The 72,089-nt window shown below is 40.6% G+C and overlaps 1 protein-coding gene across 1 annotated transcript; it reads right to left on the minus strand.

Annotated features, from left to right (window-relative positions):
• Window positions 1-25,906: 25,906 nt before the first annotated feature.
• amer1 (APC membrane recruitment protein 1) lies at window positions 25,907-59,118 on the minus strand. The gene is made up of 3 exons (XM_039766328.1): window positions 58,978-59,118; window positions 41,510-41,566; window positions 25,907-32,358 (listed from the first exon to the last, which is right to left on the minus strand). The coding sequence occupies exon 3, from the start codon at window positions 32,252-32,254 to the stop codon at window positions 28,997-28,999; it is 3,258 nt and encodes a 1,085-aa protein (XP_039622262.1). The 5' UTR covers window positions 32,255-32,358; window positions 41,510-41,566; window positions 58,978-59,118; the 3' UTR covers window positions 25,907-28,996.
• Between the last annotated feature and the right edge of the window lie 12,971 nt (window positions 59,119-72,089).

Consider the following 72,089-nt stretch of genomic DNA (forward strand, 5'->3'; position numbering starts at 1 on the left):
CTTCCATGTTGAGAGATTAGAAAGTGGCATCTAGTGGGAGCAACATTAAGGTAATATACGTGTAAAGGTGGGGTTTTTATTAGTGTTAGGAGGAGAGAGCAGACACTAGTTACTCTGCATTAGGACTTTGTTGTATGTAATGAGAGAAAAGTACACAGTGGGCCTATCAGGTACAGAAAATGTGTACCACTGTTGAGCCTACAATAGGAATTAATTTGAATGATGTGGAGCGGACATTATAGTGGACTCACATTCATGTTTTTCTTTTAACAGGAAAGGATGTACCTCATGTGGCATATGGGTCCCTTTAATGCCTAATATATATTGATGTGAGCCTGAGACCCATATTTTTCTAAAATCCAATGGAAAGATTAGATTAACTACTATGCAGCAGTTCCACCCATTGTGCCCTTTACTAAAACTTGTTCAGTGAGAATTCAGTGCATGTGATTGAAACAGAAATTCAATTAGACAGATACCATCTGCTGTTGCCCCCTGGGACCAGGAGTCCTTATTCATTCTGCTCTCCCTCATGGCCAGCATGCTGCAGCTTACAGAGAGTGTAGACGGGAGGTGTCAGAGACGCACAGTGTCTCTTACAAAGTCTCCCACTTGTCTCATGCCTCCATCTTACAGGACAAAGTACACACCAACTGGCTCTCTCACTCCTGGACTTCACTAGCATGAAAATTCAAATGAGCTTGCAAGGGAATAGTGGACACTCCTACCAGTATCCATGGGAACAGCTGGAGGGTGCCTGAGCATAGTGTGACGATAACATGGCAGTGGCTGCTTGTCTAGGTCATAGCTTTATTAAAGCTTGAAGACAAGTGCCATTCGTCAGAATGGTCTGTCTGTTTCATAAGCACATGCAGTGTGTGCTCGTGGCAGTTTATCAACCATCTACTTTTGCTTCCTTTTTGTGAAGCTTTTATACTCCCTCCCTCCAAGCACTCAATGTCCTTGAATTTCCCCTCATTTGTGAAATGTAGGTTAGTCCCCAAGAGCCTAGCAGACACTCCCAGGAACCAGTCAGTGACCTCAGCCTTTTTTGTGTTTTTTTCACACCTGAAAGCACAGTGCCCTGTGGCAGTGCTTCAAAGAGAACAGTTTGTAAACTTGGTTTCTTTATACTGTGTGCCAATCAACCAGCCCAACAGCATCATTAATTGTGCATGTGAATGCATCCACTTCTAGGAATGTGAAAGTGCCAGATGTCAGATTGGGTGGAATCTGCTGGCTTGACAGTATAGAAATGAGATGGCATGTTTGTGATGACCAATTGTCATCAGAACTGCTGGACTTTGGTCTTTCTGTAGGCAGAAATGGAGTTTAATCAATACTTGTGCCCTGTGTATGTAACACGCTTTGCACTCATATACAATGTTTTTAGAAAGTATTCAGAACTGCTTCACCTTTCTCACATTTTGTTATGTTGCTACCTATTGCCTAAATTACTTAAATTATGTTTTTCCTCGTCAGACAGCACTCAGTACCCACTGACAATTTTGCACACTAATTTAAAATAAATAACTTAAATATCACATTGACATGAGCATTCAGACCCTTTGCTATGGCACTTGAAATCTGGCTCGGGTGCATCCCATTATTTTGATCATCATTAAGATATTCCTACGCCTTGTCTGGAGTTCATCTCTGTTAGCTCAACTGATTGCATATGATTAGGAAAATTGTACACCCATCCAAAGAAGGTGTCACAGCTGACAATGTGTATCAGAGCAGAGCAAAACCAAGCCATAAAGTTGAAAAAATTGCCTGCAGAGCCTACAGAGAGGATTGTGTTACGGCACAGATCTGGGGAAGGCTACAAAACGTTCTGCAGCACTAAAGGTTCTCAAGAGTACAGTGGACATCATAATTCTTGAATGGAATAAGTTTGAAATAACCATGACTCTTTCTAGAGCTGGCTACTCAGGCCAAACTGAACAATCCGGGGGGGCAGAAGGGTCTTGGTAAAAGAGGTGATGGTCACTCTTGCTAAGCTCCAGAGAGCCCGTGAAGTCTGGGCTTTATGGTAAAGTGGCCAGAAGACACATGAACACCCACTTGGAGTTTGTAAAAAGGCATCTAAAGACTATGAGAATGGAAGGAATTATTAAGGAAAAGAATGAGCAACGCATGGTAAGAACAGAAGTTTTACTGAACAGTCACCATGGGTTCAGAAGACAGGGGGTCAATGTTTTACTAACTATGAAGAAGAAACAAATGGATGTGATCAAAGTGGAGCATATGATATTATTCATGTTGACTTTCAGAAAGCATTTCATAAGGTGCCATATGAGAGATTTGGCACCAAACTTAAAGAGTTCTGGGTGATGTTTGCAGATTGGTATAAAATTGGTAAGGCACAGGAAGCAGATGATTATGGTGTAAAGAACCTTATCAGAAATGTCTGATTTTAAGAGTGGTGTTCAGCAGGGGTCAATGCTAGGGCCTCTGCCATTTTAAATATATACAATGATTTGGCTCATAACAAGCTGGTTAAGTTTGCAGATGATAGCAAGATAGGTGGATTGGCAGATAATCAAGAATCCATTGAATCTTTACAGAGAGGTTCGGACACCATTCAGGCTTGGGCAGATTTGTGACAGATTAAATTTAATGTAAAGTATTACAAGTAGGAAGCAAAAATGTTAGGTTTGAGCACACAATGGGAGGTCTGAAAATTGAGAGTACACCGTTATCAGAAGGATTTAGGAGTTGTGGTGGACTCGACACTATTATCTTTCAGGCAGTGTTCAGAAACTATTAAGAAGGTTAACAGAATGTTAAGTTATATAGTGTCCTGCTGTGAAGAGTAAAAGAAGGATATGCTCAAGCTTTATAATGCACTGGTGAGGCCTCATATGGAGTACTGTGTGCAGTCTTGGTCTCCAGAGGACATAGCAGTGCTAGAAAAGGTCCAGAGAAGAGCGACTAGGCTGATTCAAGGGCTACAGGGGATGAATTATGAGGAAAGATTAAGTAGTACTAGGGTGTTGTACAGTGTTAGCCATTATGAATGTAGAGAAAAGCCAAGCAAAATGACACCTTTTATTGGCTAACTAAAAAGATTACAATATGCAAGCAATCGAGGCAACTCGGGCCCCTTCTTCAGGCAAGATGTAATACAGAAAGATTAAAAGAGCTGAGCCTTTTCATTTTAAATAGAAGAAGATTAAGAGGAGACATGATTGAAGTGTTTCACACTATTAAGGAAATCAGTTCAGTGGATCGACAAGAACACAGGAACACAGTTGAAAACTTGTTAAGTGTAAATTTCACACAAACATTAGGAAGTTTTTCTTTACACAGAGAACCATAGACACTTGGAACAAGCTACCAAGTAGTTTGGTAGACAGTAAGACGTTAGGGACTTTCAAAATTAGTCTGGATGTTATTTTAGAAGACTGACAAGCTCTGTTAGGCTAAATGGCCTGTTCTCATCTAGATTGTTCTAATTAGAAGTACGATTCTCCAGCCTTATGAAAACAAGATTGAACTGTTTGTCCTCAACTCTAAGCATCACATCTGGTGCAAACCAGGCACACTCATCACCTGCACAATATCATTCACGCTGTGTGTCGAGGGAAAGCTGAACAAAGCAAAGTATGGAGAAATCCTTAATGAAACCTGTTCCAGAGCACTCTGGACCTCAGATTGGATCAAAAATTAACCTTCCAATAGGACAATGACTTTAAGTTCAAAGCAAAGACAGCACAGGAGTGACTTAGGAAGAACTCTGGGAGTGTCCTTTGAGTGGCCCAGCCAGAGCTCAGACTTGAATCCAATCAAACATCTATGGAGACACCTGAAAGTAGCTGCTTTATGAGGGAAAATTTAAGTGATTTTAGCATAAGGCTACAATTTAGCAAAATGTACATAAAGTGAAGGGGATTTGAACACTTTCCAAAGGCACTGTGCATAAACTACTTATGAAATATCATTCTTTCATATACAATACATACTGATATGTACTTACTAGATTACATTACACCCTCCAGGGTTTGCTCCTTCCTTGCACCCAATGCTTAACAGGATAGGCTCTAGCTTCCCCGCAACCCTGGTTAGGATTATCACGTTTGGAAGATGGATGGGTGGATGTGTGTTGTATTACTTTTTATTCTTATATATATATATATATTATACATTCTTACTTTTTGCTTTCACTATTATAATGTCAGTCTGTGAGAAAAGTATTTCTTGGGCTCTTCCAGATCAAACACAGACAACACTCATTTCCTGAGATTTCTAGCACAAAGCTCCTAGTTAAACTCTGACTCATTTATTTAAAAATGGGGACTTACAACAGAAAATGCTCAACTGACGTCACTATCAAGTGCTCCCCTCGCAGTATTCAGACTCAATCAATGCATGGCTGATTGAAGGAAGCACACACTGCAAGGAGATTGCTTCCAAGCCAGAACGTATGGGTTCACAGCAGACCACTGGCAGTTCACCACAGCTCTTGGGGCTTTATCCACATAACTAACACAAGAGATATAGCAATGAAGCATAAATATAAAAAATATAAACAAAGGATAAGTAACAATATGGTATCAATGAAAATCATAAAATTACATGGACGGCACAGAGGTAGCGCTGCTGTCTTATAGTAAGGAGACCAGCATTCACGTCCCAGGTACTCCCAGCATGCAGTATGCATGTTCTCCGCTTTCTTCCCACAGGCCAAAGACATGCAGGTTAGGTAAATTGATCCTAGTGTGTGCATTAGGTGTGTGGCTGTGTGTGTGTGTGTTCATCCTGCAATGGACTGGCACCCTGTCCAGTGTTTGTTCCTTCTTTGTCCTCTATGCTAGCTGGGATAGGCACCAGCTTCACCGCGCCCCTGGTCTGCATTAAGTGGGTTACAAAGTGATATGACATGGCATAAAATTACATAAAATCAAAAAAGACAAAAAACCAATCCAAAAACAGAACTAACATAAAATGAAAAATGATATTAAAAAAACACAAAAAAACTTTAAAATAAAGGAAAACATACAGTACTAGAGCCAGGGATTAGACCCTACCTGAAACACAACAGGTATCTCTGTTATAGGCCTATAATGAACCATTGTGGCTTTTGTCCTCTGCCACATTATAACATCCCACTTTGGCTTGGCATTATTTGGCATAACACTCTTAAACTGTTAAGATTTGAGTGCTCTGCTGGCATACATGGCATTATCAATCAATCAATCAATCAATCAACATTTATTTATATAGCACATATTCATGCAAAAAAAATGTAGCTCAAAGTGCTTTACAAAATGAATAGAAAAATAGAAGACACCATAAAAAATAAACATGAGGCAACATTAATTAACATAGAATAAGTAAGGTCCGATGGCCAGGGTGGACAGAAAAAACAAAAAAAAAAACTCCAAAGGCTGGAGAAAAAAAATAAAATCTGTAGGGATTCCAGACCACGAGACCTCCCAGTCCCCTCTGGGCAATCTACCTAACATTAATCAAACAGTCCTCTTTGTATTTAGGGTTTTCATGGAAGGACCTGATGATGATGGTCACGTAGACTTCTGGCTTTCAGTCCATCAGTGTTGGTGCATCATGATGCTTTGAGTAGGTGGTGGTGGCGCAGGCCGCCACCACAAAGAAACCGGAAAAAGAAACATTACTATGTAATATGACTTTAATATATGTTAATATGTATTACTATGTAACCCACTGATGAGATGTGTTGTTCAGCATCTTCTGTAATCCTTTAATGAGCTGCTCTGGTCAGTGTCCCCTACTGGCTTGTAAAGAGTTGCAATGATCTTTATCTGTGATCGGCATCCTGTGTAAGCCAGTCATCAAATGTTGTGGTCAGTTTCCTCTGAAGACCTGTAATGAAATTCTGTCTTTAATTTTCTCTATGGACCTATAAGCAGTTGCTGTGATCAGTTTCTTCTGTGAAGCTCTGACGAGACACTGTAGGGGCTCTGCAGGCATTTAATCACATCCAGTGTTTAGCATCATGAGCCGTTGTGATCGTTGTCCTCTGAGGCCTATAATAAGCTCCTGTGGTCAGTGTCCACTGTAGACTGGGTAGTTCTGCACTTCTGTTGTTAGTGTCTGTAGTAAGCTTACAGGGAGCTCCTGAGATTAGCATGCCTTGCTAAGATGTAAGGATTTTCTGTGAGGTGTTTACTGTTGATTAAAGGAAAGGTGCTACATAAATAAAATGTATTATTATTATTATTCTGTACACTGTGGCTGAGTGCAGGAACAACAGACTGACGGATCAAAATTTGGGGTACCAACTGGGTCATCCCTTTTAATATTACAGAAAAATAAACAAAGGTAGCACTTGTCTTGGCATGAAATGCCCAAGGTTTCGGGCCAAAATTGAAACAGAAACGTCCTTGGTCACTTTAATGGGAGCTCCGTGTACCGGTTTGTCCATCTAGCAAATGACGCCTTCTTCCAGGAATCCGGGGCTGTTATGGACAGAGAACTGGAGATGTGGAGTCAGATGCCCTCACTAGGCGGTTTACCAGTGCTGCAGGGAGAGAAGACGATGAAGACAATGTTAGCGATAGTGTCCCCTCTCGTTATTACAAACCTTGACAGAGCCCATAAGGAGATCCTCTGACGTGCATGTGTCACATTTTGTCATCACTGACTCCTGTAGCTATGTGTTGAGCTGCTGTGGTCGGAGTGCTCTGTAACTGGAGAGCTGCAGTGGCTGCAAGTTTTTGTTCCAACCCAGTTACTCAATTAGAAGCCAATGCTCACCGATAATAAATCCTATTTAATTTTATAATCTGTTTTAACTCTAACTCTTCATTCTTAAGTCATGGCTTTTTTTTTCCTTTGTAATGATACATGTATCATTCAAGTGATTTGAAGCCTAAAACGGAAGAGTCATTTTCAGTTCTTCACATTCTTTTCAGTTTTCCTCCAAGTACTTAATTGAACCAAATGAATGTGAATGATGAATACACACGGCTGGAAGTGGAGACGAGTTAGATGTAGAACTGCTGGTTCCTTTGTCTTTTGCATCTTATTGCTAATAAGAAGCAGCTAAAACAATGAATACACCTGTTTAAGACTAAAACAAGCAACTAAGGGTTCAAAATCTTAACAAATGATACAACAAAAATGAAGGAGAAAAATGTCACTTGAGCAATAAGTGCTTCATGAGTGAGAATGATTGCAATTGTGTTGGGACAAAAACCTGAAGCCACTGCGGCCCTCCAGGACCAACGTTGCTCATCCCTGATTTGAAAGGTCTGAGTCTTGAATAGCAAATAAATGAAGTTAATTAGTAGCAAAAACTAGTCACTAATTAAGAAGTGGTCAGAATGAAAACCAGGAACTGCTGTGGCTCTCCAGGACCAGAGCTGGCCACCCCTGCGCTATAGTCCTGTAATGGGCTCTTGTGGTTGCTGCCCTGCTTTAGTCAGTGTCCCTTATGACATTTAAAGAGCTGTTTTACTAGGTGTCCTCTACAGGTCCATATTAAGTCGTTAGGATAGTGTGTGCTGTTGAAATACTAAGAGTTGTTGTAGTCCAGTGGCCTGTCCTGTGTGGGCCTGTAATGAGCTGCTGTCATCAGTGTGCTCTACAGGCCAGTAACATATTCACTGGTTGGCGTCTCCTACTCGTCTGTGTTCCACGTCCTGTACAGCCCTGAGGTGTTGTAGTTTACTGTTCTCTACGGGACTGTTATAATGTTGCTGTACTCATGATCAGTGTTGACTTCTGGCCTACAAGGCAGTCATTGTGTTCTGCAGATATGACTCAGGTTACCATGGCTTGTGCCCTTTCTAATTCTGCATTCACCTATTGTAGGTAGTACTCCCTGAAGGCACCATTGTGGACTGCGTCTACTGTGCTATAGCAGTCATTGTCCTCTTCAGGCCTGTAAATGATTACCAGTGTCCTAGCAGGGCTGTGTTGGGCTGCTGTGGTTGGTCAGTTTCATCTGTACCAGTCTCAAGAGATCTGACGGTATCTTTACTCTGATAACATTATGCCCCATTAATCCTTTTGTGTTTGCCTCTGTCTAATTGAATGAGCTTTTAACCACATCATATTGTCACAAAGTGACTACAGTATGTCCGTCTGCCAAAGATGAGCCATCGGGCCGTGGCAGCTAATCAGATGTTTTCCAGCTCAGTGCTGATTGATCACCATTCCCCTGTGCAGTCTCAGGTGCCATAAGCTTTTTTTTTTTATTCTCTTCCATTTCTATATTTGTCACATACAGCAGCCTGCAAAATAATTGAGTTTATCTAAGAGAATCTGCCATCTTCATCCACACTTGGACCCTCAGGCTAATACATAAGTGAATGCTAAGAAAGGAGGTTTGCCAGGAAAATCACAATTCCAACAGGGCAGCAAGTTGAGTGAAAAAAGGAATATTGTAATTGTAAGCCTGAGCTACTACATGCAACGTGCCTCCCGAGCAGATGGCATAAAATGGTGGCTGCACAGCAGGGCACAACACTTTGGATTCTTCAGTGTAAAAAAAAGGCACATCAAGCCTTAAAATAGATAAGGAACTAGACATGCATACATGCAACTGGCACTGTACCCTCGAGATTTCAACACCCCGATGCCCACTGACCTGCTGAATGGACAGGCTAGTGCCCCTAAGATACCTTCCTGGGGCATAAGTCTGTCTTGTGTATTTGACCAACTGGACAAATTAGACACATTCTCTTAAGTCATTTTGTTATTCATCATTTTGGGATGCAATGCAAGCTTATTAAAGGGTAAAAATCAAACTGTAATTTTTTTAGGGAGACAAACATCACAGAGACTTAATTACCCCTCAGAAAATCTTCACAATGACTTAAGGGGTGAACAGCAGAAATGGTGCTGTCCACTGCCAACAAAGGCACTCATAGACCGCAAATGCAGGAAGTGTGGTTTAGTGTTTAAGGCAGTAGACCTCAGACCCCCAAGGCTGCTGGTTCATTTGTTGCCTGTGACTCACTGTGTGACTCTGAGCAAGTCACTTAACCTTGCCTACCCTTCATCCATCGAAACATATCTTCCTCTGTTGTAAGGGAGCAAAAGAGAGGAGGAGTCCTGAGAAAAAAGTTGGGGAACCAACCAAGCCACCCCATGTAATGTCAAAGTCCAAAAAGAGTAACGGAACAGAAAAAAAGATGTAAACATCGCCTCAATAGCCAAGCAGACAACCTCAGGAAAGACCATTTTCACTAATGGATTGATCTCATGGCCCTGAGGTCCAGTAAAATCCAGCCCCCCTAAGAATCTGAAAAACACAAAGATGATATTTAATAGTCAGAAGCGGCCTTCTACAGTGCATACAGAATGGAGCAGATGGTAGGGTCTGTGACATTGTGCTTTAGTCCTGTAACATTGTCTTCTGTCTTAAATATATATCTGGAAGAATAATAATCAACATTATGTAAGCAATATTAAAAATCAAATATATTTTTATTACCATAAAATTGTATCTTATCACAAAACATACTGACCTACATAGTTTGAAAACAAAATGATGTTCACACATCTAAATTTTGGCTTCTGTTTGTTTCTTATGTATTAAGATATATATAAATATTTTCTATTATTTTATTGTCTGGAAGCATAATAATAACTTTTGATTTTATTTGAAATTTCCATTGAAGTCTTAGATTTCCTGTCTGTAATTTAAACTGATTATACAGGGTCAAAATTATGTTAACACTAATGGTACAGTATTGCTATATATATATATATATATATATATATATATATATATATACTTATATACAATTTTTGTGGACAATTTATGTGCCACATATAGTACATGTGTTGAACATGATGGCAAAGAGGTTCAGACATTCCTGTAAATCATCTTGCACATATAAAGTATGTTTAGTGAATAAACTGTTTCCGCCATTCAACTGCAGACATAATTTTGACTCACCCTGTACAGCAGGGGTCCCCAACTCCAGGTCTGGAGGGCCACAGTGGCTGCAGGTTTTCATTCTAACCCTTTTCTTAATTAGTGCACTGTTTTTGCTGCTAATTAACTTCTTTTCAATCAAATTTCAATTGACTTGTTTTTTTAAGATTTTTTCCCCTGAATTTCTTCATTGTTCCTCTGAATTGCTTCATTTCTTTCCTTAAACAGAAATGAAATGTGAAGTGAGTGAGCCAACTAAGACCAACTAAGTCAGGGCCTCAAACAACATCCAATTTCACGCCAACCAGTTGCTTAATTAAACCCGTTCTTTAATTCCATGGCTTGTTGCTGCTCTCATTATGCAAAGGCATACATTTCTGAAATTGTTGATTTTCTTTTTTCTAAGAGCACTGTTAAAATGTTTTGGGGACCTGAGCAGATCAACATCCTTGAGACCTTCACCTTTCTTTATTTTCAGATATTGTATGATGGACACACTTTGTTGGTCATGTTTTGGCTCATTTTGTATCTCATTATTGTTTGACAACTAATTAAGGAAAAAGAAACAATTAAAGGGGTCTAATTCTTTGAGAGCAAGTTGATTAAAATGAATTCAAAAGAAGTTAATTATGAGCAAAAACAGGTCACTAATTAAGGAAAAGGGTAAGAATGAAAACCTGCAGCCACTGGGGCCCTCCAGGACCGGAGTTGGGGACCCCTGCTGTACAGTATTAACTACTAGCTGTGCCCTGTGGCTCCACCCACGTATTAGTGAAAAAGGACAACGAGGAGGGCCCCGACGTCACACTTCCCCCTCCCCTCGGCCCATAGACTCTGTCTCGGATTAGCACAAATATGTTACTCCTGCAAGCGAACTATGATTGTAGGCTCGATGAGAGAAGTTGCTAAATCTTTAATGTAAGATACATTTGAGGGCTATCTTTCCCACTCATGATGGTCAGAATGGTGCAGTGTTGATGCCTTCTGGATTTAGTGGCCTTCGTTCAAATCTTGCACCTGATCGCTGTCCTTTTTTTTCCCAATATCCCAAAGTATGCAGTTAGGTTAGTTGGTGGTTCCAAATTTGATCTGTGTCAGTGTGTCCCGGAGGGTGCCCTGCAATAGACTGACAGACGTTATGTTTAGTAGAACTGAGAGAATCACAACAAAGCCGTGACATGTCAGAGTTCATCTTGCTGGACTGATAGCAGTAGTTGTCCTCTGCCATGTGCACAAAGTACATTGAAGTTCCTACTTGAATGTCTGACCATGTTACCATTCCCTTATTTAAGATATCACAAAATTGCATGGCTTGGGCTGCAGGGAATTTCTACAGGTTAACTGAGATGGAATTAAATGGGCTGTCCCGAACTCGGCTTATCTAGGATGAGATAACATGACGGAAGCAATTAGAGCTGAGGTAGCATGATATGAAAAGAGATGAACTAAAATTGCTGGGACTCACTGGGATAACACAGCAGTCCTGTGCTGTGTCTAAGGCATTAAAAACTGCAGCTTTCAGAAGAGGAATCTTTGGGTGAAGATGTGAAACAGAGGGAGAGGGACAGGACAATAAATACCCTTTAAAATGTTAGCCCTACATGGGACATTTCAGATAAAATATACAAATAAGCCCGATTTTAATGCAGTGTTGTGAGGATGGGTCTGCAAGGCACATGGACTAGATGGGAACAGACTTGCTGACCATAATATATCTTGGCTTAAGCTATGGAAGTCTAAGCCTGTTCTCATCAGGTTCCTGGTAGGACCTGTCTATGATATCCACCCCACTGTTGGGACATGATGGAGGCTCTAATGTACGTCCAGTGTGGTAAGAGAGAGGACCCTGAAGAATGTTTTCAGCAGCTGCCCTACTGCATTGTGGGAAAAGCAATGGTACCTGCACCACAACCAAGTACTGTAGAAGATAGCTAGTACCATCTCCCAGCACAGGCAGCGCCACCCAATGTGACCATAAATAACCTTCATCAGCTGGGATGATGGTCAAATGCAACAGCAGGACTCCTTGGGTGAGCACTAGACTGGCAATTAACTTCCAAACCTGGGCAGGCAATAGACATGGTCCAGCGGTTAGAAACAAGACAGTTTTGTTAGAGCTCACTATACCCTGGGAAGAACAAATTAAGGGGGGGCTTTGAGATGAAAAGAGCAGAAATTGGGGAAGGGATGGCATGCACAGTGACTTTCCCAATGAAATGGAATGCAAGGGATTAGATGGTAGAACGCTGGAAGGCATTCAGTGTCCTAGGTATCATAGGTGCTGTGACAGTGCAGGTCGGCACTATGTTACCGGGTCCTTCCTGGAAGCCTCTTGAACCCACTAATGCCAATAACGTAGCTGAGGGTGAGCAAGCAGATGAGGACACTCACACTAAGCAAGGGCTTGATGCAAAAGTGCCCCAGTGCTTTTACTAAAACAGTTCAAAAACAGTGTTCAATAACTGAAGTGCTTGAAAATGTTCAATAAATAATCCAACAAACCAGTGAAAATCTGTGAGTTTAAAAGCAAGACTTAAAATGAGAATAAAAACCAGTCATGGGGTCAATGATCCTTCCACAGCACATCTTCCTCTTCGTCTCCCCAGCTCACCCATTGTTTGCTTAGCTAATGGAGACTTCTCCATACCAACCTGACCCTCGTCTTGACTGCCATGCGTAGTATTGGACAGACCACTTGTCATCTCGTCTTCCATTGTGCTCGTTTCCGGCCTACGTCGGATCCCTAGAGGGGATGCCACCTCAGTTACATTCACTCCACTACAATCCTTTGTTCCTTTGCAGAGCCAATGACCATGCTGCCTCTTCCCCCCGCTGCATGGCTGGCTGCTATTCTCACAGCTCTACTTCTATTCTGCCATTCTGCCCCCTTTTGTTCCGTGCAGGCTCCCCTTATACCCATGCTCCTAATGGGGCACAGGTGTGAACACACTACACTCTTTGAGGAATTAATGAGGTACCTGTCTGATGCGCTCACTCAGAAGTGTCATGATCAGGCAGGCACCCCCAGTCGTCCTCACTAATATCCAACTGCAGAGCCAGAGCACCATATGTTACCGCAGGTCTGTGCCAGCAGTTACAGGATGAAAGTTAAGGTTAAGGTTTAGGGTGGTTAGCATGTGAATCAATTTGATTTGTGAATGTTTATTACCAAACTGCTGATCTAGACACGCCCTGAAACTGCTGGCGTAGACCTGTGGTGACGTATGGTTCTGTGGCTTTGCCAGTCGATACATCTCGCTATCTTCAGATCGAAGCATGCTTGTGCCTGATTAGAACCTGTACCCTTGTGGGGAGCAATTATTTATTTAAAATCAGCACAGCACCATGGACCACTTATCACAGATGCATACAAGAAAAGAGGAATCAGAATTACAACCGCTAAGTTGCTATGGTTAAGGAGGAACAACACATGGCTAATTACTGCACTGCTTAGATAGAGGGGTCACCTGGCCAAGGGTGTCTGATGTTGAAAGACCCAGGGAGATCACCAGGTGTGCTCAGTGAATTGACCTTTCGCCTCATTCAATAATATAAAATAAAACAAATAAACAAGTTCAGTCAGAAATGGAACTCAGTGGCTACATTATACAAACAAAAGATTTTGATTTTAACCAATTTTGTTTTTCAACATAATCCCAGTGCATGCTTAGGCGATTTTTATGAGTTTCGCAAGGTTTCTGTGCCTAACAAACAGGTTTTTCTCTTGCTTCTGTAGCCGACTTCACATCTTCATCATCGACATGGCATGTCTCACAGAGATTGGAGAACAGGAGGTAGTCATGCAGGGACAGGAGTCAGTGGGTACAGCAGCTCTTCTCATCCACAGTTCTACAGAGCGGTTTTCACAATCTGTGCTGTGTGAGTGGGGGCATTGCTGCGAAGCACAGTGGGAGATGGTCGACAGCTTTCCTGGATCTTTTCCCTGACTGACTGCTGCAAATGCCAAAACAAATGATCCTAATGTTGACTAAGCAGGTTGGCCTTTTGAGGCATGTAATGATGGTGGACTTCACCCTAAACCTCATAACAAACGGTGCACATGACCTTGCAGCCGTTGGTCTGGTATTGGAGAATCATGTTGCCGTTTTGTTTTGTTGTTTCAAGTGTTGTTTGAACTCCGGGTAGGAGTGATGTCTAAAAATTCAATTCCAACTTGTGAAAAGATTATGAAATCTGTCACAGTCTAAATTCATCACTAATTCGCGATGTTCCTTGGAACGTTGGATGTGGTCATGATTCATTTTATAAGCCAACACTCAAATTTAACTGTTCATTGTAAAAGAGTGACAAGAGGCAGGAAAAGGTTTGGGGTAGCCACCCCGCATTCTTGGTACAACATATGCCATAAATGAAGCACAGAGTTGTCACTAAGGACGGAGTCCAAACAGAACTGAGAATCCATTTAGAATAGGCAGGCTTTTACAGAGGGTACACAGGAAGGGGTGTGCTTGTCATGCTGGATCTTTATTGGACAGTCTGGAGAAGACTGAAGAGACAGAGAGTTAGCACACATTGCCATCCCCTTGGACCGGCGTAAAAGGTAGAATCACTTAAACCCTTTGACTGCCTCCCATGCGCATGTGGATTTATGGGACCCTCATGCATCTCTATTCTGTCTGCTGTCATCACTCTTCCATTCTCTATTAAAATCTGCCATTCATGAAGCCCACCAGTCCTGCACACATTGATTACGTGAGAATGAATCTCTGAAGATGCTTAGCGTGTTCCGTTCAATTGCATTTTGCAGTTTTTAGCATCCACGCAACTTTGGCTCTGAACCAAGAAACATACAGTGGATTCAGAAAACTTCCAGACCCCTCCACTTTCTGCACACTTTATTGTTACATATTTCATTTTAAATGGATACATTTGCAATGTTTGCCCTTCAGTCTACCCTCATAATGGCAAAGTGAAAATGTGTTTCCAAACTGGCTAACTGGAAAATAAGGGCCTTAGTCAGGGAGGTGGACAAGAACACAATGGTCACTTGAACAGAGCTTCAGAAGTCTTCTGAAATAAGAGGATCTGTCTGAACGATGACCATTGCAGCAGAACTAAATTAATCTGCCATTTATGGTAGAGCGGCCAGCCTGCCTCCAGATTGCCAAACTGCATTTAAAGGCCTTCGAGAGCAGGAGGAAAAAGATTGTCTGGTCTCGGGAGACAAAAATGAAACCGTTTTAGCACTGCCTGGTCTTCACCAGATATAGTGATCATCTGCCTAATACCATCCTTAATGGTGAAACATGGTGGTGGCAACATTGTGCTATGGGGGCACTTCTCAGTGGCATGGGCAGGGAGACTGGCCAGAATTAAGGGAAGGATGAATGCAGTCAAATACCAGGAGGTCCTTGCTCTGGAGGCTACATGAGCTCAGGCTGGAGTGACAGTTCAGCATAACAATGACCCAAAGCATACAGCCAGGAGAATTCTGGAGTGTCTTTGGATGGTCCAAACTTAAACCCCATAGAACATCTGTGAAGATGGCAGCTTCTCATTCCATCTAACAGAGCTTGAGAAGATCTGCCAGGAAGAATGGGATAAACTTGCCAAATCTAGATGTTCAAAGCTTGTAGAGACTAGGCCAAGAGGACTCAAAGCTGTAATCGCTGCCTTCTACAAAGTAGTAAATTAAGGGTCTCAATATTTATATGAATGCAAGATTTCAGTTTTTGATTTGTAATAAATGCTCAAACCTTTCTGAAAATATGTCTTCACTTTGTCATTATGGGTTATTGAAAATAGATTGATGGGCAAAAAGGACATTTGTATCCATTTAGAATTAAGCTAGCAACACAAAGTGTGCAGAAAGTGAAGGGATACTGAATATTTTCTGAATCGACGGCATGAAAGCACAAATGCTACCGGTTTGTATATTAAATGCTGTATTTAAGTAGAAGGTCATTTCAATTTCAGGTTTAAAGCATCTGGTTTTGGAGCACTATGCAACTGGAAACTGTTTAGTTAATCATGCACATTGGGCGATTATTGTATTGCTTCTCAGGGATTTTAAAAAAAATACTGTGTTCGTGAAGAAGTGCACAGATTTTATTCAAAGATCAGTTCTGTTCCTTACTAAATGCTCTGCTTCATAGCGCTAGAACATGTATGCTTAAAAGTTACAGTTGAAAAAAGTGCACATCAACAAGTCTTGTTACTAAAGTCTGAGTTCTTTGGTCTTCACCCTTCCACCATTTTCACATCCTCGATCTTAAAATGCGATTAACGCAACTTTTGGTCAATGAAGTGCCAAATGTAATAACTAAAGAAGCAAGTACAGTGGTGCCTCATACTTCAAATTGAATTCGTTTCAGGAGGCTGTTTGAGCTCTGAATTTTTCGAAATCTAAATCAATTCTCTCTATTAGAAATAGTGGAGGGGAATTAATCCTTTCCCAGATCCTAAACAATTCCCATTTCAATAAACAGAAAACACACCCAAATTAAGGTGAAAATAACACAATTAAATGCGCTAAATAAGAAGTTGAAACATGAAAACAAATAAAAACATGTAAATAAATACTTTATAATAAAATGCATGAAAATTGCACTTACTGTACCTTAGTGAAGAGTGGCGATGTCCCGTGTGGTTGGTGGAGAGGATCAGAAAGGTCGCCGTTTGGAAGGGAAGTCACCTTCTATAATCACACCACTTAGCGGTACTTCTGGTGTTCTGTCTCCCTTCCACTTTGGTATCTTAAACATGGTTGCTAGATCCGCCACACATGTACCACTATCATGCTTTGGGATAAGTTCCTTTTTCACCACAATCGTCAATGCTACAACCTTCCTTTAAGGCAGGGGTGTCCAACTCTGCTCCTGGTGGGCTGCCGTGGCTGCAGGTTTTCATTCTAACCCTTTTCCTAATCATTGACCAGTTTTCACTGCTAATTAACTCCTTTACTCTTCATATGAATAGCCCTGTTTTTAAGAATTCAGTCCTCTCAATTGATTATTTTCTTCATTAAATGGCAGCCAAACAGAAATGAGACGTGAAACGAGCCGACAGATGACCAGATGGGCTAAGGGCCCATCAGCAGGACTGGTATCTGCTCCTTTGGGCAAGGAAGAATAGGATGAACACTGCCAGAGCCCTACAAAATGACCTACAGCAGGCCACTAGTGTGAATGTCTCTGATCAAAGAATCAGAAACTGACATCATGAGGGTAGCCTCAGGGCCCAACCTCCTCTATTGGGCCCTGTACTCACTGCCTGGCATCATGGAGCTCGATTGGCATGGTCCACCACTGGCACCCTCTGCTTTTCACAGATGAGAGCAGGTTCACCCAGGTCTGGAGAAGTCATGCTGCCTGTAACATTGTTCAGCATGACCTCTTTGGTGGTGGGTCAGTGATGGTCTGGGGAGGCATATCCATGGGGGGGAACGCACAGACCTCTACAGGCTAGACAATGGCACCTTGACTGCCATTAGGTATTGGGATGAAATCTTTGGACTCATTGTCAGATCCTATGCTAGTTCTATGCAGGTTCCTCCTGGTTCATGACAATGTCCGGTCTCATGTGGCAAGAGTATGCAGGCAGTTCCTGGAGGATGAAGGAATTGATACCATTGACTGGCCCTCACACTTGCCTGACCTAAATCCAATAGATCACCTCTGGGACATTATGTTTTGGTCGATCCGATGCTGCCAGGTTGCACCTCAGACTATCCAAGAGCTCAGTGATGCAGTGGTCCAGATCTGGGAGGAGATCCCCCAGGACACCATCTGTCATCTCATTAAGAGCATGCCCCAATGTTGTCAGCCATGCATACAAATACGTGGGGGCCATACAAACTACTGAGTATGATTTTGAGTTACTGCAATAAAATTTCGGCAAAATGGACTAGTCTGCCACATAATTTTTTCACTTTGATTTTCGGGATGACTTTGAATTCAGCCCTCTGTTGATTGATAATTTTCATTTCTATCAAACAACGTGGCATCCTTTCGTCCCTAACATAATACCCAGTGCATATCAGTGTGTGTGTGTATATATATATATATATATATATATATATATATATATATATATATATATATATATATATATATATATATATATAATATATATACACTCACACACTCTATATCCAAACATCAAAACCAAAGTGAAAAAAGCACTGAAAACAGATGAGCGTAGCACAAGAGATGTTTTCACAGCAAGAGTAAGACATGACTTGGGTACACAACAGATGAAGTTCCCACCCATTTCATAAATGCCATCTGTTGTATTTTTTCATTGTGCATACAGTTTGAATGCAGAAGCATCGTTCGAACTCCAGATCGAATTTCTCTCAAATTTAGCATTCCAACTGTATAATGTTCGAAGTTACAATTGCTCCAAGTACAAAGCACCACTGTACTCAATAGCAAAATGGACTGGTAAATATTTTCAGTTATTATCTATGAAACTTAAAATGCTAAACTATAATTGTGCATTTTTTTTTTTTGGTAACAAAATAGCAAATCAACACCATTGAGAAATTCACATGAAACCCACTAACTGGTAAGTTGTGATATCACACGTGGCAACCCTGAAATGTGTCATGTCATCCCCATTGCAAGTATAAAACAAAACTCTACCTCAAGGCGAGGGTTTGCCCACACTTACCTCTGGAAGACGAGAGACATCAAACTTTAAAAAGTGGCCCGCCTAGGCATAAACAAAAAGCACTTTTCAGCTACTTCAGCAGTCCAAGAGCTGGCAAGGTCAGTCGCTCTCACAGGTTTGCACTGGTGAGAACTAAACTGCCAGCATGTGCTTTAAAGTCTTGGCCTACAGGACAGGCGTACCAGTGTACATACCCACGCCATTGCACATACTCCATTTTAAAAATGTCTATAGAGATGCATGTACCTCTGTAAATGAGACAAAAATGCGACCACCACCAGTTCCCCAAACAAGCCACACACAAATCTGGCCATGTTGCTACCAGCCTAACCCCCGCCCCCCCCCCCAGGCAGACAAGCAAATCCCCCAAAGAAAAATGACAGCACACATGGCTGTTTTTCATTAGATAAGAGGGTATATGCCACTTCCAATCAATATCCACTGATCTCCATTGAAAGGGCACTAAGAATTGGCAAGGAGCCCCCGGGGACAGGAAATCTGGGATAATCTTCCCCCAGCAACCAGCAGCCCAGACAGCTGATTACATATGAATGGTAATCAGGCAGCGTTCAAATTTCAATTTGTATCTGATGAGCGAGTCGGTCCCACCTGCTACATGGCTAGAGCAGTCACACTCAGTTAAGCGCGTGAAGAGGCTCTGAGTGACAGAAGCCTTGTGCACTGCGGGCCCAAGACAGGAGAGGCTGCAGCACCACAGACGCACACAAGAGAGCAGCTTCCATTGTAACTGCAGCCCATCCACTTTATCATTACAGGGAGACTAAGAAATGAAGGCAGTCCAAAGCAGGGCACCCCTACCCTCACTTTCAAAAACTTGCACATTACACCAATTAGCCACAACAATTAAAACCTCAAAGAGATGAAGTGAATGACATTATCTCATTATGATGGTACCTGTCAATGGGTGGGGTATATTAGACAGAAAGTGAACAGTCAGTTCTTGAAGGTGATGTGCTGGAAGCAAGAAACAGGGCAAGCATAAGGGTCTGAGTGACTTTGTCAGAGCAGCTCTAAAATGGCAGGTCTTATGGGGGTTCCCAGTATGCAGTTGTTAGTATCTACCAAAAGTAGTCCAAGGAAAGGCAACTGATCAACCAGCACCAGGGTATTGGGCACCCAAGGCTCACTGATGCGCAAGGTGAACAAAGACTACCCCATCTGGCCCAATCCCACACAAGAGCAACTGTAACGTGCATGCTTGGACAGGAGATAAAAAAGTGATAGAACATACAGTGCATCACCAGTAACTGTGCATGGAGCTGCAACCTGGTCAGATTGACCCCTGCTCACCACCAAAAGAGCTTACAATGTGCATTTGAGTCCCAGAACTAGACCAGGGACAAATGAAGAAGGTGGCTGGGTTTGATGAATCTCATCTTTTAGATCATGTTGACAGCCGGGTGCATGTGCATCATTTGCCTGGGGAAGAAGGCAAGCTAGTGGAGGCACTGTGATGCACTTGTCAATGTTCAGCTGGGAAACCTTGGGTCCTGGCACTCATGTGAATGTTACTTTGACACAGACTGCCTACCTAAATATTGTTGCAGACCACTCCTTCATGGCAATGGTAATCCCAAGTGGCAGTGGCCTCGTTCAGCTGGATAATTTGAAGAACAGGACAGAGTTCAAGGTGTTGACTTGGCCTCCAAATTTCCCGGATCTCAATTCAATCAAACAACTGTAGGATGAGCTGAAAAAAAAAAAACCAATCCATTGAACCCCAACTTTGCAACTTACAGATCGTAAAGGATCTGCTGTTAACATTTTGTTGCCAGATACCATGGGACACCTTCAGAGGTCTTGTAGAGTCCATGCCTTACTGCATCAATGCTGTTTTGGTGGTATATGTGAGACCTTGATGATATGAAGCACGTGGTTTAAATGTTATTGCTCATCGGTGTATTAAGAAATGGGAGAAAACAAACCTACCCATGGAGAAACTTCCATACAGCCCAGGACCAAACCCTCTACTGAGAGTTTTACCATCTACTTTCTCACAAGTTTTAAACAGTTGCAACATGTAAAATAACACATTTGTTGCAACGTGTAAAATAACACATCTCTTACACCTGACTGGAATGCCAAACATTAACATTTTCTGTCCCATAAGCCTGCAAGATGGAAATGCTTTAAAGTGACCACTTCCAACAAAGCGATCCACATCACATCCCCTCCTTTAAGTTTGGGAAGGACATTCAGCCTGGCATTTGAGATAATGTGAAACATCAAGCACCTTTCAGAATTCTGGATGGTCAGGAAAAATTACTCCACTAATTGGCACTACAAAAGGATGCAGTTAGGGTCCACAGAGGACAACTGCAGTCCAAGTGCATACTGAGAATGTCCGTGAAATGGTCCATGGCGAAATCAATAGAGGAGACCAGAACTGGTAAATAAACCACTCATTGAGCACTGGCAATTATGGCAACTGGAAATGGCCTATGACTTATATCATGGGGCTATAATGTTATGGAGTACATTCTCCTCTTATTGCTAGCTTAGCAACCAATTTTATTCATCCTATTCATCTCATCTCTTCTTTCCTGGCAAAAGAAAGAGACATGGATGGGACAAACAGACCCTTATTAAAAAAAAAAACAAATGGGTACCTACCTTTCACGGCATGAGCGCACCGCAATCTTTTCTCCAAAAGCAGATTTTACCACCTTCATTTACCCCGTTCACACACCACAAGCTTCTCCTGAAAGAATAGTGCCGTAACCACATACAAAATCCCTTTTTAAAACGTGTTTATTCCAATTCATGGTCATGGAGAGCCAAAACCAATCCTGGCACCATCAGCTGTAACAAATGAGTAGGATAGGACGCCAGCCTGTCATAAGACACAGTTACCCATGCTAGGCCAACCTGGAGTAAATCTGACCCGCATGCATTTCGATGGGACTGGTGCACAGACCACCACCTGGAGAAGAATTTACACAGGCACAGGGAGAACATTTACAATAGTGCATTATGTTCTAAACAAAGGTAGGTCTAAGACATAAAAGCACCAAACATAAGCCACTGAGGCAATACAGTGTGGCCAATCACCCAATTGAATGTGCTGCAACTCTGAAAGTGACCAGAAATGTGTTAACCAGACACACCTATGAAAAATTATAACCAAGTGAATTCATTAAAGTACTACCCTCACCCAAGTCCACTGGCCTGTTTATGGAGGCTTCTTGTACATCCCAGACATGCAGGTCATGTTCACAGGCCTTAAGCGAGTCTCAGCAAGGCAGCCCTGCACTCTTAAAAATAAAAGGTTTGGAGTGGTTCTTCAAAGCAATGCCATAGAGGAACCATTCTTGATTTTAAAAAGACCCATCCATAAGAAGGTTCCAGAAAGAACCTTTATTTATTTAGATAATTTAACAGGCTCCATACTGTATATAACCATGATTAGGTGGTAACAGATTTGTGAAATACCAATGGGTCACGATTTTAAAAGGACTCTTGCTTCACACATTTGTAACACAGCCTAAGTTCAGGTTTTCTTAATCGGTTTGTGTTCTGCTAGGTAGCTTAATAACATTTCAGGTTTTCTGTACATATTAGAAAATGGTTCAAAGCATAAAGAACCAACGTCATACGCAAAGAACCCTATCCAGAATAAAATGTTACTTTTTCAAGCCATGGTTCTACAAGGAACCAGACAACCAAGCAAAGAACCATAAAGTGCCATTAAAGAATCAGTATTTTGTAGAGTGTACAATGGATATTATGTCATACTAATAGTTAATTTGCCTTCTTGTAATGTACAGACACACCAAAAGCCTTAACATGTTGTTTTTTATTTCAAAAAGAATACAATAAATGCAATAACCGACGTGTTGAGATTTCAAGTTGTTCAAAGCACACAAATGTTGTGGTTTTTTTTTTCTTTTTCTTAAATAGATAACAAATGTATTGAAAGCACTAATGGTAGTGTGCCACATTTCAAGTAAATTACAGCACACAAATGCCCTTCTAAACACATTACAAAGTAGAGCAAGACTTATGGGAGAAAAATAAATACAATAACCTCATCCTATCCAAAATATACAAAAAAAAGGCATTAATAATCAAAGGGTAACAACAAGGAGACACACTTAATGTACAGGGGGTCTCAGCCACAACTGCAGGGAAGGGGTGGGTGGGTGTTGGCACTTGTAGAAGATCACAGCGACAAGGCAGGTAAAACTACAAACTAATGAAGGATTATAGAGTATGAAGATGGGAATTTATAAACCTTGGGTCATCACTTACAACAGAAAGTATAAAATGGCATCAAAACAGGCCAAATAGTGCCTAAATGAAGGCAAATGTGAAATACATTCAGTTCAAAGTTTATGGTTCTGTAATGGTTAAAGACAAAGAGTACTTGAAACACACAAGTGCACAGCAGTGAAAAAAGCCTCCACAGATGGACAGAAACTGAACTGGTACCTAGCTGACGCATGTAAACAACCTATGTGCAGCAAGCAACTGAATCAGTGGCAACGCACCGGTGCAGAACTGTGGATATGAGAGGGTACAGAGATGACATCTGTCATGAATTTGCTTGCAGAAGAAGGCACTTGAGTGCATACATTTACAGTGAGCGGACGGTAATGGAAGAGGCAGCAGTACCACTGGTCCCAAGATGAAAACAAGGCAGAAACATGTCATGCAAGCTGTGGTGTGCAACCTGTGGGCCCACTGCCCAGCAAAGGCAAACATAATAGTGTCTTACAAAAACGGCCAGCCATAAATAGATATAAAAGAGGAAAATTAAAGCGGCTCCAAATGGAATTAAAAATACTCTCACTACTAATCATACAGAAAGCATTTCTGAAGCACAGAAACTGGACAGTATACCTAATAACACTAAGCTATAATAAGCACAGCATTGCAACATGGGTGAGGCACAGCCTGCTTGCTATGCTTTTACTTCTGCATTTACAAATTTACTAGCTTGCTAATCTTGAAATGCAAATCTCAGGTGGGTGGACATGTACATTTTCAGAGACGCCACAGGGTACAGTGTGTTGTATATGATACACGGGTCTGCATTGCATGGCATCAGGAGGAAGAAAATCTGAAAACAAGCAGTGATCCATGATGGGAACAACAATACTAGGTATGATAATGATTGGAAGGTGTAGCGAGGTGTAGCATAGTCAATTCTGTATCTAAACCAAGGGTCACTCAGATTCTCTGCACACATTGTAAAGTTTAAGAGTTGAATGTGGGACCTGAAGAGTTTTTTTTAATCCAGAAGCCACTCATTTTCTGGCACAATCAGAATGATCCTCATAAATGATACGGAGCAGTGGTTCAAAAGTTTTAGTCTTAAGGAACCAATGTAGCTGTAAGTAGGTTTATGTTTCCAGCAGTTTCACAATCAGTGAGTCAATTAACCTCTAACTGATTTCACTGTTCACTTAACTGGCCTTTGTTTTCTCTTATTTAGCAATTGTCAGTAAGGTGAGATTTATACTGATAAGCAATTTGGAATATCTGAACTTTAGCATAGCTTTAAAATTTTTTTACAGTTTTTCTCTGCTGTATCTGCAAACTTAATTGTATCCTAATAATGACGAATAAAGAAGACAACCAACAAATGTCATTGAAGACAGAAAGGCTGCAGCTACTTCAGTGTCAGACCCACTACTAATCTCACTAGTAAACAGCAGCTTAAATAAGCAGAATACTTGAAAAACCTGATGGAAAATTATAATGAAGATGACAATCTCAAAAAGCAAGATAATATATATATATATATATATATATATATATATATATATATATATATATATATATATATATATATGGTGTGAAAACTATTTGCCCCTTCCTGATTTCTTATTCTTTTGCATGTTTGTCACACAAAATGTTTCTGATCATCAAACACATTGAACCATTAGTCAAATATAACACAAGTAAACACAAAATGCAGTTTTTAAATGATGGTTTTATTATTTAGGGAGAAAAAATCCAAACCTACATGGCCCTGTGTGAAAAAGTAATTGCCCCTTGTTAAAAAATAACCTAACTGTGGTGTATCACACCTGAGTTCAATTTCCGTAGCCACCCCCAGGCCTGATTACTGCCACACCTGTTTCAATAAAGAAATCACTTAAATAGGAGCTGCCTGACACAGAGAAGTAGACCAAAAGCACCTCAAAAGCTAGACATCATGCCAAGATCCAAAGAAATTCAGGAACAAATGAGAACAGAAGTAATTGAGATCTATCAGTCTGGTAAAGGTTATAAAGCCATTTCTAAAGCTTTGGGACTCCAGCGAACCACAGTGAGAGCCATTATCCACAAATGGCAAAAACATGGAACAGTGGTGAACCTTCCCAGGAGTGGCCGGCCGACCAAAATTACCCCAAGAGCGCAGAGACGACTCATCTGAGAGGTCACAAAAGACCCCAAGACAACGTCTAAAGAACTGCAGGCCTCACTTGCCTCAATTAAGGTCAGTGTTCACGACTCTACCATAAGAAAGAGACTGGGCAAAAACGGCCTGCATGGCAGATTTCCAAGACGAAAACCACTGTTAAGCAAAAGAACATTAGGGCTCGTCTCAATTTTGCTAAGAAACATCTCAATGATTGCCAAGACTTTTGGGAAAATACCTTGTGGACTGATGAGACAAAAGTTGAACTTTTGGAAGGCAAATGTCCGTTACATCTGGCGTAAAAGGAACACAGCATTTCAGAAAAAGAACATCATACCAACAGTAAAATATGGTGGTGGTAGTGTGATGGTCTGGTTTTGTTTTGCTGCTTCAGGACCTGGAAGGCTTGCTGTGATAGATGGAACCATGAATTCTACTGTCTACCAAAAAATCCTGAAGGAGAATGTCCGGCCATCTGTTCGTCAACTCAAGCTGAAGCATTCTTGGGTGCTGCAACAGGACAATGACCCAAAACACACCAGCAAATCCACCTCTGAATGGCTGAAGAAAAACAAACTGAAGACTTTGGAGTGGCCTAGTCAAAGTCCTGACCTGAATCCAATTGAGATGCTATGGCATGACCTTAAAAAGGCAGTTCATGCTAGAAAACCCTCAAATAAAGCTGAATTACAACAATTCTGCAAAGATGAGTGGGCCAAAATTCCTCCAGAGCGCTGTAAAAGACTCATTGCAAGTTATCGCAAACGCTTGATTGCAGTTATTGCTGCTAAGGGTGGCCCAACCAGTTATTAGGTTCAGGGGGCAATTACTTTTTCACACAGGGCCATGTAGGTTTGGATTTTTTCTCCTAAATAATAAAAACCATCATTTAAAAACTGCATTTTGTGTTTACTTGTGTTATATTTGACTAATGGTTAAATGTGTTTGATGATTAGAAACATTTTGTGTGACAAACATGCAAAAGAATAAGAAATCAGGAAGGGGGCAAATAGTTTTTCACACCACTGTATATATATATAAAAAAGTACTTGCTACATTCACAAAAAAATTAAACCCAGTTTTGAAATGTCTGGATTAAGAAAACACAGTAACCAAAAATAATCAGATTGCTTAAATAAGTACAAGTCCAATTGCTTAAAGTATGAGTCCAACTAAAACCAGAAAATGCTGCCATTGCTGGGTATGGAGTGTTTTCCCAAGACTGAACTTGAGAGCCAGTGATCTGTGGTCTTTGTGCCTAATTCTCCCTCTAACCAAATGATGAACTGGCTGGAGGTTAAAAGACAGTTCACGCTAACATAAACCCAGTGGAGCTTTCCAAACAAAAAATAGAAGCTCTCAAGGGCAGGGAAAGTAAAAAAAAAAAGGGTAAAGACAGGGGAAGGAGGGGATTTTTACCTTTAATACATAATACAGCTCTCTTAAAACAAATTGCCTTTTCTGGTCACACTGAAGGCAGCTCAGATCCTGGAGAGCCATAGTGGCTGCAGGATTTCATTCCTGCCACTTTTAGATGTTAAATTATTCCTGCTGCAAATTAGGCAAGCATCTTTAAGCATAAGTGACTTATATTTTAAGATTCAAAATCCTTAACTGGTTGTTAATAGATGAATAGTTAACCATGGGTTTCAAGTTCAGCTTTTAAAAGGCCTCCATTTTAGCTGCTACCAATTACTCAAAGTAAGTTTTTCCTGTTAATGAAACATGTTAATTTAATTCAATAACTTATTTATTGCTCTCCTGCCACACCAGACACTTTTGAAGTTTGATTTTGTACTTTTTATCTGAGAGCATCATTCATATTTAAGATTTTCACTTTGTTCTTTTCACATATTTTATTGAAACACATATTGTAATTGAATCAAGTTATCCAGTTGTCTGGAGCTCACCTGGAATCTTTTTTTGTTTGCCTTCTGTGTCTTAAAAAAGATTCAACACAAAAGAAAGTTCTATTTGCAGCAATAACTGGTCACTAATTAAAGAACGTGGCTGGAATTAAAACCTACAGACAACTTAAAACTTCAAGGCTCAGCATTAAAGGGATTCTAAAAAGGCATAGAAAAACAAACCATTGGAATTAAAATAGAAGGGGAAAAAAAACAAACCAGTTAAGAATCATATTTCACCTAACATATAATTGATTGAAGTAGGGACATGCATTTTACAACAATGAGGTGTGTTGAAATTCTTGTTTTCAAAAATTCTTACACAGGTAAATGTAATGCAAGAGGGCTTATCAAAGTGTGTGCCTACAAGACTTTCCCAAACCCTAAAAACTGAGGCAGGTTTAAAAAAAAAAAATCTGCCTTAGCCATTTAATTTCTGCTTTTACAAAGAGACACAAAACCTTAAACAGAGAGCTTGGACAACCTGTGTTAGGGAGCAAGTAGAAGAGCAATGACCACTTAATGAGATGTGGAAGGGGGGAAATGCAGTGAAGACACACATGGAAGTATTCAAATGAAACAAATAAGAACTTTCAGCCTAAGGAAGGAAAGCATGTTTCCTCATAAAATACTCTTGTTACATAATCAATTTCAATAAAAAAATCATGAGATTGTTTTTAGTTTTAAAAAGCTAACAGCCCCCACTGTTTTTCAGAAAATAGAAATGTTTCTTTCGATTTCTTGGAAATAGTGCATGATTTCTAAATGTTATGTAAAACAATCAAAGCATTGTCTTTTTTTTTTTTTTTACATAAATGGATCAATTAAAAAAAAAAGAACAAACATCTTACACATAATGAGGTACATTTAAAAAAAAAAAAGCTCACAAAAACATAAGTCATTGAAGTCCCTTAAATGAATAAAAATCTCTACAATCACCCTATCAGTGAGAAATGTATCAAATAGAAGTTTTAAAATGAGTAAAACTGTATTTTAAAACCAAAAAGTGCCATTCAAAAATATAGAGCACCCGTTGTCAAATTATCATGTTGTCTTGTGGGGTGTGAGAACATGGGTGTGACTAGGTCACTGTAAAACAAGGGCAAGGTTTGTTTACCCCTACGAATTGCATGACTCTGCTGTGTTCATTAATGGGCATGGCAAAATTCTTCTACAAAACATGTCAGTGCTATTAATAGAAAGACATCCAGAGGGCAAAATTATATAAAAACCAACCTTATTGCACATCTGGCAACACTGCTCTCCACCCTATTATGCCCAGCACATAATAAAAGCATTCAGAAGAACAATTAGTATAGTGTTCAATTAAATAATTTGTACAACACAGATAAGAACATCTGCTTAAAAATTTGTAAACAGCACCAGATTTAAAAAAAAGTCACATGAACATAAAAAGTGTAAAAATGAACTTATTTGGTAAGCAGACCTTCACTTTTCAAGCAAACATCAGTTATAACAGATAAAACTTGTGATGGGTTTCCATTACATAGCGCCAAAAAGACGGAAAGGAAACAACAAGGAAAAATCGAACTCTTTTTCAGGGAAATCTGGACAAATTAGATAAGGAATTACTTTTAAGATAGAGGGGCAAGCATCTACTTAAAGGTTGCTGTTTTTTTTAAATCCCACCCCCATTCCAAATTACAAGATGGCTTAAATATTCTCAGGAAAAATACCCATTAGGTCAAATGAGCTGTTAAGAGGAAAGCAAAACATTAATTAAGGATAAACAAAAGAACCTTAAATTGTAACACAGCAGCTCTCATGGATATGGTGGACAACACTAGTTGTCCGTTTACCGTAATTTAGCTTATGCTGGCATTTAAAGAGTTGCACTGTAAGATTGCACTTTTACAGAAGGTCTAGTTATCAAAGGCCTATAAAATTAAAACCATCAAACTGCACAAGAGTAAAAAAAAAAAATACACAATAAGAAACATTATGAAATTGTACATCTAAAAACAAAAAAAAAAAAAAAAAGACTTTCCTTTTTGTATACAATCATTATCAAAAATGATTTGTTTAAATCTATTTTACAATCACTGGCTCTTTAGTCCCAAAACCCTCTTTTCAAACATTGTGAAGGTCTTTGGTGGCAAGCGAGATGAAGCTCCTGGACAAATACAAATCTGATATGACTAGAAGGCATTTTTTGCCATTTCATAAAGGCTACAAATCTAGTAGTGTACACTTGCCCCAGCCAGTCTGCACAAGTTCACTTTGGCCTTTGCTTGAGGCTTCAAACAGCTCCGATGTTGGTGCTTCATCTTGGCGACAATGTGGCATTCCTTGGGTGATCCCTACAGGTTTGCATTTACTTGGCTGACGAGATGAGCCAACGTACTGAAGAGCAGAGTTCTGGGTGAAAACATTCTCACTCCTTTCTTCCAAAGGAGAAGCAAGAACAAACTGTTTGTATGGGTTCTCTCTACAAGATTCTGATATATTACTCACTGGCTTGTGAATTTGATCATCTCCCAGACGAAGGGACAACTGTGATGGCCTTGAGACAGACTTACTTGAACCACTGCAGCAAAACTTTTGGGAGGAGTCATGCACTGGTACATCCCAACTAGATGTGCACTCTCCACACTGCTGGTCAAGACCATCAGTAGGCTTGCCAGGGGACCACATCTTCTCCTCCACAGTCCCCTGACTGCCCTGCACTTTCTTACTATCCACTTTGGGATGGATAACACTGTAGTTGATTTCTTTTTGCCATGGCTCACTGGGCAGATCAACAGCCTCTAGACTGGAGTGAACATTCCTTTTGCATTCAGTGGATGAGACCTTTCTAGTATACAACTCCCGTCGAGGAACCTGAGAACTGCTCCTTACATCTGGTGCACATTTTAACAGGTATGAATCAGAAATTTCACACTCTAAGCTCTCAATGTCGAGCGACCTGCTTCTCCTGTTCAAGGACAATGGTAAAGGCTTTGCAGACACTTCTTTACTAAAGCTAATCTGGCGTGGAAGGCTGGCTACCCCCCAGGGTCCACTTAGGAAAGATATTTGATCATACATGTCAAACATCCTCTCGTCACATTCTGCAATAGCATCTTTCTGTAGGTAGCTGTCATCAAAGGGTTCAAAGGGAGATTCCATGTCCTCATCTGGGACCATTTCAATCTGCTGGTCACATTCTTCTTCATTCTCCATGTCGACCACATCAAATGTCACCATGGTCGGCAGTACCTGTATGTTATGGGCAAAGGAAGACCCTGAATCTGAACTACCTAGACCCTTTGAAAAGTCACTAAACAATTTAGTGTTGTTTGTGAAGTCCACTAAGGCCTGGGAGAAAGATACAGCTTGGTCACATTCAAGGTCTACATTGTTCTTTATTTGTTCGGTGGCTGCATCTTTCCCTTTTCTTTCGATCTTATGGAGTTTGCAATTCCTAGCCTGTAAGGGTAATTCTTTCATTTGGTGACTAGTGGGGGTGCCATTGGAGGGGTCCAGATCACCACTAGGTGCTTTCACTGTGGTGTAATTTCCACTGTGACTCTGGCTTCCCGGTCTTAATTTTTCATGAGCACCTGCCCTACCTGCTTTAACAGACTGCAGTTGTAACTGCTCATTTTCAAGGCAACCTTGATGTTTTTTGCCAGATTTTGGCTTACATTCAGTGCTAGTTCTGTCAGGGTAGATTCTCTCTTTGCTCAAGCAAGCTTGCTCTTTTACCGACTTTTTCATCCGTCTTACTCCCCAGGCCATAAGCTCTTTCTGAATAACAACTAGCCTGGCCTCTTCAGTTTCTATTTGACACATTTTATCTGGAGCACTGGATTCTAAAATTTTATTTCCCAGACCCAAAGAAACACCTAAAAATTCAAAAGAGTCTGGAGAAGGGGGCTGTGTGTCAAAAGAAGGCTCATCCTCAAGTGGTGGGCTCATCAAGCTGTCATCAGGTTCATAGAGCTCATACAGAGCATCGCCGCTGTAGCTGTCCCTTGGAAGTCGTTCTTTCCTGATGCGGCTCATGCTTTCATCATCAGGTCCTGGAGTGGTGGAATCATAGTAGCCTTCATCACTGTTGGGAGCAGATTCTAATTGATCACTTTGAGGAGTAAGTAGATCTCTAACAGTACAACCATCAGCAGCACTTTTGGCAATTTCAGGGTAGCAAATATGGGGGCTAGAAATACCAGCTTCACCTAGTGAGCTATGCATCTCAATATCCTCCAACACATGCTGATGTTCTCCTGGAGTGTAGCAAACATCTGCAGCTGCCTCACCATCCCATAGACCCTGCAGATACTCATCAACTTCATCTGGAGAAGCCATCTCTTCACCACCCCCCTGGTATGTGATGTAACATGAGCTCCTCTTGCCAGCATTGCGACCTCTTTCAGCGGATACCGTACTTTCAGCCATACTTTCATCATCTTGGTCTGCAACAATGTCCCCACACCCAGTCAAAGAGTCGAAACTCTTCAGAGAAGACACATCTCCAAACATAAGACTGATTTGGTCAGAAGAACGAACAGAGGAGGGATCATGATCGGTGTAGTCTTGGCACACTTCAGACAAATGTGCCATTTCAGATTTCACACACAAAATACCTCCATCAACATCGACTTTAACTTCTAGTATCATCTCTTGCAAGTCAACATCTTTAAAAATATCACTGTTATGGCAGTATGGGTCTTTCATGTTTGACCCTACATCCAGAGTGCTGTTCTCTTTAACATTTACATCCTCTGTACACTCAGGCTTGTCCACCACCTTGTCTTGGCCAATAAGTGCAATACTGAGCAAACTTTCAGGCAAACTGTCTGGGGACTCAGTCTGGGCTTTCACATGGTCAGTAGATGCAGCTTTGACTGAAAGTCGAGGTGAAAATTCAGATGGTTCACTTTTTTCCTTGTTCTTCTTGTTGCGTCTGATGCTAAACAAGCTCTTTAGGCCCTTCTTTGGTCGAGGAAGAGACTTTTCAGAGCTCAATTTCTGTTCAGAGAACTCAGAGTTTGAGCACAACAGAGCATCTGATTTCTTATTGCTATTAATAGAGTGTACACTCTGGGAGCATGTCAGCATATCAGCAGCACCATGCTTCTGGCTGTGGTATTCAAAATCTGCCACAGGTAATTCACCAGCTCTCCCAACATCTTCCCAGTTTACATCACTGATACAATCATGGGTTTTGCTTTTACCAATTCCCTTTTTGGATGAGCTTTTTGTGTGTCCTTTGTGCTTGACTCCAAAGAAGCTAGGCAATGTACAGATGCTCTTTCTCCCTCCAAAGAACCTGAATGCAGTCTTTTTTATTTTGCCTGGTGCCTGCTGTTCGGAGGTTGCACCATCAGCTGCCTCTGAAAGCTTGTCTGCTTCTGTTGCCTGTGCTTTGGAATCAGCAGTCTTGTCCACAACACAGGACAGGGACTCTGCCTTTGTTTGCATACTTCTACTGCTGGTGTCCATTGGTGCCAACAGGAGTCGTCAGGCAAATTTAGCTGCACAAATTGCTGCAACTGTTGCCACCACATGACTCTTTATAGGAAAGAGTTTGGAATAGCATCTTATACCTGAAATATAAAAACAATATATACGTGACTAGATTTTAATAGAATTGCGGATTTATCTAGCAGGATTTTGATATTTAAAATCAAAGTCTAGATATGTATTCATTTTTACATTTACATAATCGTGCAACAGTCAAGATACAGTTACAGGTTTATGATCAAACACTTGGCTTCTTCATTCAGGGAGGGATTCCAGCTGCAATATAAAACTACAGTGTTATTTTATTAAAGATGTGTATCTAATGAAATTTTCTTTTCATAGAAAGTGCCTTTTTGCACTACATATGCTCATAGTCCTTTCTAAAAAATGTTTCCTAGTCATGGAAGCAGAGTTTCAAGCGTCATACACACTTAACTGTCCTTCAGTATTGCACAGATTCCTTTCTGTTTTCTTTACTGCACAAGCACCAGATGCACACTCTTTTAGAGAAGCAATTCCTGCCCAACACTGACTTATTGCTGGATCTCCTAAATAATGTTCCAAGTCTTTATTTGAAAACTAACAGTGTCAGATCAGGGGGAGTGTGAACGTGACAGAGAATAAAATTGAATAAAGGCAACTTTTACATGTACCATAAATTTCAACTGGCTGTTACAGACTCAAATCAAATGTATGTTTTTATTGTATAATAGTATTAATAATAATAGCAGCTCACTGCTCAAAATGCTAAACGCAGGGAGAATGCGGACTCAAACCAGCAGTTCTTACCTCTGCAGCTAACACTTGTTTTGTTATACCTTTTGTGAAAGTGTTTATTTGATATCTGGACTTCAGTCTACACATATTATACACTTGTCAAAATTTTGTCATTACTGCTATAACAGGGAAAAAAAAAATCTGCTTTAGTTAGGTGTTCAACTTTTCTTGACTCGCATTTCCTGTCACCCTACATTTACACAAATCATTGTAGACACGGAATACACATGAAATGTATGTATTCCAAATAATGATATATTATTTACCCTATACAATTTCAGACACTTAACTCCCAGATATGCAGACTTCAGCTGTGAGAATTTTGTGTTCACCTTGAACTAATTGGGAGACAGATGAGCAGGCAGGGGGGAGGGGAGAGGGAATTTAAGGTGGCCCTGCATTACGAATATTTTCATAGGCTTCCGAGATTCTAGTGTTAATACATGGTCTTGAATCAAAATGTAATACACACTCTAATCAGTCTCTAAGCTAACACAACACGTTTGCTTTCCTTTTAGATATGATACAAGCTTTATAGACATGAATTAAAATAAAGATACAAGTTTTACTGCATTTTCAACAAACACAAAAAAGCAATCTAGCATTTAGCTGATATGTTTTTATTTATGACATAAAGTTAAATGTACCATGTGCATATGCATTGTGCTGCAATGTACCCAACACGTTAGAATGCATTTATTTCTGGCATAAATAATCTTCCACAGCTTATTCCCATGGATCTGTTGCAAAGATAATTATAAACTTACAAAATCTTCTACCCAGTATGCAAAATTAGTGCAACTTCAGAGATTAATATCCTTTTTCATATCTTATACTGTTGCAGGATGCTAAAAAAGTATTTCTGCACTTAATTGCTAGTCATACTAAGCGTCTAGTAACAACTCCAACAGCATATTTTATTTAAAAAATACCCAATTCCATTGATTTTAAAATCCCTCTAATAAAAAGCAGCAAGCATGCAGGTGAATCAAATCATCTTAAAATAAAATTGGTTAATTGCTATTTTATTAAGTTAAAAATGTAGATAAAGTGTACTAATATCACCATTACAGCATTTGAAAATGCCAATAACCTGCAAGTGTTAGGAGTTTTGTTGTAAGTAATAATCCACAAAGAAAAAGATATACTGAGGAAGAAAAGCCAGCCAATTTCATATGACATTTGCATAATCTACATTACTAGGTTCATGGTTTATCATCTCCAAATAGGTCAGCTGAGTTTTGCAGAAGTGTACTGTATGTTGTTCTAAAAGCGGATGCCTGGGTGTTCTGTGATGGATTGACATCTCTTTCAACAACCGTTTCTGCCTTCTATAGGCACTGCAAAATTCCGCATGGGATGAAAATGGATGAAGAAAGGTTGATCAAATGTGAGAATCCATGAAAAACTAGCAAGTAGATCATATTTAATCAACGTATCAAGCAGCTGACGGAAGACAGTCCAAATGGTTAAAGTAAAAACAATGAAAGCTAATCAGTGAATTCATTTAGGCTTCTAGAGTCACTACTGTCACTTGTACAGAGTATAGTGAAATCTTACTATACTCAAGTAAACAATACAACACATCACACCACTGACAGCAATCATGACTGAATATTGTTACCTTATCTCAAAAATTCTCCCAGTTACTGTATCTGGTTAAGCCCTACAAAAACATTAACAATTGTAGTATACACATGTTCTTGGATCTCTCTTTTAATAAAGGAAACAACTAAATGAATTTAAATACTGTAAAACCCTTGATTTAAAGGGTCTCAAGTACATCCGACTACATGTTGCATTTTATTAATAATAATGAAACTCCAGTCTTTAGTTTTCAATGATTAGCATACTATGGTTTTGTACCTATCAGGTCACAAGCTAAAGAACAGTTTCACTTTAAAACCCCATACGAACTATAGAGGTGAGTAAAATGTGATTATAAATGGAAAATATTCAACCACCAAGTGATCAACAGCAAGTCAAGTCAAGTCAAGTTGGGGAGCATGCACTGCTACAGTGCATTGTCGCACTCACTACACGATGAAACAACTCAGGATCACCGGTTGGCAACCCCCCAGGCAGACGCACGGTCCAGTCCCACCCTCCAGAAATGACCCTCTATCTGCCGCAGCCAGGTGTTATGTGGGCTACCCCTTGGGCTGGTCCAGCCACTTGGGTCCCCAACAATTAGGATCTTACGAGCCGGATCACCCTCGGGGGAAACGCGCCACATGGCCGTAGCGCCGTAACTGACGCTCCCTCACAATGCAGGTAATATGCCTCATTCGGGACTCCATGAGCAACCGCTCACTCAACACAAAGTCAAACCAACAGTACCCAAGGATGTTCCGGAGAGACACAGTACCAAAGGACTCCAGTCTTTGTCTCAGGTCACTGGATAGCGTCCATGTCTCACAACCATATAACAAGACAGGAAGAACCAGAACTCCAAAAACTTGGACCGTCGTCCTATTGCATAGATATCGGGAGCGCCACACACCCCTTTTCTAGCGACCTCATGAACCCCATGCTCTCCCAATCCGTCTACTGACTTCATAGGAAGAGTCACCAGAGACATGAATGTCACTGCCAAGGTAAGTAAACCTCTCGACAAGGTCAACACTCTTTCCGCAAACAGACACACTGCAGATGGCTGTGACCCACAGGGCATTAAAGGCCTGGATCTTGGTTTTAATCCAGAACACCTGCAAGCCCAGCAGATTCTTTGCTCAGTCTCTCAAGAGCCCCGATCAGAGCCTCCATTGACTCAGAAAGATCACAGCATTGTCAGCAAAGTCAAGATCCAGGAATCTTTCTTCACCAACAGATGCCCCACAGCCATTGAACCCCCACGACCTTGCCCAGCACTCAGTCCATACAAGCATTGAACAGAGTAGGAGCAAGAGTACACCCCTGATGAAAGCCAGAATCAACTGGGAAAAACACAGAGGTTCTGCCTCCACTCTGTGCAGTAATCACAGTACCAGTGTACAGGCTGGCCATGACATCCAACAACCTTGAGGGTATACCATGAACCTCAGGATGTCCCACAGGGCAGCTTGATCAACTGAGCTGAACGCTGTCAGGGATGCCAGTGGACCAGGCTGGGACGCCTTAAGGGACCAGAAGAGGGTCTATGCCCGCCCTGGATCACGTGGGGGCCACCATCCTGGTTGCTTTGGGGGCCACGGGTAGAGGGCATGGAAGCCCAACCCTGTAGGGACCCGTAGTCACCGCCAGGGGGCGCCCCAATGCCTTGGGGACCCTGGACCTCAGCACTTCTGCCACACCAGGAAATGCTGGGGGGGGGCTTGAAAGAGGAGCAGGGACACCTGAAGAGCTTCCGGGAGAACAGCCGGCACTTCCGCCACACTGGGGCGTGTCCAGGGAGGAGTGCCGGGAAACACCTGGAGCCCATCCGGGATGGAATAAAAGGGGCCGTCTCCCTTCATTCAAGGCTGGAGTCGGGTGGAGGCAGGACAAGGCAGGAGAAGAGAGAGAAGAGGCGGCCCGAAGAAGAAGGCATTGTGTGGCCAGGATTTTGTGGGGTTGTGTGAGCATTTTAAATCCTTCTAAATAAAAGCGGTCGGGATTGTCCTTCCATCCCGTGAGTGCTACGCAAGCGCGGAGTTTCACACGCCCCGTCCATTTTGCAATGCACGATGGGATTTGCAGTTTCGTTTTTCCAGGTAAAAGATGATTTTCTACTCCAGACTGCGATATCTTCTTCTTCTTTCTTACTATATAAAAGCGGTCGGGATTGCCCTTCCATCCCGTGAATGGAAAGCGTAGCGGTATTCCGCTTATCACAGACTTACTACTTGCAGCTTGCGGTATGAAGCGACATGATGTGAGCAGAGTTCTGGTGCTCCCATCTTTCCCTTGCTTTTGTGCGCGATGCGCTGGAAAAATAGACAAAATTATGTCTCTGGAAATAATTAATGTTGATGGAGTACAAATGCCTCACCGCGTAGTAAATATCAGGGGGGTTCGACCTTAATATAGAAAAAAAGTTTAAATTTCATCACAAAAATAACAGAAACTACGAGTATTAAAGTAATACCGCTCAAATGCAATATAACCAAATTAATGAGTTTGTATAAAATATCAAATTGATCTACATATTGAATTGCCTTAAGAAGTGGTGAACTTAAAAGTCGGTCGCCTTAAAAGGCGGGTCAGCCTAGTTGTAAATAATTGTTGTAAATAAACGTGTGGTGGTGGAAAACAACATGTCTGCCTGTCTGTGCCCGGGCCGCGTCCACATCTGGCTAGTCGGCAGGATGCGCCATCTGGTTCAAGATGGGGACCTGATATCAAAAATCTTGTTGTGGATGGTCCGGCGCAGCAGGGGACACCCACCCACGTGCCGCGGGAGCGGCGTGCACACAGCCCCGTGGGCTAAAATCTATTTTCCCCAACGACGGATCGACGGTGTGTGGAGCTGGACTGCAGCGGGCTCCTGTGGGTGTGCCGTTGCTAGAGGCGCCCGGGACAGCATTGCGTCTACGGAGGCCACACCGAGGACATTTCTTTGGCTGGATGGGACCCGGGAGGGGAGTTCCCTGCCGGTAGGCAGTCGGCCCAGGGGGGCGATACGTGTGCTTTATTTTGTAGGCAGGGACAACCCGGATCCGCGTCAGACGCATGCTGGTCGGCGGGGTTTCGACGGCACGGTGGCGCCTGCGGGAGCTGGTGAAAAGGAGCCGCTGCAGCTTCAGCAAGGCTGCCGGCAAGCACGTCGCCACCGCAGGAGGGGAGTCAAAATGGCCGCGGACCAGAAGTCCCTCTCCCTGACAGGCACGTGGTTGGATGGTGTGTCTTACGTGCCTGCCGATGACTGGAGAGAGGCGGAACGAAGGAATGTCCATCACGTGCCGGGGGGAGACCCGATTGGGCCGGAGGAAGAGGCCCACAGGAAGTTGCCGGCGTCTGGGGCTGACGGACAGGTAAGCTCCGCGTCGGTTAACTTCCTGTCTTTGCCGGCTGCTCTGTCCGAGCTGGAGTCGTGCCTTCAGCCCATGGAGCAGCGTGTGTCACAGGTGCTACGTGCCCTCCGAGCTGAATTGCGAGTCCTGGAGATGAAGGCGGTCGTGTCTATGGAGGAGCTTTTGGTGGCGATCAGATGGCGCGATGCTGGATTCTTCAGCCAGAGTTGTAAGGCGGGGAAGGCGAGTACAGCCGTCCCCGTACAGCATGAAGGAGGGTCTGCTGAAAACGGCTGTGATTCCAACAATCAGTATCAAGTAAGCAGTCCTCCGACAATGGATGCGGCGCAGGGGGCTGCGCGTGCGGTGAGGGGAGAGACAGTGAGAGGGCTGGCAGGACAGGGCTGTTGAGTGCCCCAGGTCCTAGCGCCCTCCGCCCCGAGTCGGCAGCAGTCTCGCGCCGCTCTACAGGGAAACAGACGGGAAGGAGGCTCTTTCTTTTTAATAAAGAGACTCAGGCCGTCAGGGCATCCCAGAGCGACAGGAGAAATTACAGGGTGAATGCTGGTTCCTCCAATAGGAGGGGACGTGGTGCTGGGTGCACACGTCCTGGTGCTGGCCGCTTCTGCGGGTGCAGAGGAAACCCTTGAGGTCAGTGGAGAGTAAAGGAGTGCAGGTAGTTCTGTCTGTTACAATGACAGGAGGGACACAGAACCCGCAGAGGGGGTGCCGAACAGGAAAGTGCCGGATGGAGGGGGGAACGCTGCCAGTACGTGGCACAGAGGGACGCCAGGGAAGGGTGTCCAGGCAGCGGTTCTGCCCCTTTGTTTCTGTCTGTTTCGGGGCCGGACCCCGGACAAGCAGTAGGACCCACTTTGTTGGGAACCTGCCCTCAGGAGACGGGCTGTCTGCTGGAAGGACTCTCCGCTGGCGTGCGGGTGCCGCCACGGCTAGAAGAGGCTACGAGGGAGCGAGTGGCTCCAAACAAAGGGGCGTGAAAACCTCGGAGGGGGTGCCGGTAAGAGGGGTGAGCGCAGCCTGTGCGAGACACAGGAGGACACCAAGTGGTGGTGTCCAGGTGGCGTCTCCGCCCCTATCCCTGTTGGGAGAACAGGGCCGGACCTCGGCTGCCCAGGATTAGGACCCGCTTCGGGGGTAAGCTGCCCTTGCGGGACGTGTCGCTCCCCCTGACTGGTCTTCGCTGGCTGTGGGGCACTGTCAGGGATGCCAGGGGCAACAACCCGGTCGGGACGCCTTGAGGGACCGGAAGAGGGTCGATGCCCGCCCTGGATCACATGGAGGCCGCCATCCTGGTTGCTTTGGGGGCCACGGGTAGAGGGCATGGAAGCCCAACCCTGTAGGGACCGGTGATCACCGCCAGGGGGTGCCCCAATGCCTTGGGGACCCTGGACCTCAGCACTTCCGCCACACCAGGAAGTGCTGGGGGGGAAGAGGAGCAGGGACACCCGGAGAGCTTCCGGGAGAACAGCCGGCACTAACGCCACACTGGAGGAGTGCCGGGAAACACCTGGAGCCCATCCGGGATGAAATAAAAGGGGCCGTCTCCCTTCATTCGAGGCTGGAGTCGGGTGGAGGCAGGACAAGGCAGGAGAAGAGAAAGAGGAGGCAGCCTGAAGAAGAAGGCATTGTGTGGCCAGGACTTTGTGGGGTTGTGTGAGCACTTTAAATTGTAAATAATTGTTGTAAATAAACGTGTGGTGGTGGAAAACAACATGTCTGCCTGTCTGTGCCCGGGCCGCGTCCACAACACTTTATGAAAAATCGATAAAAGCTACAAAGAAACTCTGCCGATATTCACGTTTGCGCTCCATGAGAACCCTCAGTGCCAGGATGCAGTCGATGGTAGACTTCTTAGGCATAAAACCAGACTCTTTCGGTCACTAGTAGGTGAGCAAGTGATTACAGATCCTATTGAGGACAACCCTAGCAACGACCTTACCCGGCACCAAGAGCAGTATTATTCCCCCTGTAGTTGCTGCAATCCAGGCGATCACCCTTCCCTTTCCAGACAGGGACAACAAGTCCCGTTTTCCAGTCAGTTGGGATGATGCCAGTCTCACAAATGGAAGCAAAGATTGCTTGCAATGCCAGGAGGACAGCCTTACCACAAGCCTGAAGAAGTCAACCCTGGATACCACAGATCCCTGTAGCCTCCCCCCCGTCAGCTGGTTTACCACTTATGCAATCTCAGTGAGATTGGGTGGTTCACAGCTAATTGGAGAATCGGCCTCAAAGACCGTGGACCCAGAGATATCCAACATTCTAGCCGGAGGATCAGCTTTGAACAACTGCTTAAAGTAGCCTTCTGAGTACAGTGGTGGTTAATGAAGTGGATTTCAACCTTTCTATGTCTTACACTCCTAGAAAAATGTTTGATTTATGGTTGCATCCCCTCAAAAAATATTATTGCATTTGCAGATGAAGTCAAATTTCTAATATTTGTACCACAAGCTGAAACACTTACAGCGGGTAAACAAATTTAACTTAAAAAATAAAACTTTTAACCCAGGGCATAAAATTTAAACATAGATTTAGCAATTCACCTTTATAAATCTCAATAATCTTGCAAATCTGTCCCATGTGAAGCTTAAACACTCAACTGATGATCCGGGGGTTAGGGTATCCCAAAAGGCATCAAGCACCACAAGGAAATGATGCACAATCTAACAGGATGGGTTCTGGGGGTTCAAAGACCACTGTAAAGCAGTGGGTGCACCACTAAGCAATGAAACACAGTGAACAAGCTTTGTCCCCTTATAACTGTACTGCAGTTCAAAAACAGAGGTGCCACACAGTTAAAACTGCTGCACTACTGTCAAAACCACCAGCAGTCGAAATGGGATGAGTGTAAGCATCAGGGTGCATCCAATTCAGTCCCCTTTGCTCCCCAAAAGGCAAAAATGTCAAACTTTGAAGTCAGTGATGTTTCACAATTGGAGCTTGTACATAAATCAATACTAGACCTTGACCATCTCTATGGATCATTGAAAGGTCCAAACTACATTCTCTTAATTTAGTTATTTGGCTTTATAAATGCGCCACCCGCAGCAAGGACCCAGCAAGATTGGGCTTTTCTGCAGCTCATCCACAGGTAACAATTACATGCGCAATGCTTGATTAATTTCATATCATAGAAGAGGAGCACTCATTAATAAATGACCTACAAATGATAGCGTACTACAAGACACCAACTGCACCATGATGAAGTTAGATAATGCACCTCACTCAATTTTGGCAAATCGTGATGCTGCATTCCCCTTTGTTGCACCCACTGAAATGCCATCTAGCACCCCTCTGGGGCTGCTGACACTCCAGGTTGTGAACCCCTGGCTCAATGAAAGGAAAATGCTTTTTTCTTTTTAAAAAAAAAATCTTTAAAAGAATGCCAGACCACAATTTACTAACATCTTCTACAATAAACAAAACTACCGGAAAAAGCAGAACATATAGGAGACAAGGGTAGGAAGACTTAAAATGGCATAAATCAAAAGGAATGCTCTCTTACCAGAGACTACCGTCACCTGTTTAAAATAGCAGTGTCTAGTCTCTTCATTCTTGTCACCTGCAAAATATAACAACATATCACAAGATTCAGTCACAGTACTTGGAAAGTAAGATTTTTACTAGGGAAAGATTTTATAGAAATGCACAAATTACAAAAAAAATTCACATAAAGTGTTTTTTGCAATGATACAAATTTAAGAGGAACACAAATATTTACGAAGTAAATACCAATGTGAACTGCAAGTTACACAATGTCTAATGCATTGTCTAGCTGTATCTTCCTGTATTCTAAAATGTTTATGAATCTAGCATGTCTATTTCAGAAAGTATCCAATTTTTTCATTGCTATTAAAGTTGACAAGTACAGTAAGTGGATTCTAGTGGCTAAAGTATTGGATCGTAAACCACAAGGATGCTGTGACTCATTGAATGGTTGAATGCAAGTGTCACTAAACAAAACATAAGACATGTACAACTGCTGTTGTGACCATTTCTGCAAGAACAGATTCTACTTTTTTCCAAACCAGAACAGTACAAAGATTTTATGAAAAGGAGTAAATAGCTGGTTCAGATGAAAATCAGATCTGAAGTAATGGGGACACAATCACTCACCATAACAAATTGAAATCAAAGGGCATCAAATCAACAGGAAAGTTTACCAGAACCAACCAAACAAGTCACTAAATGTAGTTGTGCATTCAGCCTGAACAGCTCTGTAATTCTGTCTAATCCAACAGTTTAAGGAAAAACTCCCTCCATCCACAAAAAAAATTACAGTGATCTGTAACACTAAAGGAAGGAGCTTCCCTGCATGTACCTGTGAATTTTCTGTGTATATGTTTAACAGAAAAGCAGCGTGGTAGCAATATGGTTATGAATGTTACTTCATAGCTCCTGCTGCCTGTTTGAGTCCAAGCTGAGACAATGACTATGGAATTAAAATACTCTCTCTGTCTGAAATTTGCCAGGTAATACTTTTTCCACCCACACTTGCAAGATATGTACTTTAGGTTAATTGGTGACTCTGAATTAGATCTGTCGTGTGTGTGTGGTGTACAAAAGAATTCCACTTCTAAATGACTGGCTACATAGTACCATTTGGCCAAAGTTGCTGAGAAATAACAGAATAAATTATTAATCCATCTATCCATCCATCCATCCATTACCAACCCACTATATCCTAACTACAGGGTCACGGGGGTCTGCTGGAGCCAATCCCAGCCAACAGAGGGTGCAAGGCAGGAAACAAACCCCAGGCAGGGTGCCAGCCCTTGGCAGAGCACACACACCAAGCACACACTAGGGACAATTTAGAATTGCCAATGCACCTAACCTGCATGTCTTTGGACTGTGGGAGGAAACCGGAGCACCCAGAGGTAACCCACGCAGACACCGGGAGAACATGCAAACTCCACGCAGGGAGGACCTGAAAACAAACCAAAGTCTACTAACTGCGAGGCAGCAGCGCTACCACTGCGCCACCATGCCACCCCCCCCCCCAAAAAATATTAATGCTCTGTGAAATATCAAGCAATAGAAAAGAAAAAAGTACATATTTAAAGGGCTTATGATTTCTGGGAGCTTCAGTAAAAATTTTAATTTCCCCTTGGGGATAAATAAAGTACAATCTAATCAAACTTAGTCAATTAACATCAGAATTAATCAGGGACATATTTGATCATTATATCTTTTGGAGATTCAAGATGAACAGGAAACGCAGAGGAAGAACAACTCTCAGTTACCTTATTCTGTCCACATTCTATTTTTCTGAGATTAAACTAGCTGCTTTTTTATGCATCTTTTTTAAAGGTTCAAAGGAGGTAAGATACAAAGTGAAAAGGTATTGAAGCTTCAAAAATATAACAGATTACATGCTTCTTTATCTGTCAAAAAATAACTATAAAATACAAAAATCAAATAATATTGACCAACTGTTAAATTTTGTAAGATGAAATATTAAAGGGCTTGGTGACATCTCAGTTCTTTGAAGTCTGGCAGTTTTCCTGCAGTAGACCTTTTGAAATATTATGTATCAACCTACGTAGAAAGGAGATTATAGTAAAACACCTTGTTAACATAATCATAGCATAAAGCCCAGGCAAGTAAGATATGGTATTTAGTATATTATGGACATGAAAAAATAAATTATTAACTGCATCCAAGTTAGCATATATGAACACCATTGACACAACAGGGTTCTTAGCCAATGTTCTCTCTGTACCCTCCTTAAAGTTAAGTTTACTCCTAGAAAAACAAGTCAAAAGGTTTACACCTTTTCCAAAAATAAAAAGTGCAATTAAATGTAACAGAAACATTTACCTACCAAAACATTAATATAAATCAGTAGGAAAAAGAGTATCTAGTGTCCACTGTCTTACATGTCCTTCGTGTGACATGTTTTGGCCACCATTACATACCACAAATCAGGAGAGTAGCAGTGTATAGCAGGGTAGAATGTCAGTCTAATGACCAATTTGAACCATCATCACTGTCGCTTGCTTCAACTACAGTTTGCTCTAAAATGGTATTCAGAGCTACTCATTTACACACCATTGTATTTTGGTTGGAAGCCCTACCCCACTATTGAATAATGATGAGTAAACTTAGTGGCAAAACACATAGTAAAATTAATTTTATGAAGTTTGATGCAATTTTATCTACTAGACAGTGTAAGAATACTGTTCAAGAATTATTTGTACTTAACACTACAAAGCGGATTATTACACGTCACCCTGAGTCTGACTTGGGAATAACTACTGTAGATTTACTTAGACTTTCAAGGCAGTCACATTCGAGGATAACATCAAGCAGGTTAATTCCTAAATACGAGCCATTTTAAACAGGTAATGTGATGATATTTTAACTGTGTATTAAATCCTACACTAGACAGATCATCTCAGATCACAACTAAATTATCTAAAACTAGCAAAATACCTGCGCTTCGCAGCAGCGAAGTACTGCCTTAAAATTTTTATTAAGAAGAAAATTAAACCTTTTTAAACTGAGGGAAAATATACCAATAATTATTTGTTATGGATCTCTTTGTATACCACATTGTGAGTTCGGCCCTCCGGTTGTAATATTACCAAGCTGTGCGCTGCGCTTACTCTTGAGCATGCAATGTACAGTTGGCCATGTGAACAGTAATCTTGTTTCACATCTCACAGCTTGGATTGCTGCTGTCATAATCGGTTTGAGTTTCCTGGTTTGTTTCAATTACGACAGTATTTGTAGGACTTGTGTTGAAGAGACATTTGGCATCTGTCAAGCTTTGTAAGTATACAACCAGTTTCATCGATAACTTCACATCCAGCTTTTAAGAGTTTAAACATTCATAAACATCAAAGTGTCCACTACTGAAATCATCACCTGTGAATCTAAGATGTTTAAGAGGCATTGGTGGTTGTCGAAAGTTGTAAAATATTTGGCCATTTCGGTACACTTGAAAGCGACAACTGAACAATTCAGCCGCAGCCATCAACTCACATGAAGATCCATAGGTGAAGGGCTTAAGCATTTCACTCTTATAGTGCTCATGTGTAGTATAATTATCTCCTGTACCGTCATCAGTCCACACCTTGAACCTGTCCCAGTCATTCAATACATAAGACACAATGTTCCTCCAGATATCAAGAGTGAGCCTGATACGGCCGTGCAATATGTAACAAAGAGAATGGAAAAGGCAGGTGCCATCTCTGGGCATGGAAACCACTCGGTAAGTGACAGTTCTTTCATCGATGGTGATCACCTTGATAAACAAGTTAATGGAGTTATAGTTGGAATGATAAAGGAAATGGGTACCTGAACAATGTAAAGTAAGTCTAAAATACCTACACAATAACTATAATCGTAATAAATGAACAATAAAACAGTGGAGAAGCCATGGATTAAATTAAAAGGCTGTAGTTATCAGCAGGGAGACGTGAATCCCGTGGCGTAGCAAGGAAGGGAATGTAGAGACTGGAGCGACGGACAGCCTTATATAGGCAGGCAGCCAACAACGTGGGAGGCGTTGGGATGGGGGACCCAACGCCGCCTCACACGGTGACCGAGCTGCAGGCTATGGACGTATATATGTATGTAAGTAGGATTCAGTTAGCATTGGGAATCCGCGTACCAAATTTCTTGAAGATGGGCCCATAAGTAACAAAGACCGTTGAAAAGTTCAATATGGTGGCTGACAGTGGCATCATACCACCGAAATAAGTACATACATTGGTTTCGGTTAGCGCAGGGAAGCTGCCTACCAAATTTCGTGAAGATGGGGTCATAAATAGGAAAGTTCAACATGGCGAACGTTGTCAACCGTTATGACCGTTACAAGTAGAATTTCGGAATGAAACCTGCTTAACTTTTGTTAAGTAAGCTGTAAGGAATAAGCCTGCCAAATTTCAGCCTTCTACCTACACGGGAAGTTGGAGAATTAGTGATGAGTGAGTGAGTCAGTGAGTGAGTGAGTCAGTGAGGGCTTTGCCTTTTATTAGTATAGATTGGCTTGTTAATTTGACATTTTATCAGGAATAAAATGATGGAAAATTTATTCTCCTTAAGTTATTAAGGCAATATTTTTTCTTTTTAGTCCATAGTTATTTACGCATGGAAGATTCTTGTAGCTTTAATGCCAATGGTATACCTGAACATGCTCCTCTTATGGAAAACATTAAGTATTATTATACTTAATCATAGGCGAGTCAACCCATTTATACCAGCAAACAAGGACTTTATTAAATTCATTTTTATACAAATTGTTATTTTCATGGCAGGATCTGGAAAAGCATATTTGAAAGAACCAATTTCATGTGTTTTGCACACAAATTGCAAACTAGAAGTACATCATAACTACCGATATTGTTATGCTTTTCTTGGTGGTTTATTAAATTACGGATTTTTCAAATGTTTATTTTTTCCTCTGTGCTTAAAAATCATTTAAAAAGCGGCCTGATTATGCGGCGTATGCTATGCCACAGGTTGGCTAGTATTGTTTAATGGAACCAGATTGTTAAATGGAATCTTGTGAGAGGATGCCTGAGGAGTGGAGAAGAAATGTATTGGTGCAGATTTTTAAGAATAAGGGGGATGTGCAGAGCTGTAGTAACTACAGGGGGGTAAAACTGATGTGCCACAGTTATGGGAAAGAGTAGTGGAAGTGAGGGTAAGAAGAGAGGTGATGCCAAACAAACAGCACCACAGATGCAATGTTTGCTCTGAGGGTATTGATGAAGACGTATAGAGAAGGCCAGAAGAAGTTCCATTGTATCTTTGTGGACCTGTAGAAAGCATATGACAGGGTGCCTTGAGAGGAATTGTTGAACTGTACAGTGATCCCTCGCTATATCGCGCTTCGACTTTCGCGGCTTCACTCTATCGCTGATTTTAAATGTAAGCATATCTAAATATATCACGGATTTGTCACTGGTTCGCAGATTTCTGCCGACAATGGGTCTTTTAATTTATGGTACATGCTTCCTCAGTTGGTTTGCCCAGTTGATTTCATACAAGAGACGCTACTGGCGGATGGCTGAGAAGCTACCCAATCAGAACATGTATTACATATTAAATAAAACTCCTCAATGATATATGATGTGCTTCCCGCACGGTGCTTCGCATACTTGAAAGCCCGAACAGCCCTATTGATTTTTGATTGTTTGCTTTTCGCTCTCTGTCTCTCTCTCTGACATTCTCTGCTGCCGACGCGCACTCCTTTGAGGAGGAAGATATGTTTGCATTCTTTTAATTGTGGGACAGAACTGTCATCTCTGTCTTGTCTTGGAGCACAGTTTAAACTTTAGACTAAAGGGTGTTATTTCAGGTCTAGAGGATTCTAATAATGTTAAAAACGTATTCAGAAGATCGTAAACAGGTTTTCTATGCTCTAACTGCAAAAATATTTGATTAATAAATAAAGAATCCTACTTCGCGGAAATTCATTTATTGCGGTAGAGTCTGGAACGGATTAACTGCGATAAACGAGGGTTTACTGTATTAAAAAGTTGGGAGTGGCAGAGAAGTCTGCAAGAGTTGTACAGGATATGTACGAGGGAAGTGTGACCATGGTGAGGTCTGCAGTAGGAATGATGGATGCATTCAACGTGGAGGTGGGATTACATCAGGAATCGGCTCTGAGCCCTTTCTTATTTGCAATGATGATGGACAGGTTGACAGATGAGATTGGACAGTAGTCCCCGTGGACTATGATGTTTGCTGATGACATTGTGATCTGTAGCAATAGTAGGGAGCAGGTCGAGGAGACACTGGAGAGATGGAGATATGCTCTAGAGAGGAGAGGAATGAAAGTCAGTAGGAACAAGACAGAATACATGTGTGTGAATGAGAGGAAGGTCAGTAGAATGGTGAGGATGCAGGGAGTAGAGTTGGCGAAGGTGGAGGAGTTTAAATACTTGGGACAGTAAAACAGTACAGAGAGGTGGAAGAGAAGTGAAAAAGAGTGCACGCAGGGTGGAATGGGTGGAGAAGAGTGTCAGAAGTAATTTGTGACAGACGGTTATCAGCAAGAGTGAAAGGGAAGGTCTACAGGATGGTAGCGAGACCAGTTTTGCTATATGGGTTGGAGACGGTGGAACTGAGCAGAATACAGGAGACAGAGCTGGAGGTGGCAGAGTTAAAGATCTTAAGATTTGCATTGGGTGTGACAAGAATGAGCAGGATTAGAAATGAGTACATTGGAAGGACAGCTCAGATTGGATGGTTGTCAGAGAGGCGAGATTGTGTTGGTTTGGATATTTGCAGAAGAGAGATGCTGAGTATACTGGGAAAAGGATAGCAAGGCAAGAGGAAAAGAGGAAGGCCTAAGAGAAGGTTTATGGATGTGGTGAGAGAAGGCATGCAGGTGATGGGTGTGGCAGAGCAAAATGGAGAGCACAGGAAGATTTGGAACAAGATGATCCTCTGTGGCAACCTCTAATGGAAGCAGCAGCTAGATATTCAGTTACATTCGGACACAGGCGGGTTAACGAACAGCAGCCTCGTTTAGCAATCCCTTCAAGGCAGGGAGACATTTCTTCAAGACAGGACCATAGCTAAAGGCATTACCTACTAAAATTAGGAAGATGATCTCACTTGATGACCAACATTTTTCCCCTAGTTGAGGATGAGGGATTCTGTTGTACTTTGCACCATTTAGAACCTTGGTACATTCTTCCAAGCCAGCAATACTTTGCAGAGGTCTCGCTGCATACATTAAAAGTTTAGGCTGCATGGCTCACACTCTGCAGCTTGCTGTGAATGATGGCTTATTGAGCCAGAGAAACATCTCTAACTAATTTGCAATTGAGAGACTAACAGTCACTCATTTTAAGCACTCACAGCTTGCCATTTCATGGCTGAGAGAAATACAAAACAGCTACGTTCCCCAACAAGAATGCTACATCATAAATCCTAACTTGTTGAAACAGCTTGTGTATGAGCCTCCTGTACATCTCACAGTGCATCAGTGGTGACTTGTGGAAAATAGGATTACTCTACTTGAACCATTTAAGCAACTTACTAAAGACATAAACATGCATTCATCTATAATTACAGATGCAATTCCTTCTGCTGAAGTGCTTATACATCCGCTTAGCAAGCGTTACAAGACAGATTGTGGAGTTCAGATAGAGAAAAAACAGTCACTATACTATCTATCTACTGTCCTTGTTCCAAGATACAAAGTTTGATTTTTGACCAAGATACTAGAAGACAAGTGCAAGAAGTAGTGGAGAAAAAACTGGTCAAGATGTCAGCTGATGACAGAGATGTAGAGGACAACAGCGAGCCACATGAGAAAAAGATTTGCACTCTGAGAGATGTGGTTGCTACTTCACATCCAAATATCCAGTCAGTATTATTGTGCATTTGTCGCTAACCCACAGTCAGCACCATGAGATGGCCTGCAGGAGACAAAGGCATTGGGAAAGATGGATAACACACCTGTTATCAGCATCAACCAGAATTTCCATATCCATGTATCACTAGATATTATATACAGAGGTAGATTAGATAGCTTAGATAGAGATAGATACATCTACATCAATGTATCTATATAGACAAATCCCTAAAATGACATTATATAGATATTTCTTTATTAAATATTGCGGCAAAAGCATTATCAAAAAAAGAACAGAGAAAAGTGTTTTATAACTTTAAAAAGATCATACAGGATTTTTAAAGGCCATTATTTACAATCAAACCTTCAATTATATAATGTAACAAACTGTCCCCCTGCTACGTCTACATTTCCAGAAATCCCACCCTCTAGATGACGAAAGATATTTTAATAGAGCCATATGAGAGACATCCATTAACTATACTATCCAAATTTGTGTTTGGGAGTTTTAAACAACCATACTCCATTGTAGAAACTTTTGTGTAAATATGACTGACATTTTAAACCAGGCATGGCTCTTGATTTTTCACTAATACCATCTGCTGCTGCTACTGACCTCCCAGGCTATAAAACAGTGCAAATAACCAGAGATTTTTGGAATTGTGAGAGAAGAACAAAGCTATGGAAAAGTATTATCCTCTTTCCAATATCCCCTGTATTTGAATATTTTACATAGTGAATGACCTCGGAGCTCTAAGCTTGATGCAACATCAGAGAAAAGAAACCTGCATTAACACGATTCAGTTTGCAAATCGTTACTTGCTACATTTACAAAAGTGTGTGCACAGGTGACAAATAAAATTGTGAATCCCTACTCAAGAAACAAAGTTATCCAACACACCTATCATCTGTGTGAAAAAGCAATTGCCCTGATAGTTTCAAAACTTGGTTGTAGCAAGTACTTTTAGCAGCAATAATCACAAATAAAAGTTTCTTATAATTGCATCGTTGTCTTTCACACCACTGTTGAGGAACTCTGGTTCACTCCACTTTGCACATCTGCTTAATTCACACAGACTGTTGGGTTTGCAAGTGTGAACTGCACATCCTAACATAGTATCTATATTAGGTTCAAACCAGGATTTAGACTTGGACTAGGCCACTCCAAAATTTCAGTTTTATTTCTTCTTAGCCATTTAATTATAGAATTGCTTTTGCATTTTGGGCAAATTGCATATTTGCATAGACCAAATTACACTATCGCCTCAGGTCACATACCTTGTCCTTATACGCATTCTGATAAAGTGCAGAATTCATGGTTTCTTCAATAATGGAAAGTTCAAGCCTGTAGCAGCAATACTTCCCTGTACCATCCCCCTACTGACCTCCCATTCTAATGCAGGCAAGTTGTTCTTACTGGCAAACATTGTATTAGCTTCAGACCAGACATAGTGGGACCGTTGTCATCCAATGAGTTCTACTTTTGACTCATCTGTTCACAGAACATTATTCCAAAAGACTTGGGGATTATCCAGATGTTACTTTACATATACCTTACACCATGTGAGGTGAGCACAGATGTTACAGTTGGATAGCAGAGATTTCCACCTTGCTATAATATCACTAATCCCATTTTCACGTAGTCCCTTTCTTATTGGGGAGTTAGCTCTGGAGAGGTGCAGATTCATACCAAAAAAAAAAAAAAACCTCCAAATAAACATCAAAATTAATAAAAAGGTGGAAAACTAATGGCTTGTCTAGAAATAGAGACTTTACAGGTAAAGTGACTGCTCTCTCCGTTTTGAGGTAAAGGAATGTTACTGTTGGTACAACAGAGCCCCAGTTGTGTTTCTTGACATGCTACTTCTTAATTATTTATTGGCGGAAAGTCCTCAATGATAGTGTGTCAGAGTCAGGATGTGTAGCATTGTTCATAATGGCCATCAGTTTTGTTTTCATACTCTCCTGGCTACTACTTTCTGGGAGTCAACAGTACTTCTCATAAATGAGTCTGCCCTCTTAATTAGCTTGTTAATTCAGTAAACATTTCTTGAAATGATACTGCTGGCCCAGCACACAACACTGTAGAAAAATCACACTGGCCACCTCAGAGTTGTACAACTATGTCACCATTTCTGTAAAAGCTAAGTTTTCGCCCTTTGTGAAATACAGATCCATCTACATATCTACCAACCACTTCATTTAGAGATAATGGCTCCGACTGTGGTGTTTTGAAGTCACAGAACCTTGGAAATCACTTTGTAAATGTTTACTGATTGTCAAGGTTCAACAACTTTTTTGCTCATCTCTTCTGGAATTTCATTTGATTGATGAATGATGTTCTTCTAAAAACCTTGTGGTGACTATTTCACTTTCATGGTAATGGTCAATATATGGTGAGGCTGAAATTCAACAGGGCCGGCAGTTTCCATTCAGTGGAGTCTAATTTATCAATTACCTTTGGTCAGCTGTTTCCATTTTCGGACTCAGGGAGGTCTAATACATTGAGATTCATTAAAATTTCAACATCAATATTTTGGACGATTACAATACTTTCACTATACTTCGTATACGAGAAAGCAAAAAAAACAAAAACTTTTCACTATATTCTGTACATGTCATAATACTATTTCTACCAAGTCACCAATATAAATGTATACTTAAAAGACAGCAGAGGAAAGCAGAAAGTAATGAAATTGTTCCATATTGGTTGTCCAATAAAAGGACATCTGCTGAACCTATTCTCTATATGCTTTAATCTGTGCACTTGCCATTAGTAATTACCACCAACCACCAGTAATATGGCATTTCCTCACACACTCAAAACATGGAACTATACTACTATAAATTGCTCTAATGCACGGCAATTACTTACTCTAGGCAATCCTTATACTAGCCATCCAGTGCTTCCATCTTTTGAACAATTATACCTCAAACAGTCTTGTTATACTAGGAGCAAATTAGAAAACTTGTTCAAGTAAAAATTGACGTCTTTCATAATCTTCCATTAATATATTTGGTCGAAACTATACTATGAAGTAACAACAAAGATTCAGACAGTATCACCAGTTTAACTTCTAACTGATTTAAAATAACATTAGGAATGGGACTTTTAATTAGACCCCCAGATAATGAAAAATCAGCCATCTGTGTGTGACAGGCATGCGCAACTAAGATAAATATTGTACAGTGCAGCTACACACACACACAAACAGTATATTGATTAATTGTCCAAAACATATCTGGGACAAAACCTCAATTGTTAACAGCGTTGTCACATATCTGCCTTGCTAGGTCATACATTTTACAAGTGGCCTTCTCTGAAATCATACTAGGAAAAAATATTTGCTTATTTGACTAATGGAATCATTACAGTAGCATCTGATGATGATGATTCGGCTGCAAAAAGTCTATTGCTCCATCTTACAGTACTGTACACTACTTTCTCACTGACTTTTCCCAACTGGAAAAGGCCTAACCCAGCTTCTACAACTCAGTAAGAAATAGGTGGTCTTATTTTACGTAAAAAAAAAAAAATTAAAAAATGAAGATCTAAATCTTCTATTATAATTTGGAAAATGTTCTAGAATAAACAAATTTAGCATTTGTTAATCTTTGTTAAGCTTCAGTATCCGTGAGGAACTACTAGGTTCACTGATCACATAACTGTCTAAACTGGACGGAATCAACAAAATAAAATCATTAATTCCATCTGATTCACTTTTTTCTGACAAGTTGCTTCATTACAATAAGACAAAGCATATTCAGGTAGCTTTATGTACAAGGTAGGAGTCAACTATGGTCATAATGAACTTTTTATAATTATAAAATCCTGCTGTTTCAGATAGATAAGCAGCTCACAGAAATCCTCAAAGCAAAACAATTACAGGCTGTAAGAAATAAATATATAAGAAATACACCAATCAGTCATAACATTAAAACCACTGACAGATGAAGAGAATAACATTGATTACCACTTTACAATGGCATCTGTCAAGGGGTGGAATATATTAGGCAGCAAGTGAACAGTCAGTTTTGATATGCTTGAAGCAGGAAAAATGTGCAAGCATAAGGATCTGAGCAACTTTGACAAGGGCCACGTTGTGATGACTAGACTACTAAAGTCAAAGCCTCTCCAAAATGGATGGCCTTGTGGGGTGTCCCCATTAGTCTGGGGTAAAGCCCACAGTAGGACAACAAAATCATGAGCACCAAACTCTCATTTCTGTGTGTGGGGAGCGAAGGCTAACCCATCTGGATCAATTCCATAGAAAAGCTACTGTAGCACAAATGGCTACAAAATGTAATGCTGGCCATGAGAGATGTCTGAACACACAGTGCATCACAGCTTGCTGTCTTTAGCTATGTATTACTAAACATTACGTACAGTGCACATGACCTCTTTCTACCACCAAAAATGGGCATGTGTCAAAATTGGGACACAGACCAATGAAAGAAGGTGGCCTGGTTTGTTTAATCATGTTATCTTTATGATCATGTGGAGAGTTAGTGTGTATGTGTGACATTTATCTGGGGAACAGATGGCAATAGGGTGCACAGTGGGAAAAAGGCAAGCTGGTGGAGACAGTTTGTTGCTCTGGTTAATGTTTTTGCCGGGAAACCTTGGGTCCTGGAACTCACGTGGATGTTATTTTGACAAGTTCCACTTACCCAATGATTGTTGCAGGGCAATGGTAATTCCAAATTAATTCAGAATAATGTACCCTGCCACACTGAAAAAAAACTTCATAAATGGTTTGAGAAACGTGACAGTGTTCAAAGTATTGAACTGGCCTTCATATTCCACAGATCTCAATCTGTTGAAGCATGTGGGATGTGCTGGAAAAATAAGTCTAATCCATGAAGTCCCCACCTTGTAATTTACAGGACTTAAAGAATCTACCAGCAACATCTTGGTGCCATATACCACAGGACACCTACAATGTCTTGTGGAGTCAATGCCTCAACTCTTCAGAGCCGTTTTGGTGGCACAAGGGTAAAAAACACAATATTAACCAGGTGGTTTAAATATTGTAGTGTACTGGTGTATAATGATAGTCATTAGACTTGTATCTGGTTTGCCCTAACTGATGAATGAAACACCAAGGTAAATTTAAGAATTTTGCAAAAAGCATCATTATTTCTATTTATCCTATACACCAATAACATCTCACACTCACATATGGTTTAATGCAATGACATTAATCTTGTCAAAGTTATAAAACAAATATAGTCCACACATACTAAAATAGGCACTAACAAAGAAATTTCACAAAGAACAAAGACACCAAGACAAACTGAATATCTCCATTTACACAGTACTTCTTTCTTACACTGTAAAACTTCAGTTGACAAGCTTACCCATACTGACCCACACACATTCAATACATTTGGCCAGTATGATCGAAACCTTCTTGAATAACATTCAAAGATACCTTCTAAAAACAGTGAAAGCTGATAAAATGAAAAGGTTGTCTCTTTAATAAATCCCATTATGGACCACAAACAAAGGTCAAATAACCATGTACTAAAAAAAAAATATCATGTACTGCCCATGCAGTACACATAACATGAAATGAAGAAATCTGTCCATATCAGAACCTTTAACCTCTTGAAGAGGGTTGACAGGGATGGAGTGGGTAAAGTGAATTTTAAATATTTAGCCCTGGAAGTGAAACTGGACATAGTAATGCAAATTTACAGTATGACGATTATTCACAGTTTTTACATTGAATAGTAAGTATACTTTGAAATATAAACTTTTTTTTCACTAAATTATATGTATTCATTTCAATTATGTGTACTACGATGATTTAGTTTGTTATGAGTCACTACTATGCTACTGGGATTTGTGAAGGGCCTACTGTTTAACTCATGTATTTTTCAAACCTCCAAAACACATGGCACTTAAATGATCTGTTTCAATGAAGGCCATAGATAAAAGAAAACATTTTTTTCAGCATAACAATATGAATTCAAGAAAAAAAGGATTACCTAATTGAAAAGACTTTGTACAACAGCATTAATGATAAAAGGCATTCATATTCCACCATGCTACATTAGATTTACATTTTTGCTGTGTTTTACTATTTTCACCATTAACATCAGTGGTTCTTTCAATCACCCAGATTAGAAACATGTTAATATCTTACTATCTTAACATTCACTTTAGTTTAGACACCATTATAAGTTGCATATTTAAACAGAACACATGCAAAACAAACTAAAATCAGGAAGGCTTTCTAAGAGATTCATGATGCAAGAATAGTTATTTAAATTCTAGGAAAATAAACTCACTCTCTCCTAACTCTTTATGCAAACTTCTACAAGAAAATCCACTCTCTCTGCCATTTCCATTTTCTACTGACCATTACTAATTCAACTTTCACTGATCAGGTATATGATACAACAGTTCAAAATACATACAAAACTCCCCACCTAATTTTCAATGTGCCATTTTGGCACCAATTAACCTAAATTCTCTCTTTGAATTTGAGCCGCATTCTTCGCAAAGCTAATCGATAATTTAAGACAGGCCAGAAAGTCAAATATAAATACAGTTGTGCTTGAAAGTTTGTGAACCCTTTAGAATTTTCTATATTTCTGCAAAAATATGACCTAAAACATCATCAGATTTTCACTCAAGTCCTAAAAGTAGATAAAGAGAAACCAGTTAAACAAATGAGGCAAAAATATTATACTTGGTCATTTATTTATTGAGGAAAATGACCGAATATTACATATTTGTGAGTGGCAAAAGTATGTGAACCTCTAGGATTAGCAGTTAGTTTGACAGTAAAATTAGAGTCAGGTGTTTTCAATCAATGAGATGACAATCAGGAGTGAGTGGGCACCCTGTGTTATTTAAAGAACAGGGATCTATCAAAGTCTGCTCTTCACAACACATGTTTGTGGAAGTGTATCATGGCACGAACAAAGGAGATTTCTGAGGACCTCAGAAAAAGAGTTGATGATGCTCATCAGGCTGGAAAAGGCTACAAAACCATCTCTAAAGAGTTTGGACTCCACCAATCCACAGTCAGACAGATTGTGTACAAATGGAGGAAATTCAAGACTACTGTTACCCTCCCCAGGAGTGGTCGACCAACAAAGATCACTCCAAGAGCAAGGCGTGTAATAGTCGGCGAGGTCACAAAGGACCCCAGGGTAACTTCTAAGCAACTGAAGGCCTCTCTCACATTGGCTAATGTTCATGTTCATGAGTCCACCATCATAAGAACACTGAACAACAATGGTGTGCATGGCAGGGTTGCAAGGAGAAAGCCACTGCTCTCCAAAAGAAACATTGCTGCTTGTCTGCAGTTTGCGGAAGATCACGTGGACAAACCAGAAGGCTATTGGAAGAATGTTTTGTGGACAGATGAGACCAAAATAGAACCTTTTGGTTTAAAAGAAAAGAGTTATGTTTGGAGAAAGGAAAACACTGCATTCCAGCATAAGAACCTTATCCCATCTGTGAAACATGGTGGTGGTAGTATCATGGTTTGATAGTTTTGCTGCATCTGGGCCAGAACGGCTTGCCTTCATTGATGGAACAATGAATTCTGAATAATATCAGAGAATTCTAAAGGAAAATGTCAGGACATCTGTCCATGAACTGAATCTCAAGAGAAGGTGGGTAATGCAGCAAGACAACGACCCTAAGCACACAAGTCATTCTACCAAAGAATGGTTAAAGAAGAATAAAGTTAATGTTTTGGAATGGCCAAGTCAAAGTTCTGACCTTAATCCAATCGAAATGTTGTGGAAGGACCTGAAGCGAGTAGTTAATGTGAGGAAACCAACCAACATCCCAGAATTGAAGCTGTTCTGTATGGAGGAATGGGCTAAAATTCCTCCAAGCCGGCGTGCGGAAATGATTAAAAGTTACCAGAAACGTTTAGTTGGTTATTGCTGCAAAGGGGGGTCACACCAGACACTGAAAGCAAAGATACACATACTTTTGCCACTCACAAATATGTAATATTCGATCATTTTCCTTAATAAATAAATGACCAAGTGTAATATTTTTGTCTCATTTGTTTAACTGGTTTCTCTTTATCTACTTTTAGGACCTGAGTGAATATCTGATGAGGTTTTAGGTCATATTTATGCAGAAATATAGAAAATTCTACAGGGTTCACAAACTTTCAAGCACAACTGTAAATTAAAATATTACAACCTTATCTTTCTATCTGTTCCCTTTGGTAAATTTAACATGCTGCCTGTAGAAAAAATATTCTTTATTGTATTTCTTGTAGAATGTATCCAACCATCTACATTGGTGAAACAGGGAGACATGCAGTTGACCATCAAAGGGAGCGTGTTAGAACCATTAAAACCAAAGACCTTACAAACCTGATTGTAGAACATTTTAGACCCCTTAATTACAGTCACAACGATCTGTGTTTGTGTTCTTTAACAAGGTTTTAAGGACACTTTTAAAAGAAAAACTTGAAGCCAGACTTTCTCAGCCTGAGATCATCTATTTCTCCAGGTCTTAATGACCAACTAACATTTTAATCTTTCCATTCATCTTCTCTGATGGCCGCTTTATGATGCCTACTCTCACTTTTTCCTTCAGGTTTGTTCCCTTCTATATATTCACTGAAACCAGCCTCTTAAGACAAACATGTTTCTCATTTTCTTTGTATCCCGACTTAATTCATGGTCTTCTATATCACATAGAAGTGTATAAAATGACAGCATTGTTTATGTTGCTTTAAACTTGAAACCTGAGCAACGTTTGGGAAGTGCTAACAAAACACCATGAATATTTTATTTGTTTGTTAAGGGATTGTCAAGAGATGCTGTTAATGACAACCACCTACCCTATGGATCTGCGGTCCATTTGACAGTGAAGACCAACAACTAATACAGTAAAGGTGATTGGTTAAGCAAGACTGGAGACTGACAACATTGGATTTATGTACACGTCATTCGTGCTACACGAGTGACCTGGATCAAATCTCAAAGAGCCATGAGGTGTAAGCTGAAACAATGGACAAACGATATACACTTGTTTGCCAAGGACAGCACACATGGCACTCTACACTTAAACGCACCGTATACCGCGAACAAGCAGAAAAGCCAGCGTAAACCGTACATTTGACTTATTGTATCAAAGCATTAAAACAACCCAAGAAGCATCATCCATCCCTTCGTGATGTCTTCCTACTAACAACCCCAACATTTCATGCTGCACCACTAAAGCACACAATACTCTAAAAGACGAGAAGTAATCTACTCGAAATCGGCACACGCAATCTAGTGACATCAGTTCAGAAACCACACAAACATCAAGTGATGGGCTGGCTGCCCAATCACCCCAAACCCATCGCCACGGTGTACATGCACACAAGCCATACGAGAACCACGTTTTACTGCATAATGAACTTGCCGAATGATCCGCCGTTTGAAGAATGATACCCGGCAAAGAACGACCACACAAACGAGATAGAGCTGAGCAGTTGGGCCAACCTGTTTCGCGTAAATTCGGGGAGCCCCAACTGCGAGGCGGCCTGACTCTGCGCTCACCGAATTGTTCCTCCCCAAATCATCATGTTATGTTGTTAATCTTATTCTTGCTTAGCTTATTTTTGAGCTCTCCTGCACTTCAACTAAGCAAACAATGAGGAAACACTCACCCTATTTTAGGCACCGAAGGATTAGCTTGGAGACACTGTAAACAAGCGCCTCCACATCACTTTTTTGTTCAGTCTCATCTCAATGCGCAGAGTCTGCGCGCATAGGCAGGCCCAAACAACTGACACACGAGAGACGCTATCAAAATCAGAGCTGTTCTCAACTCAACCAATCACAGACGTGTTTTAAAGGACCCCGCCTATTTTAAAGGGGCAGGGCGGGTCAAAGTGCACGAACTGCACGACTAGTGATGGGCGGAGTGAAGCCTCACGAAGCATCAAAACGTTTGAAGCAACTGCGTCGGAAATCGTATCGAAGCTTCGAAGCATTTGACACTCACCTCTCTAGTGACACCTCCTGGCCATTTTCTTTAACGTTACACAAACTCATGTTCCACTTCAATGACATCTGTTAAAATTCTTATTGCTTTTACTTTTTCGCTGCTACAGTCTGACAACGAAGAGAAGGGTTCATATATATATATATATATATATATATATATATATATATATATATATATATATATATATATATATATATATATATATATATATATATAATAGCAAAATACCCGCGCTTCGCAACGGCGAAGTACTGCCTTAAAATTTTTATTAAGAACAAAAGTAAACCTTTTTAAACTAAGGGGAAAATATACCAATAAATATTTGTTAAGGATCTCTTTGTAAGTTGTCAGTTCACCCTCCGGTTGTAATATGACCAAGCTGTGCGCTGAGCTTACTCTTGAGCATGCAACGTACAGTTGAACATGTGAACAGTAATCTTGTCTCAAATCTCACAGCTTGAATTGCTGCTGTCATAATCGGTTTGAGTTTCATGGTTTGTTTCAATTACGACAGTATTTGCAGGACTTGTGTTAAAGTGACATTAGGCATCTCTCAAGGGTTGTAAGCATACAACCGGTTTCATCGATAACTTCGCATTAAGCTTTTGAGAGTTTAAACATTCATAAACATCAAAGTGTCCACTACTGAAATCGTCACCTGTAAATCTAAGATGTTTAAGAGACATTGGCGGTTGTCCAAAGGTGTAAAATTTTTGGCCATTTCGGTACACTTGAAAGCGACAACCAAACAATTCAGCGGCAGCCATCAACTCACATGCAGATGCATAGGTTAAGGGCTTAAGCATTTCACTCTTATAGTGCTCATGTGTAGTATAATTATCTCCTGTACCGTCATCAGTCCACACCTTGAACCTGTCCCAGTCATTCAATACATAAGACACAATGTTCCTCCGGATATCAAGAGTGAGCCTGATATGGCCGTGCAATATGTAACACAGAGAATGTAAAAGGCAGGTGCCATCTCCGGGCATGGACACCACTCGTTAAGTGACAGTTGTTTGATCAATGGTGATCACCTCGATAGACATGTTAATGGGGGTACGGTTGGAATAATAAAGAAATAGGTACCTGAACAATGTAAAGTAAGTCTAAAATACCTACACAATAACTATAATTGTAATAAACGAACAATAAAACAGCGGAGAAGCCGTGGATTAAATAAAAAACTGTAGTTATCAGCAGAGAGACGTGAATCCCGTGGCGAAGGAAGGAAGGGAATGAAGAGACCAGAGCGACGGATGGCCTTTTATAGGCAGGCAGCCAACAATGTGGGATGCGTTGATATGGGGTACCCAACGGCGCCTCACACGGTGACTGAGCTGCAGGCTATGGACATATATATGTACGCAAGTAGGATTCAGTTAGCGTTGGGAACCCGCATAACAAAATTCTTGAAGATGGGCCCATAAGTAACAAAGACTGTTGGAAAGTTCAATATGGCGGCCAACAGTGGCGTCATACCACCGAAATAAGTACGTACATCGGTTTCGGTAAGCAGGGAAGCCGCCTACCAAATTTTGTGAAGATGGGGCCATAAATAAGAAAGTTCAACATGGCGGACGTTGTCGACCGTTATGACCGTTACACGTAGAATTTCGAAATGAAACCTGCTTAACTTTTGTAAGTAAGCTGTAAGGAACAAGCCTGCCAAATTTCAGCCTTCTACCTACACAGGAAGTTGGAGAATTAGTGATGAGTGAGTCAGTCAGACAGTGAGGGCTTTGCCTTTTATTAGTATAGATATATAACAAACGGCGACAGGCAGATTGCACTATACAATAGCAAGAGTTAAAATAAAACGCGTCAGTCATGGATCCCCGGCCCTTTCAATGAATATTTACTTTTGCACTGTATCATTATAATCGCTCCTGTTATTAGTATTATAATTAACCCTCATCTTTCCTTGAGATCACATTTAATAGCCTTAAATGTTTTCTTTGTTCTGACTTAATTAAAACGGAGTAGACGGAAAATAAAGGTTTATCACTGTACTTTGCCATGATATAGGTAAACACATTTGAGAAAGAAAAGGTGAAATCCTTAAATCACAGATGTTATTATTTGATCAAGTATTGAAATATTTAATTTATTAATACTTTACAATATTTTGCGGAGCACAAAAGTAACGAGTTTGCTACAAAGAAAAGACGCCATCAGTGGCTCAACTGGCTAAGACGGTTGCTTTTCAAATTCTGAGCGTAGTGCTAGCGTGAGTTTGATCCAAATTAAAAAATCATCAAAATTAACAATAATAAAAAAATGATCAGGAGTGAAATCTTTATAACCAATTTGAACTGTGGAAGGATCGCATAATAGATCTGTTCGGGAATCATCCAACAACAACATTTATTTGTATAGCACAGTTTCATACAAAAAGTACCTCAAAGTGCTTTACATAATGAAGAAAAGAAAAATAAAAGACAAAATAAGAAATTAAAATAAAACAACATTAGTTAACATAGAAAAGGAGTAAGGTCTGATGGCCAGGGTGGACAGAAAAAAGAAAAAAAAACTCCAGACGGCTGGAGAAAAAAATAAAATCTGCAGGGGTTCCAGGCCACGGGACCGCCCAGTCCCCTCTGGGCATTCTACCTAACATAAATGAAATAGTCCTCTTTGTAGTTAGGGTTCTCACGGAGTCACTTGATGTTGATGGTAAAACAGACTTCTGGCTTTTAATCCATCCATCATTGTTGGAACATCACAGTGCTTTGAGTAGATGGTGGTGGCGCAAAATGACACCGGAAAAGGAGACAGAAGAGAGAGTAGGGATTAGTACAGATTTTAGAGCCACCATAAATAGTTATTATAATGAGTTGGATATACCGAGTATCAGGATTTTAATTACAGTGAAGTTATGAGAAGGCCATGTTAAAGTAATGTGTTTTCAGCAATTTTTTAAAGTGCTCCACTGTATTAGCCTGGCGAATTCCTATTGGCAGGCTATTCCAGATTTTAGGTGCATAACAGCAGAAGGCCACCTCACCACTTCTTTTAAGTTTTGTTCTTGGAATTCTAAGGAGACACTCATTTGAGGATCTGAGGTTATGATTTGGAATATAAGGTGTCAGACATTCCGATATATAAGATGGGGTGAGATTATTTAAGGATTTATAAACCATAAGCAGAATTTTAAAGTCAGTCCTGAATGACATAGGTAACCAGTGTAGTGACATCAAAACTGGAGAGATGTGCTCAGATTTTCTTTTTCTAGTTAGGATTCTAGCAGCTGCATTCTGCACTAGTTGCAAATGATTTATGTTTTTTTTGGGTAGTCCTGAGAGGAGTGCGTTACAGTACTCTAGTCGACTGAAAACAAACGCGTGAACTAATTTCCCCACTAATTTTCCCCACTTAGAATCGCCATTAAAATGCAATGACTGATTGCGCAAGGCAGCTCACATATTTATATTAATCAATGTTCTATTCATTGCCATTTGACGTCCATGAACCCCTTCATTGAATAAGATGATAACAAACCCACTGTGGTAGATCAGGTTGAATTTGCTATGCTGCACCAAACATTCAAAGGTGTCACCAGCACACTGACACACACGGGACACTCCAAGGTGAGCATTGCATGTATCAAGGTCGGCATTAAAAATCCTGTTTGAGTGCTGAGGCAACAAAAAGCAGTGGGATAAACACATCTGGACCTGCTGTTGAAAAAGCATTTACTTTTAACAGCAGCATCCCTCCCTCGTGAACACATCTTCAAGGTCCGGATAGGCGATAAATTAAACGATGTCTTAGTCACAGCACTGTGCAAAAATAAAACATTACTTAAAACACATAGTTGTCCAGTCTGTGTCATTCCTAAGCAGTCTTCCAGTTATAGAGACACAATCCCAGTTACTAACACATTTACTGTGTAGCTCTCCCCCCAACACTCAAAGTAAGAACACATTCCACCTTATTAATTTAAAATTTAAAAATTTAAACCGCTAAACCCGCCATCAACAACTACAATAACAGCTGAAATTGTCACTCAATTAATTTTTTTTTGTTATAGACATGAAACAAGATGCCCATTTCCATTTGATATATCTTAGGTTCTCGCGTTGCTCGCTTGGTCCACAGTGGATTGTACTGTTAAATGAAAAAAAAAGAAAAACAGACTGTTTTGGGTGACAATTCACAATGGGTGGACGTGGGACCCGAACCCACGCAAGCCTTATTATGGAGCGGAAAGGCTACCGCTGCACCACTACTGTTTTCGACAGAGTGGTTGTATATAATGTATGTTTTTTTTATGTATGTAATGAAGACGAAAACAATTATATATAGATGTACATTATACTATATGACATACATTCAGTGTTACATGAAAACGCTGCATGAGGCGAACAATGGATATTTATGAGAGTATTATAGTGAGAGATGTGTCCTCATTGTATTACTAAAGCTCTTCTTTGCATCATTATGCATTCTACAAGTCGGCATTTGTATTATGTGTAATTTATAGTTTTATTTTTTTCCACAAAGTATTATTGGGCACAATCATTTAAAATGTATTGATCATCCACAAACATTCGTTTCACCTGGGAATTCTATCGAGTTTTTGAACTCTGTTGATGCCATATGTACTTCAAACGGGAGTTGAATAATGATTCGAAGTACTAAGCAGACATGCGCAGTGGAATCGTCAAGCTTGGTTAGAACATAGACATAGATAAGTAGACGCCACATTCACTGTGTTGCCCAGTCAACACGATATGTCAGCGCCTCCGCCCTACTGCGAGTGGCAAAAGTGCCATTTAAACTAATACAGGTAGACGTGGAAACCGGGTTTTCTGATGAAAAAACAATAACGTTTAAAACAGTATCGTTTACATACAACAGATTTTGGCAAATCGTTCACATGCAATTATCTATATCCGTTTTTACACTAATAATGGCAATTATTAAATAATAATAATTATTACTATTAAATAATTCCTCCCATATAAGTAACATTTCTCGGACTGCCTTCTTCCATCTCCGAAACATTTCTAGACGTCCTGTTCTTACGCAACACAGCACTGAAGTATTGGTTAATGCCCTAGCCACCTCATCTATCTATCTATCTATCTATCTATCTATCTATTACTGTAAGGCTATTCTATCTGGCATCCAACAAAAATGTATCCATCGCTTACAACTTCTTCAAAATTCTGCTGCCAGGATAATAATCTGTTCTAAATCCACTGAACATATTACACCTATTCTCTCACAACTTCACCGGCTCACTGTTAACTACAGAATACAATACAAAATACTACTTTTAACATAAAGCTCTCCAGAAACTCACTGATCTCCTACAGACTTGCACTCCTCCTGCTCACTCTGATTCTCATCTGCAGCTGTACTTTCTGTACCACACCTCAAACTCTGTTCTATGGGAGCTCAAGTGTCTCTCATAGTGCTCCTCAACTCGGGAATTCACTTCCCTCTCATATACGTCAGCATGATTCAATAACACATTTTAAAACTGCCCTCAAAACTTATCTTTTCAAACTGGCATACCAATTGTGAATTTTGCACTGTTACTACCTTATCTTTGTTTGTTTGCTACTTATTGCTTTTTGATTTATCATTCTCTTGTTTTAATTTTACTAATGTTGTTTAATTTTAATGTAAGGTGACCTTGAGTGCTAAGATTATAAAACAGGATTTTCTAATGGTCAAATATAACCAAAACAATTGTTCAGCCTTACCTATAAAATAATATCCCAGGATCTGGTTTGGAGCGTACAGTGGTTTGTACAATCCCAAGCAGCACATGTGTGAGGCATCTTTATCCATTAATTCACTCCACAGCAGTGCCACTCGCAATATGGCGGCGATGCTGACATACGATGCTGCTGGTCATGCGGTGTCTAGTAATTCTATGTCTATGGGTTAGAAGCACTGAGTAGACATGCGTACTGGGATTGCATCATGACAGGGCTTCGAAGCCTCAAGCAGACATGCGTACTGGGTTAATAGGGGCTTCGAAGCCTCGAGCAGAAATGCGCACTGGGTTAACAGAGGCTTCGAAGCCTCGAGCAGACATGCATACTGGGATTGCATCATGACAGGGCTCCAAGTGTCCAGTAGACATGCACACTGGGTTAATAGAGATTAAAGATATAGGTAAATTGTGCAACCTTTTTATGAAATGCTTAATTTTGTTCAAAACTACATCTCTTAATATAATTTTTTCATCTTCATTAGGAGAATGCAACAATGATACTCTCGTGTCAATTGAACCAATTTAACGTGCATATGTCAAACAACATAAATTGTCTACATCAGCCATAGTAAGAACAGTAGTAGTAGTTCGGTTGTGCGGAGCTCATTAATTATCCTGATTAGGTGGCTCAATGGTATTGCAACTGTCTCTCAGTAAAACCACCAGCGGTTCGCGTCGTTGATCCTCCTCTCGTGAAAGTTTTTTTTTCCAGTTCCTCCATTTAACAAAAATTTCGAACTTGGACATATAGCGAATGAATCGAGCTATCGAGGGAAGGTTGGGAAACCGTAGGCCAGGGGGCACACGTTCCTAATTATATTGTGTATGTAAATAGTTTCACTGTAAAACGTAATAAGCTTTATATTTGTGTGTTTGGAGACCCTGGTGTCGTACTGAATTTGTATTGTAGAAAAACAAACTACTGTCCAGCATGCCTAAATGTGTCTTTTCATTTCTGATCGCTATACGGCACTTCCAACTTGGGACAATTCGCTATAAATAGTTTCAGACAATCAGTGCCTTCTAAACATGCAGAATGACAGTGTGAACCTTTATTGTAGCGGCGCAGCATCTTCGTTTCAGTCAGTCATTGTCCTGTTAGACTATTTACTGTTAAATGCTGCTTGAGCTATACCGTTTATAGTACAACAGGTGGCCTACCTAGTTCTTAAATCGATATTGAAATGCACACACAAGCCTCCTAAATTATTTATTGAAATGCCTACATTTACAGTGTCCATTTTAGGAAGTCTTAGTTTTTACTTGTTCTCGTTAGTAGGAATTATAATTTCTCAGTGTCACATATTATTCGTTACTACTCGCGAGTCCCGCATCATTGAGAATCTGTTTTATATTCTGTATATGCAAACTTTTTAAAAGGAGCGTTAATTGAGCCGACTATAGCAGACTTGTCATCTTCTTAAAATGACTTTATTGATTTGATATTGACAATTAATCAAAAGGTCAAAAATCAAGGAGGATATGAGTTTGCATGGACTGTGGTGTGTCTTTTTTTTGTGACATCGCATCAGTAGAGAGTGTGTCACGTTAACAATGCATTCTGTCCTAAATGACAGCGCACACACTTTTTTATATTTCCTAAAGGCCAATGAGTCTGAATTTGCTCATTAATATATTCTGACAGTGTATTTTAATGAGAATGATTATAAACATATTACCCATGTTCATTCCCCATGTAGATATGTAACGTTTGGTGAAAATAAATAAAAAAGTAACAACACGTATAATAGTTATGTTGTTGTAGTTTATGACTAACAAAATTCACCATTTATCTGAAATGTTCTACTTATACAGTCGATTTATTACACTTCTGAAGGTGTACATTGTCAGTATTCTCCTTTGCATTTGCCCCCCAGCGTAACGAGTGCCAGTGCAACTGAGGGGTGGCAGATGAGCTCACGTAATGGGTGACAAGACACATCCTCACCTTGATGCCCAGGCTCTTGTCATTAATATTCCCATCTTGTGCTTTTTCTCGTTCCTGCCAGTTTACTATTATTATTGGACACGTAAGTAGAGGAAATGTGTGTCGTATTTTATGTCTATGAAAGGAAGGATGGTAAAGCCTTGAATGAAACTCAGTGTTGATACTTTGGGTAACAAGAGAGGTAAAGAAGCACGGAACGTTAAATGTGACAGTGACTGAGGAGGATTGTGTAACTGGAAGATGGTTTAAGAATACAGAAACGACAAAAGCTTAATCTTTCAATAATTCTATTTACATCAATGATTTACTCTTTTGTGGTGCAGCTCAGAAGATTGCTTATTTACCCCCCACTGCCGCCTTTGATAAGATGCATTCACAAGGAAAGCATATTGCTGACAGTCAGCTGCTTTTTTTTTAAAGTCTGGGTCCTGATGTGCTTATCCAGCTGCTCCTTCTTGTCAGTACTTGAGTGATCTTTATGTTCACCTCTGGATGAATTCGCAAAGTTTCTTTACAACTTTTTTGTCTCATTAACGCAGAAATCATGAGGCTTTCCTTAAATTGCAGAATACACTGTTGATGCTGCTGAAAGACAGATGTGGCTAGTTATGCAGCACACGATTTTACTCGCATTGCTTTTTGGAAATCAATAATACAAATCAGCAACAGATCTGGGAGTCTCTATAGTAAAAACATTTAATGAGGAGTGTCTTGCGCATATGCTGGTGTAATGACCACGTCGGCTTTAGTGAAGCGTTTCTTAGTCTCTCTGATATGATCTACATGAGATAGAATAGATAGATAGATAGATAGATAGATAGATAGATAGATAGATAGATAGATAGATACTTTATTAATAGATTCTGGATTGTTATAATACGTGCTTTACGCAAAATATGCTCATCAATTTGTTACAGATTTTAGGTGGACACGATTCCACACCAAGGAAAAAGGTGCCCCATGTAAATCGTTCATAATGTCTCCAAAATATATTTGTTAACTTACATTTATACAAAGTCCTTATTTGTATATACGCGAGCCCCAATTAGGATTAGAACTCGCGTCAGCACACTTTACCGCTATAGCAATGACAACGGCTTTTACGCCTTGAGCCAAATCAGTTCAGTGGGCAAGTTGGTGACCAAATAGACTGCTGACTACGCAGATATCAAAATCACGTGACGGGCACATTTGAAACAAGCCTCGAAGCGGCGCTTCGAGCTCCATTGCTTCGAAAGCTCAACACAGTTTCGAAACCTCAGTATCGAGCGGCCCATCACTAGTTTCATGTGCTCTGATAAATTAAACGCTTTTCTGAGTTAACCATCTGCTTAGCACTAAATCATTTACAGAAGTTTCCAGAGCAAATAAAGAATATTACAGTCAGTGCCATCCGTCGCTGCAGTGTTGTAAAGGCAAAATCTTCTACATTATTTTGGTTAGTTAGTTACATTTGGTTATGTTGGTTACATATTCTACATTTACAACTGGTTACATTTCTTATGTCCAGCGCCCCTGCACACTGCGCTGCACAGACAGGTGAAGTGACTTCCTCATGGTCACACAGTGTCAGTATCAGGGCTTGAACACATAAACGCAGGGTTGAAAGTGCAAGGCCGTAACTACAATGCCACAATGCTTGCACATCCACAACATCAATATGAATTAACATAATATAAACGGGTCTGTTCAGAGCCGGCCTTAGGGCGAACCAAATGAAGCGACCGCTTCGGGCCCACAGCTGGAGGGGGCCCACTGCGCCCAAGGTTTTTTTCCTTGATGCGACACTGCTGCGGAGGGCCCAATGGTGCAACAGACTTCTTCACTCCAACCTCTGTTTGTAATTTTTTTATAAATATAATTCACGGGAAACATATTCCATCACCTAATTACTCCTCGTGGACATCTCCACTCGGCACTCCAATCTTCATTACGCTTCACTCAGGCCTGCGCGCCTGTTGCCGCCTCCACGGCTCATCTGTGCCTCTGTCCTCAGTAGGCGGCCACTTACGCTTCAGTCAGGGCTGCTCCGCCGCACTGCATTCTCGACAGAGCATAAAAGGGGCCCTTCTCTTCATAAAGCCATCACTTTCCTTCATATCAATTTATTTCCATTTTGTTAGAAAGAACATCTTGTAGATAGTAGTTAGGCCTTGCCGAATTTCCACAGTTTGAAATTATTGTATTCCAAATGTCTTCAGTTCCACCACCAAAGAAATATAAATCAGGTGCTCAAAAACATAAAGAAAAAGCAGAGAAAGATGAATTCTTCGCTACTGAAAAAATCGTTTTGCAACGCTTCCTAATGAAAACGGTTAGCTCTAGCAGCAGCAGCAACACTAGCACCAGGACTGAACTTCCATTAGTCAAAGATACTGCAACGCCGTCCAAGCCCCACAAGCCTGTATCTGACTCCGAGGAGTCAGAAGCCGATGACGTTAAGAATGACATGGACATGGGTTTTTCGTCAGGTTCAGCAACGTTGCCAGCCGTTTTGGTTTCTAACCAGAAAGATTAAGATTATGACGAGGCTGATAATGATTTCGATTCCTTTAGTTGGGGAGATCCAGGTTTGTGGGGTGCAGCAATCACCGACAAGGAACGTGTCTTCCTAGTCCAAAAGGGGCCCTTTCGCGAAACCGGGATTCAATATCCGACGAATGATGATGGGCGCCATTTTTCTGATTCCTTTTATTCACGAAAATTACCAAATGGGGAATTTGTTGACAAGCCCTGGCTTGTTTACTCAAAGAACAAAGGTTTCAAGGTTCTAGCGATCGTATATTTGCCCCGCATAATGGTAATTTTCTTGGGTTAGTGGAATTGTTAGCCAAATTTGCATGCAAGAGCATGTTCGAAGGATTACAGACAATGAAATCCACGATCATTATCTGGGCAAAAATGTGCAAAATGAAATAATTCAGTTGATGGGTAATGCTACATTAGAGAAAATAATTTCCCATATTCTTTTTTTTTTTTTTTATTAATTTTATTACACTCCATACAAAGCAATCAAGTTTTTACAAAAAGAAAAATAGAGTTAAGAACAGATCGATCCCCACCCTTGAGAGAGAGAGCAAGCCAAACGCATAAAATTTAAGGCTTTTAAACATACCTAAATTAATAAATTCTCTGTGCTTTATGAACTTATTTTAAAATATTACTGATTAGATCCTGCCATGTTTTGAAAAACGTCTGTACGGATCCTCTAACTGAGTATTTGATTTTTTCCAATTTCAAATAATATAACACATCAGTTTCCCACTGACTTAAAAGAGGAGAGTTTGGGTTCTTCCAGTTTATCAGAATAAGTCTGCGTGCCAAAGTGTAGTGAATGCAATCACAATTTGTTTGTCTTTCTCCACTTTAAGCCCTCTGGAAGAACCCCAAACACAGCTGTTAATGGGTTAGGAGGGATTGTGAGTCCAAGGCTGTCTGAAGGTAATTAAAATTTTTGTCCAGAATAATGTTAATTTGGTGCAGGCCCAGAACATGTGACCTAGTGAGGCTGGGACTTTTGCAGCGTTCACAGGTTGGATCATGCCCTGGAAACATTTTGAGAGTTTTAGTCGAGACAGATGTGCTCGATATATAATTTTGAGTTGTATAATTGTATGCTTTGCATATGGAGCTCGAGTGAATTCTCTGCATTGCTACTTTCCACTCCTTTTCTGATATATTAATTGAGAGATCTTTTCCCAGTGTCCTCTTGGATCTTTGAAAGGGAGGGATTGTAAAATGATTTTATATATTGTAGAGATGGAGTCTAAGTCCTTGAGATTGAGCAATATTTTTCCAGCATGGATGAGGGTGCAAGATGAGGAAAATCTGGAAGGTTCTGTTTAACAAAGTTCCTGATTTGAAGATAGTGAAAGAAATGTGTAGCTGGAATGTTAAATTTGGAATGTAATTGTTCATAGGATGCAAAGACGTTGTCTATATAAAGATCTCTAAGCAAGTTAATTCCAAATTTTTCCAGATATTAAAAACTGCATATGTTTGTGAAGGTTGAAAGAGGTGGTTCTCTTGCAGAGGTGCCACAGATAGAAGCTTCTCCGTCTTAAAATGCTTTCTACATTGGTTCCAGATTCTAAGTGAGTGGAGCACAATTGGGTTATTTGTGTATTGCCGATAGCGTGTGTTTATTGGAGCACAAGCAAGGAATACAAAGAAGTACTGCAGGATTTTACTTCTATTGTGGTCCAAGCCTGTGTATGTTCTTCTATTTGTGTCCAGGTTCTTATCGCCTGTATATTTGCTGCCCAGTAATAAAACTGGAAGTTAGGTAGAGCCATGCCACCTTCTGCCTTTTGTCTTTGTAGGGTCGCTCTTTTGATGCGTGGATGTTTTGAATTCCAAATAAATGAGGTTATTGTTGAATCTAATTGCTTAAAGAATGATTTATTAATGTATATTGGGATGTTTTGAAATAAAAAAAGGAGCTTAGGAAGAATATTCATCTTAACAGTGTTAATTCTTCCAGCTAGTGTGAGATGAAGGGTTGACCATCTATGCAAGTCTTGTTTAATTTTTTCCATGCAGACGAGAAAATTTTGTTGATAAAGAGCTTTATGTTTACTTGTGATGTTTACCCGAGGTATTTAAACTGTTCTGCAATGATAAAAGGTAGGGTGTCTAATCTAATATTATATGCTTGAGAATTCACTGGAAAGAGTACACTTTTATTCAGATTAATTCTGAGACCAGAGATCTTTTGAAATTCTGTGAGTGCTGCTAAGACTGCAGGCACAGAATTTTCTGGGTCCGATATATACAGTACCATGTCATCTGCATATAATGAGATTTTCTGTTCCAGTCCTTCTCTGCTAATCCCCTTTATCTGATCAGTATTTCGACAATGTATTGCCAGTGGTTCAATGGCAATGCAAACAGCAGCGGTGACAAGGGGCATCCTTGTCTAGTGCCACGTTCTAGTTTAAAGTAGTCTGAGCAAATGTTATTGATGCAAACTGAAGCTTCTGGGTTAGTATACAGTAATTTAATCCATGCACAAATGTTGGGCCAAACCCAAACTTCTCCAATGTAGTAAAAGGTATTTCCATTCAATCATGTCGAATGCTTTTCTGCA

The sequence above is a fragment of the Polypterus senegalus genome, chromosome 10, assembly GCF_016835505.1.
Source record: "Polypterus senegalus isolate Bchr_013 chromosome 10, ASM1683550v1, whole genome shotgun sequence".
Taxonomy (NCBI): Eukaryota; Metazoa; Chordata; class Cladistia; order Polypteriformes; family Polypteridae; genus Polypterus; species Polypterus senegalus.

Coding starts and splice junctions, on each gene's coding strand:
- amer1 (XM_039766328.1), bottom strand. CDS start 32,254: ATGGACACCAGCAGTAGAAGTATGCAAACAAAGGCAGAGTCCCTGTCC.